The sequence below is a fragment of the Triticum aestivum genome, chromosome 6B (genome assembly GCF_018294505.1).
Source record: "Triticum aestivum cultivar Chinese Spring chromosome 6B, IWGSC CS RefSeq v2.1, whole genome shotgun sequence".
NCBI classification, from domain to species: domain Eukaryota; kingdom Viridiplantae; phylum Streptophyta; class Magnoliopsida; order Poales; family Poaceae; genus Triticum; species Triticum aestivum.
This window is the reverse complement of record NC_057810.1, coordinates 337,497,391-337,569,479: the sequence shown is the minus strand read 5'-3', so window position 1 is coordinate 337,569,479 and position 72,089 is coordinate 337,497,391. Positions and strand designations below refer to the sequence as shown.

Here is a 72,089-nt window from a genome sequence, read left to right as displayed (position 1 = left end):
TCTGGTCATTGAGCACAAACGAAGTATGCGAAGTTGTAGCTATGGCGAACTTTTAATCTAAACAAAACCCAAAGTATAAACGGTGCCCTAAGGGCTGTATATATGGAGGAAGAGGGGGAATTTCGTGGCCCTTGGTGGAGGGGTCCGAAATCAACCCTATCTCTTATTTCCCCACACATACGGACTCTAAAAATAGCCTATACTTATGTATTTCGAAATTACATGGGCCTGGCCCAATAATAAGGTGAGCAGCACCTAGAATAGCCTCGAGACGAAATTTATGAAGTGGCATCTTGTATATTTTGTCCAAGGCTTCATGCACCCATTATGGTGGCTTCAAAGTCCTGAAATCATCACTTGTAACTCCGTTCTTGTTCCCCTTGCGCATGCCATCATCTCCATTCTTGTTCGTGCTCCAATGTTCATCCTTCTCCAAGCTAGGCCCTTCATTTGTAAGCAAAACAAATGTATCCGATTTAGGCAGCATCATATTCTCATGAACATTAGAATCATTACCAAGAAACGGAAGTACCTGATAATTTAATTGGCATGCGCGAACTCTAGTAATTGGTCCAGTATATGTAGGAGTAGGGGTTGTGGGTGTAACAATGGTATTGATGTCCTCATCAGACGCGAGCACGATTGCACAATAGGCGGATACGGAACTTGTGCACAACCTATTAGGCAAAAATGCAACGACCTCTATCCCAAGTATGCTATATGTATGGTATTTCCGTGCTATGATCCAAGATGATCGAGTATGACAATCTTAATGTAGTATGATGTTATGGTTCTTTCTTATAAGCTTTTTTGCTTATCTTTCCTCTTTGCTTAAAATCTTTGTTGGCTCTTTCACTTTTGAGCTCTTTTCTCATGCAAAACTTCATGAACCAAGATAGCAATTGTGTATGCGATGACAACTTTGTGACACACAAGTTGATGCCAAGATATGCACCACGGTGGTATGGTATGTATGCTATGGAGTATGATCACTAATGTGCACAAGTCACGTTGCCGGCAATACTCAATGGCTAGTCTCGATGGGTAACCTACGCAAAAGTAAGGACATGTGGGGTATCAATGCGATTGCAAGGTATGACAAAGATGTCATCGAGATTACCGTCCTTGGCGATGATGAGTAGTCGATGGAGATGAGCGGTAGTGATGGTGACGTCGAACCTTACCTATATAGCCGAAACACAATAGGACACGGGAACCACAATCCAAAATCTCAAAGACTAAAAAGTGTCAAAATCGACATAGGAGTTAGCGGTGAGCGGTGGTGGTGTTTGTGGAAAGCGGTGGGGGTATGCGGAAGTAAGCGTGGGCACCGGGGCAAACTTGGGCGAAAGTATGCGAAAATGTGTTGTAGGGTGGAACCCTATGGGGAGATCTTTCCCGAATTGGAGGGGGGATCCCCAAGAACAAGATGAACAGAGGAGGGAAAACAAGAGGAACACTCAAGAACAAGTCAAATCACACATCCACTAGACAATCAAACACACAAGATCCACAAGGTACATGAACAACAAAGGGAAAAAAGATACATGGTAGAGTTCATCCCAAATCCTATGAAGGAGATGAGGGCTTGATGATCCTATGATTGGGATCCTTCCCCAAGGAGGAGGTCTTGGTGTTTGGTCACTCCAAGAGGAGGTCTTGATCTCCTAGTGGAGTGGAACCATTGAGCAAAGCTCACAAATATCTATCAACTACATTGCCTACCCTAACATATGGTCTAGGTACGGAATATATAGGCATGGGGACGAAGTGGATGAAGAGGAGGCCCAAACAGCAATCACAGCCGTCCATCCTGTAGGGCCCGTGCGCACGGGGTAAGTTGGGCCCGTGCGCACGCGGGACCCATGGGCACGGTACAGGCCCGTGCGCACGGGGTGCTCCAGCGCCAACTTCCTGAGTAGTCTGTGCGCACGGGGTCTTCGAGGCCCGTGGGCACGGGGTCGCCTGGGAGGTGCAATGTTGATCATGTTGCACTCCTTCCTCCTTGTGGCCTTGTGGTCCTTCTCCAACTCCTTTGGGGTGCCCCTCACTAGCTTGTGGTCGTCGGTCTTCGTACCTAAGGACACATAGAGCACTTTGGTGAGGTAGCAAGCAAGTCCAATGGATATTCATGATGTTCTCGAAGAAGAGCGGGTTCACCTTAATTCCAATGGCGTATGTTCGAGGTCTCGTCATATGTCCTCTTGGGGTATGGAGAGTAATGGAGTGTACATGGGGATGACCGTGGGATGTTCCGCATCATCTCCCCCCCCCCTTGGGAAAGATCCGACCTCGGATCGTGATCCTCATCACCATGGAAACGGTTGTCGTAGATGAACTTGTAATTGGACAAAGTTGAATACATGGCGTAATCCAAGTAGTCCAAGGTGTCACCGGAGTGATAGACATGCAAAAAGAGCAAACACAAGCAACACTCGGAAATACAATGGTTAGCGCACACAAAGTGTCCATCATGTAAGGATCCGTGCGGCAAGATTGGTCGTGACAAAGCGCATGAAGCTCATCAAGATGATCTAGAATGAGATGCAAAGCATTCATGGGAGGACATGCAATCATTGTGCAGTCAAATGTGTTGTAAATATGATCAATGCAACCATGGTGCAAAATGATGTCATAGTGAGACGGTTTATCAATAGCATGAATATGGCAATGGATGCTCAACATGTGTATGTTATCATGCAATTGATGGTGGACAATATGATCATGATGTATGAATATGCCATCAAGGTAGATCACAACAAATTTGCTAAGGAAGCGCACAAGCTCATATATCATAGATGACATGGAAATAGATGCGACAAGACAAGCATAATGTGAGTCAATCCATGCATGGTGTGCAAACTTGTGGTGAGTATGATATGTCCATCGAGCATGACATGTATGAGCACAATCAACAAATATGGAGGTGTTGGTGTACCAAAGCTCGATGTCGAGGCATGAGTGGAGTTCCGAAGGTGCATCCAATAAGTGCGAGCGCTCCTCAATGTGAAGGTCCATGTAGCCAATCTCCAATGTCGCTCCTCCGTTCACGAGATGTATCATGTAGACAACAAGAAGGAAACAACAATGAAAGAGTGACCCATCCAATATGCGTATTTGAGGATGGCTCAAAGAGAAGGAGTTCACCTCAAGAAAGTTCCCGAAGATGTTGGATTCGTACATCATGTATGCCTTCACATAACCAATATGTCGCCTAACGGCACCGCCTTGTGAATCCTCCAAAATGAAAGAACATGATAAACACTCAGAAAAACAAATGAGGTTAGCAGAAATGCAAAACCTATCGTTCAAGTGGTAAGATACCCAACAAGTGTATGCATCATGCTCATCATAAGAAGGTACAAGGGAGCATTTCATAGTGTGGAGGCATATGATGCAAGAACAACCAAATACAAGAGACTCAAGGAAAGAAGTATGCATCACAAGTAAGGTGTCAAAGTCTCCATGATCAATAAGCATAGTAAGTTGGCAATCAATACAAGGTGATATGAGAGATGCAACTAATGGAGACAAGAGACAATGATCATGACAAATCAAGTGAGAGGCATGAACATATATGTCATCAACCCAAGAAAGCAAGTAATAGTGGAACATGGGTGATGCAACATAGCAAGAAATCATAGCAATCAAGTCAAGCAAGCTACTAGTGCGAAGATGCAACATACTAGGAGGAATCATGGCAAGCATGTCATGTGTGCAAATAGTGGGCATGAATAATGCACATGACATATCACAAGCATGAAAGCAAGATATGAGTAAAATAGCATGAGGCACATGATAAACATGGCAAAAGCAACAAGGATCTCCACCAAGCATGCAAATACACATAGGAATATCATAATGGTGAAGTATGGGTAGATGCAAGCAAGGGTCACAATTGCATGGCGAAGGCATAGGAGCAAGCATAGCATGCAAAGTGAACACGGTAAAATGAGCATAAGGTGACAAGTGGTAAATGGCCCATAGCCGTGTGAGAGCCAAGTAGAAGAGATGCGCGTAGTCCTTGCGCGAAGGGAACGGTTGTAAGGATAGTCCACGGGATCCCAAAGCATCGTTGCTCTCAAGAGCTTGTTTCGTCAACTCTTGGGATTGAGAGGTTGACGAGTATACGTGAGTACCTACAAAAAACAAAGACAAAGGAAAAATTGTGTGTGCGTGGTAGATGTACACATCATCCATCATGATGCGCACATGCATGTGTCGATGAGCACAAAATAGCCAATGCTCAAATAAATGAGATGCGTGATATAGAAACATGTCATCCATCATGAGAGGTTTGTTATTATGTATGGCATAATGGAGATTCAAAGGATGCAATGCATCATGCGAAATATCGAGAGCATTGTTATTCATGTTATGCATATGGTTCACGCAATCATGGGAATCATGCAAAGTATGAAATGTATCAAGATCTCCGAATAAGTATGAGGAAACTATGGGGGTCTCCTCATGACCATGAGTAGCAACATCACGTGGAGAATACTGACAGCATCCAAAACAAAGCATATGTGGTGCAATGTGATCATGGCATGGCATAGTAGATGAATTGCGAAAATCATGTAAAGGAAGCATGGCAATATCATCACAAGAGAAACAAAAGCCAATGACCATCATCTCATCATCTATGCCATAAGTGCAGATGGGATTTATTTTAATGGGGCATGCATAGTTACTATGTTGAGATTGTAAAGATGCAATATGGGAGATCTCACTCATAGCATATGACAAGTTCAATGGATTGTCAAACATGATATGACCAATAGAATTTTCACATGATATCCTATGGAGCATAGCATCACAACTAGGCAACTCCATGCTCATCATCATATTCATCATAAATAGGTAAGTCAAGGCATGACGAAGTTTCACTAGCATGAAGCATGGTAATAGGTGGGTCAACATCATGGGAGCAATCGATGTCAAGAGAGTCCACTAGTGGGACAAGATAAGCACCATCACCTATGTTAACTTTGGAGCGTCGCTCATGTGTTGTAGGTGAGGTGTTGAAGATCGTCTCGTTGTCATCTTCATGTTGATGGAACCATGTGGGAGGTGCATCATCGTCCACCATGGCCATCATATTGTCCATTGGAGGGATGGACTCATCGAGGATAGGCATGTCGTCATGTAGGAGACCTAGCACCAAAGAAGAAAACACACTAGGAGTAGAGGTTAAGTCGTTAGAAATCATAGTGGCCTCACGTGTCGTGTCAACTACCTCACTGTCTAAGTGTTGTGGCTCACTCACTCCCTCAAGGATGCACTCACTCCTATGGTTGGTGGAGTCACTCAAATGGCGCTCAACCTCACATAGGATGTGTGGTATGCTCTCATGTGTGGGGCTAGTGGTGGTCACACTCATCCTCTCATAGGAAATGCTCTCAATGTCACATATGGTGGAGTCACTCATGTCACTCATGTGGTGGTGGCTCTCCTCACATGACAAATGGGGCATCTCGACATATGTGGGTGTCTGAGAGATGTAGGTGCAAATGTCTCCATGCTCAACTCCTATCACCGTGGTCGAAGGGAATGGCCCTTGCTCGACCTTCTTGTCGCCGTCTTGGTGTTGGAGGCCCATATGATGTGGCACCTCGTAGCTCGTCTCCATGACCGAAGGGAGTTTCCCATGCTCGGCCATCGTCCTTGAGGGGCTTTCGAAGATGGAAGTGTCACCCTCGCTCGTAGGTCGTCGCCTTGGACTTGATGAAGTCGTTGTAGGCGTACTCGTGGGAAGTAGGCGAAGATGTCGTACGTCCAAAGGTGAAGATGCCTTGATAGCACTTGGCGAAGATGCCAAAGTGGTTGGTGTAGCCGTAGCACCGTCTTGGTGGTGGTCGTCTCGCGGTCTTCTTTTGTGCTCTTGAAGCTTGGACTTGGCGTGAAGTAGGGCTTGTTGGGACTTGTGCATTTGCGCTTGTGGAGCATCTTCATGATGATGATGTTGTTGTCGTGCTTGAGCTCGTAGTAGATGTCATTTCTCATCGCCCTGCACATGATGCTTGGATGCGACTTGCCCTTTATGACGATGTTGATCACGAACGTGGTGGTGGTTGCCATGTAGATGTGGACGAGGATGATTTGCACTTGCATCGTGGCCGCGCTCCGAAGTCTTGTGGCTTGAATGTCACCGCCTTGAAGATGACGAAGGGGAAGAAGACTTGATCAAGGTTCTAATCTCCTCCATCCTTGCATCTTGCTCCTCTTTATGTGCGGAAAGCTTCTTGTCGATGTAGTCCCTTTTCCTTGCTTCGGAGTGATGAATGTCGATGGAGATGTTCTCGATGCGCTCTCGCAATCTTGATTGTGTGCCTTGCATTTGTCGTTGTAGATCGAAGATGGACACTTTGGTGATGTAGTTGTTCACGCCGTCGTTGTTGTCATAGACCGGAGAGGAAATGCCTTGTCTATCCATCACAAGACTCGAGCAAATGTGAGTAGGAAATGAGATAAACAATACCAAGCTACCTTTTCCCAAAGTTGAGGATGTATCTTGTATCACTCAATGTGAAATGAAAGAATAGTGGAATTGGTACCGGACTTGTTCACTCACACCTATCAAGTAAAGCTTATGGTAGAGCTCGGTGAGGATAGTGGCACAAAAATTTGATGCAAAATGTTAGCAAGAGTCAATAATTTTGGAAAAGATTCACAAATTCGCAAGTGAAACAAGTAGACCAATAGCAAATGTGGTACACGGAAACACACACACAGATAGATAAATGGGGTCGTGCAACCAAGGAATGAGTGCAAAATGTGGAATCCACGGAAAACGCTCGTGTTGCACAACTCAAGAGAGACGCTAGCACGATTGCTCAATCGGCGGATACGACACTTGTGCACAACCTATAAGATGCAAAATGGATAAACTTCTATCCCAAGTATGCTATGTATGTATGGTTCCCGGTGTTTCTCTCAAGATGATCCAAGATGATTGGATATAAAAATCTTATGTGCAATGGGGTCCGCTGCTATGGCACTTGCTTACAAGCTTCTTTGCTCTCTTTCTTTTGCTTAAAAGCTTATTCTCTCTCTTTTTTCTATGGCCACTTTTGCACAATGCACAAACCAAGATAGCAATTGCGTATATGCGGGAACAAACTTGTGACACGAGATATGATGCCAATATATGCACCACGATGATATGGTATGTATGCGATGGGAAGTATGATCACTAATGTGCACAAGTAACGTTGCCGACAATACTCAAATGGCTAGTCTTGATAGGTAAGTAACGCAAAATGGGCTAGGGGTTAACAATGCAATTGCAAGGGGAATATACAATGGTGTCGTCAAAGTTACCGTCCTTTTGCGATGATGAGTAAAGGTGTTCTTGATGTAGTTACCAAGATGATGTAGACCCGTCCGTAAGTAGCCGAAACACCTTAGGAAATGGTAAAAATCGCAAACTCAAAATCTCAAATGACAAATGTCAAATGGTGGTAGCGGGGAGCGGTGCTGGTGGTTGATAAAGAAGCAACCGTCCCTAAGTAGCCGAAACACCTTAGGAGACTCGAATCACTACTCAAACAACCACTAATGTTATGGTGAACAAAATGGGTTAGGTTGCGGAAGGCTATGGTGGTTTTGCGGATGATATGGTGGAGGGCCTATGCAAACTTGCCAAAATGCCCAAAATTTTGGTGGATTCAAATGGTGTTGGAAACTAATTTAGGTGGATGGGGGATGTCAATAGCTACTCAACGAGCTAAAGAACACGAAAATCGGACTCTGGATGTGGAAGTTATGGGCAAAACGGTGAAGTGCTCGCGACTGACCTGGGGGGGGTCGTGCGCACGGGGGTAGGAGCCCGTGGGCACGGGGTCCCGTGCGCACGGTACATGTCCGAGGGCACGGGGTGTCTAGAGACTTTTCGGGGGCCCATGTGCACGTGGTCTGGGGTCCGTGGGCACGGGGTGGGCGGAAATTTTGCGATTTCGTGGCGGAAAATGGAGATTTCTTGGGCAAAATTGGAGAGATTATGGGGATGGATGGTGGGGAAAAGATGGGGGAAAGCTCGATCCACATGAAACCAAGGAAATCCATGGATCAAATCCAACAAAACCTCATCAAACCAGCAAATCACAAAAAAAAATTGGGGCTATTTTTGTTGGAAATATGCCCTAGAGGCAATAATAAAATGGTTATTATTATATTTCCTTGTTCATGATAATTGTCTATTGTTCCTGCTATAATTGTATTAACTGGAAACCGTAATACATGTGTGAATGCATAGACCACAACATGTCCCCAGTGAGCCTCTAGTTTACTACCTCGTTGATCTATAGATGGTTATGGTTTCCTGACCATGGACATAGGATGTCATTGATAACGGGATCACATCATTAGGAGAATGATGTGATGGACAAGACCCAATCCTAAGTATAGCACAAGATCGTGTAGTTCGTTTGCTAAAGCTTTTCCAATGTCAAGTATCATTTCCTTAGACCATTAGATTGTGCAACTCCCGGATACCGTAGGAATGCTTTGCGTGTACCAAACGTCACAACGTAACTGGGTGGCTATAAAGGTACACTACAGGTATCTCCGAAAGTGTCTGTTGGGTTGGCACGAATCGAGACTGGGATTTGTCACTCCGTATGACGGAGAGGTATCTCTGGGCCCACTTGGTAATGCATCATCATAATGAGCTCAATGTGACTAAGCAGTTAGTCACAGGATCATGCATTATGGAACGAGTAAAGTGACTTGCCGATAACGAGATTGAACGAGGTATTGGGATACCGACGATCAAATCTCGGGCAAGTAACGTACCGATTGACAAAGGGAATTGCATACGGGATTGCTTGAATCCCCGACATCGTGGTTCATCCGATGAGATCATCGTGGAACATGTGGGAGCCAACATGGGTATCCAGATCCCGCTGTTGGTTATTGGCCGGAGAGATGTCTCGGTCATGTCTGCATGATTCCCGAACCCGTAGGGTCTACACACTTAAGGTTCGGTGACGCTAGAGTTGTTATGGGAAATAGTATGTGGTCACCGAAGGTAGTTCAGAGTCCCGGATGTGATCCCGGACGTCACGAGGAGTTCCGGAATGGTTCGGCGGTGAAGATCGATATATTGGACGAAGGGTATTGGAGTCCGGAAGTGTTCCGGGGGTACCAGGCTATGGCCAGCATGACCGAAAGGTGTTTCGGGAGCCCCGGCAAGTGTTGGAGGGCCTCATGGGCCAAAGGGGAAGGGGCAAACCAGCCCACTAAGGGGTGGTGCGCCCCCCACACCCTTTCCCACATTAATTGGGGAGGTGGGGCGCCTCCACCTAGCTTGGGAGGCAATCCTCCACCTGCTTGGCTTGGGGGGCAAGTCTCCCTAGGATTTTCCCTAGGGAGATCCAATCTGCTTGGCCGCCGCCCCCTAGGGGAAACCCTAGGGCGCTCCCCCTCTCCCCTTGCCCCTATATATAGTGGAGGGGTGGGAGGGCAGCTGCACCTCTCCCCTGGCGCAGCCCTCTCCCTCCTCCAACACCTCCTCATCCTCCGTAGTGCTTGGCGAAGCCCTGCTGGAGAACCACGAGCTCCACCACCACCACGCCGTCGTGCTGTCGGAGTTCTCCCTCAACTTCTCCTCTCCCCTTGCTGGATCAAGAAGGAGGAGACGTCCCCGGTCTGTACGTGTGTTGAACGCGGAGGCGCCGTCCGTTCGGCGCTTAGATCGGAATCGACCGCGATCTGAATCGTTGCGTGTACGACTCCACCAACCGCGTTCTTGTAACGCTTCCGCTTAGCGATCTTTAAGGGTATGAATATGCTCATCCTCTCCCTCTCTTGTTGCTAGAATCTCCATAGATTGATCTTGGTGATGCGTAGAAAATTTTGAATTTCTGCAATGATCCCCAACAATTTTTGGTGGGGAATTTTCAAATTTAGGACGAAATTACACAAATCAAGGCTAGAAAACAAAGAGGGGGGCTCCAATTTCATGAGAAACCATGGCTCATGATACCAAGATGTTGTAGGGTGGAACCCTATGGGGAGATCTTTCACGAATTGGAGGGGGAATCCCCAAGAACAAGATGAACAAAGGAGGGAAAACAAGAGGAACACTCAAGAACAAGTCAAATCACACATCCACTAGACAATCAAACACACAAGATCCACAAGGTACATGAACAACAAAGGGAAATAAGATACATGGTAGAGTTCATCCCAAATCCTATGAAGGAGATGAGGGCTTGATGATCCTATGATTGGGATCCTTCCCCAAGCAGGAGGTCTTGATGTTTGGTCACTCCAAGAGGAGGTCTTGATCTCCTAGTGGAGTGGATCCATGGAGCAAAGCTCCCAAATGTCTATCAACTATGGTCTAGGTACGGAATATATAGGCATGGGGACGAAGTGTATGAAGAGGAGGCCCAAACAACAATCACAGTCGTCCATCCTGTAGGGCCCGTGCGCACGGGGTAAGTTGGGCCCGTGCGCACGGGGGTCCCGTGGGCACGGTACAGGCCCGTGCGCACGAGGTGCTCCAGCGCCAACTTCCTGAGTAGTCCGTGCGCATGGGGTCTTCGAGGCCCGTGGGCATGGGGTCGCCTGGGAGGTGCAGTGTTGATCCTGTTGCACCCCTTCTTCCTCCTTGTGGCCTTGTGGTCCTTCTCCAACTCCTTTGGGGTGCCCCTCACCAGCTTGTGATCGTCGGTCTTCGTACCTAAGGACACATAGAGCACTTTGGTGAGGTAGCAAGCAAGTCCAATGGATATTCATGATGTTCTCGAAGAAGAGCGGGTTCACCTTAATTCCAATGGCGTATGTTCGAGGTCTCGTCATATGTCCTCTTGGGGTATGGAGAGTAATCGGAGTGTACATGGGGATGACCGTGGGATGCTCCGCATCAAAATGGGCGCGGGGAATGGAGTTGCTGCTCCCAGGGGCCGGATGTCCGGGCCAGCGGCAGGATGTCCGGGACGCCGGATGTCCGGTAGACACGGGGCGGATGTCCGGGCTCTGGATCGAGGACGAACACGATGGACTCCACAGGAAAAATTGCAACTCCGGGGGCAAAATTCGGACAAATTGGTGGATGGAAATGGCGGGAGAGATGGGGAAAGGCTAGATCAACTCGATGCAAAGCAGATCCGTGGATCAAATCCAACAAAACTTCATCACACCAACAAATCACAAAAAAAAATTGGGGCTATTTTTGGTGGGGATTTTCGGATTTAGGACGAAAACAACAAAATCAAGCTAGAAAACACGGGGTAGGGGCTCCAAAAACATGATCAACATGGCTCATGATACCAAGATGATGTAGGGCGGAACCCTAGGGGGCCGATCTTTCACGTTTGGAGTGGATCCTACGGGGGAACACGAGGAACGCAGGGAAAACACAAGGGAAAACACGGGGAGAAACGAGAGAATCACTCAACCGACAAGTAATCGATCACACAAGGGCTAGATCACCGAAAGCATAAGGTAACACATGATCCAAAATCAACAAAGGAAGGATACAAAGGGAACCGTTCTTCTCCGTGAGGAGGTCTTGATTGTCTTCTCCGGATGGAGGCATTGAATCCGAATGGATCTTCTTCAAGGAGGCACGATCCCTCACGTGGACTAGATCCGATACGGATGAGCAGAGCTCTATCTCTAAATGAGCTATCACAATGCTAACCCTAAAACGTAGGTGGGATGGAGTATATATAGTCTAGGAGCGAAGGGGTACATGGGCTCAGCCCAACACGGGCGCGCAGGCACTGGGAAGGCCGGACGTCCGGGCGTCGGGCCAGATGTCCGGTGGCTCACGAGGGGCCGGATGTCCGGGCCGAGGGGTCGGATGTCCGGGTTGGCGCAGATGGTTGTTCTGCTCTCTGGATGGGCGACGCCGGATGTCCGCCCGGAAGGGCCGGATGTCCGCTGCCTCGGGAGGCGCCAGATGTCCGGGGCGATCGCTGGATGTCCGGGCTGACGGGGCAAGCTTCTGTGCTCTCTGGTCACTGGTGCCAGACGTCCGGGACTTTGGCCGGATTTCCGGTGGGGGCCGGATGTCCGGGCTGGACGCCGGATGTCCGGTTGTTGTAGTTTCTTCTGGAGAGGGCTGGCCGTGTAGATCTCCAGGGGCCGGATGTTCGGGGTCCTGGCCGGATGTCCGATGCCTGGAGGTTGTTCTTTCCTTCTTCCATTGGTTCTCTTCTTCCATGGACTTGGTGTCTTGGTCATCTTCATGTGCATCCTCGGGAGGGTCCTCTTGGTACCTAATCATGCACAACATTCCAGATTGAGGTAGTAGCCATGTCTCGAGAGGATCATGTGATATATCACTAAGGAGAGAAGTCACCTCGGTCTCGAGAGCTCTAGCTCGTGCTCTAATCATGGGTCCTCGTGGTGCTTGGTGAGACGATGGAAGGTCCATGGGGATGACCGAAGGATGCTCCGCATCACTACTCTAGCTAATTGCTCCCACTTTCAATATGTATCCAGATTGAGACTTAGAGTTATCTGGATCGGTGTAAAAGCTTGCACCGATGTAACTCTTTACGACGGGCTCTTTTATCACCTCCATAATCGAGAAATATTTCCTTAGTCCTCACTAAGTATATTCTTGCCGCTGTCCAGTGATCTACTCTTAGATAAAAATTGTACTCCATTGCCAAACTCAGAGCAAGGTATACAATAGGTCTGGTACACAGCATAGCATACTTTATAGAACCTATGACTGAGGCATAGGGAATGACTTTTCATTCTATTTCTATTTTCTGCCATGGTCGGGTTTTGAGTCTTACTCAACTTTACACCTTGTAATACAGACAAGAATTCCTTCTTTGACTGATCCATTTTGAACTATTTCAAAACTTGCCAAGGTATATACTCATTGAAAAAACTTATCAAGCGTCTTATAGATCTCGATGCCCAATATGTAAGCAGCTTCATCGAGGTCTTTCATTGAAAAACTTTTATTCAAGTATCCTTTTATGCTATCCAGAAATTCTATATCATTTCCAATCAACAATATGTCGTATACGTATAATATCAGAAATTCTACAGAGCTCGCACTCACTTTCTTGTAAATATAGGCTTCTCCAAAAGTCTGTATAAAACCATATGTTTTGATCACATTATCAAAGCATTTATTCCAACTCCGAGAGGCTTGCACCAGTCCATAAATGGATCGCTGGAGCTTGCACACTTTGTTAGCACCTTTTGGATCGACAAAACCTTCTGGTTGGATCATATACAACTCTTCTTCTAGAAATCCATTCAGGAATGCAGTTTTGACATCCATTTGCCATATTTCATAATCATAAAATGCGGCAATTGCTAACATGATCCAGACAGACTTAAGCATCGCTACGGGTGAGAAAGTCTCATCGTAGTCAACCCCTTGAACTTGTCGAAAACCTTTCGCAACAAGTCAAGCTTTGTAGACAGTAACATTACCATCAGCGTCAGTCTTTTTCTTGAAGATCCATTTATTCTCGATGGCTTGCCGATCATCGGGCAAGTCAACAAAAGTCCATACTTTGTTCTCATACATGGATCACATCTCAGATTTCATGGCCTCAATCCATTTTGCGGAATCTGGGCTCATCATCGCTTCCTCATAGTTCGTAGGTTCGCCATGGTCAAGTAACATGACCTCTAGAATAGGATTACCATACCACTCTGATGCGGATCTTACTCTGGTTGACCTACAAGGTTCGGTAGTAACTTGATCTGAAGTTTCATGATCATTATCATTAGCTTCCTCACTAATTGGTGCAGTCGTCACAGGAACCATTTTCTGTGATGAACTACTTTCTAATAAGGGAGTAGGTACAGTTACCTCATCAAGTTCTACTTTCCTCCCACTCACTTCTTTCGAGAGAAACTCCTTCTCTAGAAAGGATCCATCTTAGCAACGAATATTTTGCCTTCGGATCTGTGATAGAAGGTGTACCCAACAGTTTCCTTTGGGTATTCTATGAAGACACACTTCTCCGATTTGGGTTCGAGCTTATCAGGTTGAAACTATTTCACATAAGCATCGCAGCCCCAAACTTTAAGAAATGACAACTTTGGTTTCTTGCCAAACCACAGTTCATAAGGCGTCGTCTCAACGGATTTTGATGGTGCCCTATTTAAAGTGAATGCAGCTGTCTCTAATGCATAACCCCAAAATGATAGTGGTAAATCGGTAAGATACATCATAGATCGCACCATATCCAATAAAATGCGGTTATGACGTTCGGACACACCATTACGCTGTGGTGTTCCAGGTGACGTGAGCTGTGAAACCATTCCACATTGTTTTATATGAAGGCCAAACTCGTAACTCAAATATTCTCCTCCACGATCAGATCATAGAAACTTTTATTTTCTTGTTACGATGATTCTCCACTCTAAAATTCTTTGAACTTTTCAAATGTTTCAGACTTGTGTTTCATTAAGTAGATATACCCATATCTGCTCAAATCATCTGTGAAGGTCAGAAAATAACGATACTCGCCACGAGCATCAATACTCATCGGACCGCATACATCGGTATGTATTATTTCCAATAAGTTATTAGCTCGTTCCATTGTTTCGTAGAACGGAGTTTTAGTCATATTGCACATAAGGCATGGTTCGCAAGCATCAAATGATTCATAATCAAGTGATTCCAAAAGTCCATCTTTATGGAGTTTCTTCATGCGCTTTACACCGATATGACCCAAACGGCAGTGCCACAAATAAGTTGCACTATCATTATAAACTTTGCATCTTTTGGCATCAATATTATGAATATGTGTATCACTACGATTGAGATCCAACAAACTATTTTCTTGGGTGTATGACCATCGAAGGTTTTATTCATGTAAACAGAACAACAATTATTCTCTGACTTTAAATGAATAACCATATTGCAATAAACATGATCAAATCATATTCATGCTCAACGCAAACGCCAAATAACATTTATTTAGGTTCAACACTAATCTCGAAAGTGTAGGGAGTGTGCGATGATGATCATATCAATCTTGGAACCACTTCCAACACACATCATCACTTCACCCTCAACTAGTCTCTGTTTATTCTGTAACTCCTGTTTCGAGTTACTAAACTTAGCAACCGAACAAGTATCAAATACTCAGGGGCTACTATAAACACTAGTAAGGTACACATCAATAACCTGTATATCAAATATACCCTTGTTCACTTTGCCATCCTTCTTATCTACCAAATATTCAGGGCATTTCCGCTTCCATTGACCATTTCCTTTGCAGTAGAAGCACCCAGTTTCAGGCTTTGGTTCAGCTTTGGGCTTATTCGCGGGAGTGACAACTTACTTGTCATTCTATTTGAAGTTCCCTTTCTTTCCCTTTGCCCTTTTCTTGAAACTAGTGGTCTTGTCAATCATCAACACTTGATGCTCTTTCTTGATTTCTACCTTCGTCGATTTTAACATCACGAAGAGCTCGGGAATCGTTTTCGTCATCCCTTGCATACTATAGTTCATCACGAAGTTCTAGCAACTTGGTGATGGTGACTAGAGAACTCTAACAATCACTATGTTATCTGGAAGATTAACTCCCACTTGATTCAAGCGATTGTAGTACCCAGACAACCTGAGAACATGCTTACTAGTTGAGCAATTCTCCTCTATCCTTTAGCTATAGTACTTGTTGGAGACTTCATATCTCTCAACTCGGGTATTTTCTTGAAATATTAACTTCAACTCCTGGAACATCTCATATGGTCCATGACGTTCAAAATGTCTTTGAAGTCCCAATTCTAAGCCGTTAAGCATGATGCACTAAACTATCAAGTAGTCATCATATTTGTTGGAAATATGCCCTAGAGGCAATAATAAATATGTTATTATTATATTTCTTTGTTCATGATAATAGTCTTTTATTCATGCTATAACTGTATTATCCGGAAATCGTAATACACATGTGAATACATAGACCACAATATGTCCCTAGTGAGCCTCTAGTTGACTAGTTCGTTGTGATCAACAGATAGTCATGGTTTCCTGGCTATGGACATTGGATGTCGTTGATAACGGGATCACATCATTAGGAGAATGATGTGATGGACAAGACCCAATCCTAAGCCTAGCACAGATCGTGTAGTTCGTATGCTAAAGCTTTTCTAATGTCAAGTATCTTTTCCTTAGACCATGAGATTGTGCAACTCCCGGATACCGTAGGAATGCTTTGGGTGTACCAAACGTCACAACGTAACTGGGTGGCTATAAAGGTGCATTACAGGTATCTCCGAAAGTGTCTGTTGGGTTGGCACGAATCGAGACTGGGATTTGTCACTCCGTGTAAACGGAGAGGTATCTCTGGGCCCACTCGGTAGGACATCATCATAATGTGCACAATGTGACCAAGGGGTTGATCACGGGATGATGTGTTACGGAACGAGTAAAGAGACTTGCCGGTAACGAGATTGAACAAGGTATCGGTATACCGACGATCGAATCTCGGGCAAGTACAATACCGCTAGACAAAGGGAATTGCATACGGGATTGATTAAGTCCTTGACATCGTGGTTCATCCGATGAGATCATCGTGGAACATGTGGGAGCCAACATGGGTATCCAGATCCCGCTGTTGGTTATTGACCGGAGAACGTCTCGGTCATGTCTGCATGTCTCCCGAACCCGTAGGGTCTACACACTTAAGGTTCGATGACGCTAGGGTTATAAAGGAAGTTTGTATGTGGTTACCGAATGTTGTTCGGAGTCCCGGATGAGATCCCGGACGTCACGAGGAGTTCCGGAATGGTCCGGAGGTAAAGATTTATATATGGGAAGTCCTGTTTTGGTCACCGGAAGAGTTTCGGGGTTTATCGGTAACGTACCGGGACCACCGGGAGGGTCCCGGGGGTCCACCAAGTGGGGCCACCAACCCCGGAGGCTTGCATGGGCCAAGAGTGGTGAGGGACCAGTCCCTTAGTGGGCTGGTGCGCCTCCCACAAGGGCCCATGGCGCCTAAGAGGTGGAAAGGGGGCAAACCCTAAGGGGATATGGGCCTTAGGGCCCATATTGGTGCGCCTCCTTCTCCTCTCCCCTCTTGGCCGCCACCCCCTTTGCCATCTAGGGCTGCCGCCCCCCCCTAGGGGTGGGAACCCTAGAGGGGGCGCACCCTCCTCCCTCTCCCCTATAAATAGTGAGGCATAGGGCTGCCCATAACACGCGATTCGATCTCTCGTTGGTGCAGCCCTGCGTCTCTTCTTCCTCCTCTTCTAGCCACGCTCCTCCACCACCACCATGCCGTTGTGCTGCTGCTGGATGGAGTCTTCCTCAACCTCTCCCTCTCTCCTTGCTGGATCAAGTCATGGAAGACATCACCGGGTTGTACGTGTGTTGAACGCGGAGGTGCCGTCCGTTCGGCACTTGGTCATCGGTGATTTGGATCACGACGAGTACGACTCCATCAACCCCGTTCACTTGAACGCTTCCGCTTAGCGATCTACAAGGGTATTTAGATGCACTCTCCTTCCCCTCGTTGCTGGTTTCTCCATAGATAGATCTTGGTGACACGTAGGAAAATTTTGAATTTCTGCTACGTTCCCCAACAGTGGCATCATGAGCTAGGTCTATTGCGTAGATTCTTTGCACGAGTAGAACACAAAGTAGTTGTGGGCGTTGATGTTGTTCAATATGCTTACCGTTACTAGTCCAATCTTGTTTCGACGGTATTGTGGGATGAAGCGGCCCGGACCGACCTTACACGTACTCTTACGTGAGACAGGTTCCACCGATTGACATGCACTTGGTGCATAAGGTGGCTAGCGGGTGCCAGTCTCTCCCACTTTAGTCAGAACGGATTCGATGAAAAGGGTCCTTATGAAGGGTAAATAGCAATTGGCATATCACGTTGTGGTTTTGCGTAGGTAAGAAACGTTCTTGCTAGAAACCCATAGCAGCCACGTAAAACATGCAAACAACAATTAGAGGACGTCTAACTTGTTTTTGCAGGGTATGCTATGTGATGTGATATGGTCAAGAAGAATGTGATGAATGATATGTGATGTATGAGATTGATCATGTTCTTGTAATAGGATTCACGACTTGCATGTCGATGAGTATGACAACCGGCAGGAGCCATAGGAGTTGTCTTTATTTATTGTATGACCTGCGTGTCATTAAACAACGCCATGTAATTACTTTACTTTATTGCTAACCGGTAGCCATAGTAGTAGAAGTAATAGTTGGCGAGACAACTTCATGAAGACACGATGATGGAGATCATGATGATGGAGATCATGGTGTCATGCCGGTGACGACGATGATCATGGAGCCCCGAAGATGGAGATCAAAAGGAGCAAAATGATATTGGCCATATCATGTCACTATTTGATTGCATGTGATGTTTATCATGTTTATGCATCTTGTTTACTTAGAACGGCGGTAGTAAATAAGATGATCCCTTACAACAATTTCAAGAAGTGTTCTCCCCTAACTGTGCACCGTTGCTACAGTTCGTCGCTTCTAAGCACCACGTGATGATCGGGTGTGATGGATTCTTACGTTCACATACAACGGGTGTAAGACAGATTTACACACGCGAAAACACTTAGGGTTAACTTGACGAGCCTAGCATGTACAGACATGGCCTCGGAACACGGAGACCGAAAGGTCGAGCATGAGTCGTATAGTAGATACGATCAACATGAAGATGTTCACCGATGATGACTAGTCCGTCTCACGTGATGATCGGACACGGCCTAGTTCACTCGAATCATGTAATCACTTAGATGACCAGAGGGATGTCTATCTGAGTGGGAGTTCATAAGATGAACTTAATTATCTGAACATAGTCAAAAGGATTTTGCAAATTATGTCGTAGCTCGCGCTTTAGTTCTACTGTTTTAGATATGTTCCTAGAGAAAATATAGTTGAAAGTTGATAGTAGAAATTATGCGGACAGTAGAAAGCTTATGTCCTTAATGCACTGCTCAGTGTGACAAACCCCAAACATCATTTGTGGATGTTGCGAACATCGGACATACACGTTTTGATAACTACGTGATAGTTCAATTAAACGGTTTAGAGTTGAGGCACTAAAGACGTTTTCGAAACATCGCGGAACATATGAAGATGTTTCAAGGGCTGAAATTGGGATTTTAGGCTCGTGCCCACGTCAAGAGGTATGAGACCTCCGACGATTTTCTTAGCCAGCAAACTAAGGGAGAAAAGCTCAATCGTTGAGCTTGTGCTCAAATTGTCTGAGTGCAACAATCACTTGAATCGAGTGGGAGTTGATCTTCCAGATGAGATAGTGATGTTTCCCCAAAGTCATTGCCACCAAGCTGCTAAAGCTTCATGATGAACTATAACATATCAGGGATAGATATGATGATCCTTGAAATATTCGTGATGTTTGACACCACGAAAGTAGAAATCAAGAAGGAGCATCAATTGTTGATGGTTGGTGAAACCACTAGTTTCAAGAAGGGCAAGGGCAAGAAGGGATACTTCATGAAACGGCAAATCAGCTGCTGCTCTAGTGAAGAAACCCAAGGTTGAACCCAAACCCAAGACTAAGTGCTTCTGTAATAAGGGAACAGCCACTGGAGCAGCATTACCCTAGATACTTGGTAGATAAGAAGGCTGGCAAGGTCGATAGAAGTATATTGGATATACATTATGTTAATGTGTACTTTACTAGTACTCCTAGTAGCACCAGGGTATTAGACACCGGTCCGGTTGTTAAGTGTTAGTAACTTGGAATAAAAGCTACGGAATAAACGGAGACTAGCTAAAGGTGAGCTGACGATATGTATTGGAAGTGTTTCCAAGGTTGATGTGATCAAGCATCGCACGCTCCCTCTATCATCGAGATTTGGTGTTTGCGTTAAGCATAGACATGATTGGATTATGTCTATTGCAATACGGTTATTCATTTAAAGAGAATAATGGTTACTCTATTTATTTGAATAATACCTTCAATGGTCTTGCACCTAAAGGAATGGTTTGTTGAATCTCGATCGTAGTGATACACATTTTCATGCCAAAAGATATAAGATAGTAATGATAGTACCACTTACTTGTGGCACTGCCATGTAAGTCATAATGGTATAAAACGCATGAAGAAGCTCCATGTTGATGGATCTTTGGACTCACTCATTTTTGAAAAGTTTGAGACATGCGAACCATGTCTATTGGTGTATATGCATGAAGAAACTCCATGCAAATGGACCGTTTGAACTCACTTGATTTTGAATCACTTGAGACATGCAAATCATACCACATGGGCAAGATGACTGAAAGCCTCGTTTTAGTAAGACGGAACAAGATAGCAACTCGTTGGAAGTAACACATTTTGATGTGTGCAGTCCAATGAGTGCTCAGGCATGCAGTGAATATCGTTATATTCTTACTTCACAGATGATTCGAGTAGATGTTGAGAATATTTTCTTGATGAAACACAAGTCAGAATTATTGAATGGTTCAAGTAATTTCAGAGTGAAGTAGAAGATCATTGTGACAAGAGGATAAAATGTCTATGATATGATCATAGAGATGAATATCTGAGTTACGAGTTTTGGCACGCAATTAAGACATTGTGGAAATTGTTTTACAATTAATACCGCCTGGAACACCATAGTGTGATGGTGTGTCCGAACATCATAGTTGCACCCTATTGGATATGGTGGGTACCATGATGTCTCTTATCGAATTACCACTATCCTTCATGGGTTAGGCATTAGAGACACCCGCACTCACTTTAATAGGGTACCACGTAATTCCGTTGAGATGACACCGGTTTAGAGAAACCTAAGCTGTCATTTCTTAAAAGTTTGGGGCTGCGACGCTTATGTGAAAAAGTTTCAGGTTGATAAGCTCGAACCCAAAGCGGATAAAATGCATCTTCATAGGACACCCAAAACAGTTGGGTATACCTCCTAATTCAGATCCGAAAGCAATATGGATTGTTTCTTGAATCGGGTCCTTTCTCGAGGAAAAGTTTGTCTCGGAAAGTTGAGTGGGAGGATGGTGGAGACTTGATGAGGTTACTGAACCGTCACTTCAACTAGTGTGTAGCAGGGCACAGGAAGTTGTTCCTATGGCACCTACACCAATTGAAGTAGAATCTTATGATAGTGATCATGAAACTTTGGATCAAGTCACTACCGTACCTCGTAGGGTGACAAGGATGCGTACTACTTCAGAGTGGTACGGTGATCCTATCTTGAAGGTCATGTTGCTAGACAACAATGAACCTACGAGCTATGGAGAAGCGATGATGGGCCCAAATTCCGACAAATGGTTAGAAGCCATGAAATCCGAGATAGGATCCATGTATCAGAACAAAGCATGGACTTTGGTGGACTTGCCCGATGATCGGCAAGCCATTGAGATAAATGGATCTTTAAGAAGAAGACGGGCGTGGACAGTAATGTCACCGTCTATGAAGCTCGACTTGTGGCGAAGAGTTTTTCACAAGTTCAAGGAGTTGACTACGATGAGATTTTCTCATCCGTAGCGATGCTTAAGTCCGTTGGAATCATGTTAGCATTAGCTGCATTTATGAAATCTGGCAGATGGATGTCAAGACGAGATTCCTTACCAGTTTTTGTAAGGAAAGGTTGTATGTGATACAATCAGAAAGGTTTTGTCGATTCTAAGGATGCTAAAAGGTATGCTAGCTCCAGCGATCCTTCCATGGACTGGAGTAAGCATCTCGGAGTTGGAATGTGCGCTTGGATGAGATGATCAAAGATTTTGGGTTTATACAAAGTTTATGAGAAACTTGTATTTCCAAAGAAGTGAGTGGGAGCACTATAGAATTTCTGATGAGTATATGTTGTTGACATATTGTTGATCAGAAATAATGTAGAATTTCTAGAAAGCATATAGGGTTATTTGAAAGGTGTTTTTCAATAGAAAACCTAGATTAAGCTACTTAAACATTGAGCATCAAGACCTATGAGGATAGATCAAAATGCTTAATAATACTTTCAAATGAGCACATACCTTGACATGATCTTGAAGGTGTTCAAGATGGATCAGTCAAAGAAGGAGTTCTTGCCTGAGTTGTAAGGTACGAAGTTAAGACTTAAAGCTCGACCTCGGCAGAAAAGAGAGAAAGGACGAAGGTCGTCCCCTATGCTTTAGATGTAGGCTCTACAATATGCTATGCTGTGTACCGAACCTGAAGTGTGCCTTGCCATGAGTCAGTCAAGGGGTACAAGAGCGATCCAAGAATGGATCATAGTACAGCGGTCAAAGTTATCCTTAGTAACTAGTGGACTAAGGAATTTTCTCGGTTATGGAGGTGATAAAGAGTTCGACGTAAAGAGTTACGACGATGCAAGCTTAACACCTGTCCGGATAGCTCTGAGTAGAGATACCGGATACGTATAATGGAGCAACAATTTAGAATAGCTCCAAGTAGAACAGTTATTTGGAATAGCTCCAAATAGAGCGTGGTAGATGCATCTAGGAGATGACATAGAGATTTGTAAAGCACACACGGATCTGAAAGATTCAGACCCGTTGACTATAACCTCTCTCACAAGCATAACATGATCAAACCCAGAACTCTTGGGTGTTAGTCACATGGGGATGTGACCTTGAGTGTTAATCACATATCGATGTGAACTGGATTATTGACTCTAGTGCAAGTGGGAGACTGTTGGAAATATGCCCTAGAGGCAATAATAAATATGTTATTATTATATTTCTTTGTTCATGATAATAGTATTTTATTCATGCTATAACTGTATTATCCGGAAATTGTAATACACGTGTGAATACATAGACCACAATATGTCCCTAGTGAGCCTCTAGTTGACTAGCTCGTTGTGATCAACAGATAGTCATGGTTTCCTGGCTATGGACACTGGATGTCGTTGATAACGGGATCACATCATTAGGAGAATGATGTGATGGACAAGACCCAATCCTAAGCCTAGCACAGATCGTGTAGTTCGTATGCTAAAGCTTTTCTAATGTCAAGTATCTTTTCCTTAGACCATGAGATTGTGCAACTCCCGGATACCGTAGGAATGCTTTGGGTGTACCAAACGTCACAACGTAACTGGGTGGCTATAAAGGTGCATTACAGGTATCTCCGAAAGTGTCTGTTGGGTTGGCACGAATCGAGACTGGGATTTGTCACTCCGTGTAAACGGAGAGGTATCTCTGGGCCCACTCGGTAGGACATCATCATAATGTGCACAATGTGACCAAGGGGTTGATCACGGGATGATGTGTTACGGAACGAGTAAAGAGACTTGCCGGTAACGAGATTGAACAAGGTATCGGTATACCGACGATCGAATCTCGGGCAAGTACAATACCGCTAGACAAAGGGAATTGCATACGGGATTGATTAAGTCCTTGACATCGTGGTTCATCCGATGAGATCATCGTGGAACATGTGGGAGCCAACATGGGTATCCAGATCCCGCTGTTGGTTATTGACCGGAGAACGTCTCGGTCATGTCTGCATGTCTCCCGAACCCGTAGGGTCTACACACTTAAGGTTCGATGATGCTAGGGTTATAAAGGAAGTTTGTATGTGGTTACCGAATGTTGTTCGAAGTCCCGGATGAGATCCCGGACGTCACGAGGAGTTCCGGAATGGTCCGGAGGTAAAGATTTATATATGGGAAGTCCTGTTTTGGTCACCGGAAGAGTTTCGGGGCTTATCGGTAACGTACCGGGACCACCGGGAGGGTCCCGGGGGTCCACCAAGTGGGGCCACCAACCCCGGAGGCTTGCATGGGCCAAGAGTGGTGAGGGACCAGTCCGTTAGTGGGCTGGTGTGCCTCCCACAAGGGCCCATGGCGCCTAAGAGGTGGAAAGGGGGCAAACCCTAAGGGGATATGGGCCTTAGGGCCCATATTGGTGCGCTTCCCTCTCCTCTCCCCTCTTGGCCGCCACCCCCTTTGCCATCTAGGGCTTCCGCCCCCCTAGGGGTGGGAACCCTAGAGGGGGGCGCACCCTCCTCCCTCTCCCCTATAAATAGTGAGGCATAGGGCTGCCCATAACACGCGATTCGATCTCTCGTTGGTGCAGCCCTGCGTCTCTTCTTCCTCCTCTTCTAGCCACGCTCCTCCACCACCACCACGCCGTTGTGCTGCTGCTGGATGGAGTCTTCCTCAACCTCTCCCTCTCTCCTTGCTGGATCAAGGCATGGGAGACGTCACCGGGCTGTACGTGTGTTGAACGCGGAGGTGCCGTCCGTTCGGCACTTGGTCATCGGTGATTTGGATCACGACGAGTACGACTCCATCAACCCCGTTCACTTGAACGCTTCCGCTTAACGATCTACAAGGGTATGTAGATGCACTCTCCTTCCCCTCGTTGCTGGTTTCTCCATAGATATATCTTGGTGACACGTAGGAAAATTTTGAATTTCTGCTACGTTCCCCAACAATATTGAGCTAGCCAAACGTTCATAATGTCTGCATCTCCTCCTGCAATAGGTCTGTCACCTAGTTGTGCATCAAAGACATAATTCTTCTGTGCAGCAATGAGGATAAACCTCAGATCATGGACCCAGTCCGCATCATTGCTACTATCATCTTTCAACTTAGTTTTCTCTAGGAACACATATAAAACATAGGGAAGCAAGAACACGAGCTATTGATCTACAACATAATTTGCAAAATACTATCAGGACTAAGTTCATGATAAATTAAAGTTCAATTAATCATATTACTTAAGAACTCCCACTTAGATAGACATCCCTCTAATCATCTAAGTAATCACGTGATCCAAATCAACTAAACCATGTCCGATCATCACGTGAGATGGAGTAGTTTTCAATGGTGAACATCACTATGTTGATCATATCTACTATATGATTCACGCTCGACCTTTCGGTCTCCAGTGTTCCAAGGCCATATCTGTATATGCTAGGCTCGTCAAGTTTAACCTGAGTATTCCGCATGTGCAACTATTTTGCACCCATTGTATTTGAACGTAGAGCCTATCAGACCCGATCATCACGTGGTGTCTCAGCACGGAGAACTTTCACAACGGTGCATACTCAGGGAGAACACTTATACCTTGAAATTTAGTGAGAGATCATCTTATAATGCTACCGCCGAACTAAGCAAAATAAGATGTATAAAAGATAAACATCATATGCAATCAAAATATGTGACATGATATGGCCATGATCATCTTGCGCCTTTGATCTTCATCTCCAAAGTACTGTCCTGATCTCTATCGTCACTGGCACGACACCATGATCTCCATCATCTTGATCTATATCAATGTGTCGTCCCATGGTCGTCTCGCCAACTATTGCTCTTGCAACTATTGCTATCGCATAGCGATAAAGTAAAGCAATTATTTGGCACTTGCATCTTATGCAATAAAGAGACAACCATAAGGCTTCTGCCAGTTGCCGATAACTTCAACAAAACATGAGCATCTCATACAACAACTTATATCTCATCATGTCTTGACCATATCACATCACAACATGCCCTGCAAAAACAAGTTAGACGTCCTCTACTTTATTGTTGCAAGTTTTACGTGGCTGCTACAGGCTGAGCAAGAACTGTTCTTACCTACACATCAAAACCACAACGATAGTTCGTCAAGTTAGTGTTGTTTTAACCTTCTCAAGGACCGGGCGTAGCCACACTTGGTTCAACTAAAGTTGGAGAAACTGACACCCGTCGGCCACCTGTGTGCAAAGCACGTCGGTAGAACCAGTCTCGCGTAAGCGTACGCGTAATGTCGGTCCGGACTGCTTCGTCCAACAATACCGCCGAACCAAAGAATGACATGCTGGTAAGCAGTATGACTTGTATCGCCCACAACTCACTTGTGTTCTACTCGTGCATATAACATCTACGCATAAAACCCGGCTCGGATGCCACTGTTGGGTAACGTAGTAATTTCGAAAAAATTCCTACGCACATGCAAGATTATGGTGATGCATAGCAACAAGAGGGGAGAGTGTTGTACACGTACCCTCGTAGACCGTAAGTGGAAGCGTTAGCACAACGCGGTTAATGTAGTCGTACGTCTTCACGATCCGACCGATCCAAGTACCGAACGTACGACACCTCCGAGTTCAGCACACATTCAGCTCGATGACGTCCCACGAACTCCGATCCAGCAGAGTTTTGCGGGAGAGTTCCGCCAGCACGATGTCGTGATGACGGTGTTGATGATGCTACCGACACAGAGCTTCACCTAAGCACCGCTACGATATTACCGAGGTGGAATATGGTGGAGGGGGGCACCGCACACGGCTAAGAGATCAATGATCAATGTTGTGTTCTAGGGTGCCCCCTGCCCTGTATATAAAGGAGCAAGGGGGGAGGCAGTCGGCCAAGGAGGAGGGCGCGCCAAGGGGGGAGTCCTACTCTCACCGGGAGTAGGACTCCTCCTTTCCTTCTTGGAGTAGGAGAGAAGGAAAGAGGGGGAGAGGGAGAAGGAAAAGGGGGCTACACCCCTTGTCCAATTCGGACCAGAGGGGGGCGCGCGCCTCCTTCCTTTTGGCCTCTCTCCTCTATTCCCGTATGGCCCAATAAGGCCCATATACTCCCCGGCGAAGTCCCGTAACTCTCCGGTACTCCGAAAAATACCCGAATCACTCGGAACCTTTCCGATATCCGAATATAGTCGCCAATATATTGATCTTTATGTCTCGACCATTTCGAGGCTCCTCGTCATGTCCCCGTCTCATCCGGGACACCGAACTACCTTCGGTACATCAAAACACATAACTCATAATATAAATCGTCACCGAACTTTAAGCGTGCGGACGCTACGGGTTTGAGAACTATGTAAACATGACCGAAACACGTCTCCGGTCAATAACCAATAGCGGAACCTGGATACTCATATTCGCTCCCACATATTCTACGAAGATCTTTATCGGTCAAACCGCATAATAACATACGTTATTCCTTTTGTCATCGGTATGTTACTTGCCCGAGATTCGATCGTCGGTATCTCAATACCTAGTTCAATCTCATTACCGGCAAGTCTCTTTACTCGTTATGTAATGCATCATCCCGCAACTAACTCATTAGTCACATTGCTTGCAAGGCGTATAGTGATGTGCATTACCGAGAGGGCCCAGAGATACCTCTCCAACAATCGGAGTGACAAATCCTAATCTCAAAATACGCCAACTCAACAAGTACCTTCGGAGACACATGTAGATCTCCTTTATAATCACCCAGTTACGTTGTGACGTTTGGTAGCACACAAAGTGTTCCTCTGGTAAACGGGAGTTGCATAATCTCATAGTCATAGGAACATGTATAAGTCATGAAGAAAGCAATAGCAACATACTAAACGATCAAGTGCTAAGCTAACGGAATGGGTCAAGTCAATCACATCATTCTCCTAATGATGTGATCCCGTTAATCAAATGACAACTCATGTCTTTGGCTAGGAAACTTAACCATCTTTGATTCACAAGCTAGTCAAGTAGAGGCATACTAGTGACACTATGTTTGTCTATGTATTCACACATGTATTATGTTTCCGGTTAATACAATTCTAGCATGAATAATAAACATTTATCATGAAATAAGGAAATAAATAATAACTTTATTATTGCCTCTAGGGCATATTTCCTTCAGATGTATGTTGAGCTGGGAAGGCTTATAATATGGTAGCAAAAAGGTCAGCAATAATCAATTCAGAGATGCAAAGTTGAATAAACGCTCAACGACGGTACTGTGCTGGTCCTAGGCTAGACCGTGCTAGAGACGCGAGCCTAGAACACTAAGAAAATCATGGCGCGACACGTAATCAAGGGAGGAGCACACTCTGATTTTTTTTTCTTTTTTTTGCACTTTTTTTCCTCTTTTTTTTGCTCCGCAACCAATTCTTTTCGAAAAAGTCTACAAATGGTCTAAAAACTGCCTAGCCAGAATTTTCCAGACTTAGTTTTTTTTAAACTAGAACTATTTTTCTTGTATGGATGGCACTGATGTTGGGAAGTACGACTTGGTCATGACTCGGAGTATGGCGTGATCTGGAAATCAAAATCAAACCAACAAATACTGGACTCGGACTAGAACTGGTGGCGGAGATGAATCTGGTGGAAACTTGGACTTGTGGCGGATATATGTAGGGCGGTGGAACACGGACTGATGGCGAATCACTGATGGAGGTCGACTCGGATTATCGTGATGGCGGTGAATATGTAGTATATGGCAGCGGTGATGACGATGGTGGTATATGGCAGCGGTGATGACGATGATGGTGGTATATGGCAGCGGTGATGATGATGATGCGGCGGCGGCGTGACAACTTGTGAACAGAACTCGAAACTCTAAAGGACTAGACACTAAGACCAGCAACTCGACACGACGATGCAACCGCAAATTCAACAAAGCAAAAGACTAAAAAGACTATGCAAAGGCTCAGACTGGTTCGGATATGATGACCTAACCCTAATTCTTTTGTGGCTTTTTCGTGGACTGTAGGTATGAAGAATAAACTCGATCTAAACTATGAAAAACTATAAAATCTCACCGAGCAACCTGCAAATCTGATACCACTTGATAAAGGCAAAGGTGTCCCGTGTTTCGATGATATGGTGGCTATCGTTTTGGAGGAAGTCGACTTTGACGATCCGACTACGAACATGCGAGGACGTCGCGCCTTAGCAATCGCTAAACCAACTTCGAGAGGTTATTGACCACGCCGGAGCACGATCAACCTGACCACGAAGGTCTGTTTCCTGCAGGCAAACGAAGAACAAGCAAGAAACTAAGATTGCAATCTAGATACTGCGAATATAAGAGGAAAGCTTTATTGATCAAGGTGGGGTTCTGTGACGCCTTTTCTGGTTGTTGAACACAAAGAAGTACGCGAAGTTGCAGCTATGGATAACTTTAATCTAAACAAAACCCAAAGTCTAAACGGCGCCCTAAGGGCTATAGATATGGAGGAAGAGGGGGGGGGGTCGTGGCTCTTGGTGGAGGGGTCCGAAACCAACCCTATCTCTTGTTTCCCCACACATACAGACTCTAAATATAGCCTATACTTATGTATTTCGAAATTAAATGGGCCTGGCCCGATAACAAGGTGACGCAGCACCTAGAATAGCCTCTGGACGAAATTTATGAAGTGGCATCTTGTATATTTCGTCCAAGGCTTCATGCACTCGTTATGGTGGCTTCAAAGCCCTGAAATCATCACTTGTAACTCCGTTCTTGTTCCCCTTGTGCATGCCATCATCTCCATGCTTGTTCTTGCTCCAATGTGCATCCTTCTCCAAGCTAGGCCCTTCATTTGTAAGCAAAACAAATGTATCCAATTTAGGCAGCATCATATTCTCATGAACATTAGAATCATTACCAAGAAACGAAAGTACCTGGTAATTTAGTTGGCGTGCGCCAGCTCTAGTAATTGGTCCAGTATGTATAGCAGCAGGGGGTGTGGGTGTAACAATGGTATTGATGTCCTCATCATGGTGCCGTACTGGTCTCCGGGACGGTGTTCGGCGAGGGTCCGGACTGCTGAAATCCTTCACCCTCAATGGTTGTGGGGATCTCCGTGCCCCGCTCTGCAACGCCCGAGGTGTTGTCCTCGGGCGACTTTCGGAGTGTCTCGTCCACCCATCCTTGACCAGGAGATGGCCTTTGGGATGACACCTCGGTGTCCTCCATGGCGGGAGGAGAAAGGGCGCGAGATGGTCCATCACTCTCTGCCTTCCCGGTGGCTAAAGAGTTCCCCGTCGAAGAAGAGGGGATCGGGATCTCGCGTGTAGGGCTGAAAAGTATAAAGGAGGATGAGCATGACGAAGTTAGATTAAAATAATTGAACGAGTGAGTCTCTAAAACTTACGTCTCGACCAGGGGCTTCTCCCTTTGGGCCCGCCCCAGACTGTGTTTGGACTCTGTGTCCGAACTGTCCGAGAGGACCACTCGCCCTTTCTTCGGTGTCACCCGTTCTAGGCCCCAGGGGCTGTCCTTTCCCCCTCCTCGTCCTGAGAGGGGAGTCGCTCTCCACCTCCTCCTCATCCTCCTCCTCCTCTTCTTCGTCTTCATCTTCCTCGCAAGAGGAGACGGGCTCGACCTCTCCGGACACTGTAGCCGGAGGGGCCTTGCGGCAGGGCCCGTTCTTGGGCCCCTTGCTCTTCTTCTTGGCCTTCTTCTCCGGTGGCTGATAAGGCGCCGGAACTAGCATCTTCTCCAGCTGAGGAGTAACTAGGTTTTCGGGCAACAGAGCCAGACACTTGATCCGCTCCGACTTCTTGGTCCAACCCTGCAACAAAAGATGGGTTGATGAGTCCAGCATAGACCGAATATGTGTGTAAACATGTAACTAGATATGTCTTCGGAGAAACTGAACACTTACTGGAGAGGCCGGATACGCGAGGTTGATGTCGATGTCTTCGGTTTCCATGGGTCAGCTGCTCTTCCGTGCCTTAAAAAGCAGCTTCCACATCCCTTCGTGTGTAGTGTCAAAGAAGTGTTGTCGCGTCCGCGGATCCTCCGGCTTGAATTCCCACATAGGGGAAGCCCGGCGCTGGCAGGGGAGAATGTGGTGGAAAAGCATGATCTGTATCATGTTGGCTAGACCAACATTCTTTCCCAACACGTTGGTGATGTGCGTTTGGAGCACCAGCACCTCCGTCTGGGACCCCCAGTCCATGCCCTTCTCGCTCCAGGAAGTGAGCCTCATGGGGGGTCCGGATCTGAACTTCGGAATGGCCGCCCAGTTGGGGCGGCGTGGCTCGGTGATGTAGAACCACTCCTATTGCCAGATCTTCACGGTTTCCACGAAGGCCTCCTTGGGCCAAGTGGTGTTCGGCAGCTTGCTAATCATAGCCCCGCTACAGTCTGCGTGCTGCCCATCGACCACCTTCGGCTTCACGTTGAAGACCTTGAGCCATAAGCCGAAGTGTGGCCGGACGCGGAGGAGGCCTCACACATGACTATGAACGTCGATATGTGAAGAAAGAAGTTTGGGGCTAGATCGTGGAAATCTAGCCCGTAGTAGTACATAAGTCCGCAGACGAACTGGTGGAGTGGGAAACCTAACCCTCTAAGGAATGGGGAAGGAAGACAACCCGTTCGCCGGGCTCCGGAGTGGGAAGGACTAGACCTTCAGAGGGAAGCCGGTGCTTGATGTCGGTAGTGAGGTACCCGACACTCTGAAGATCTGCTATGTTCTCCTCCATCATGGAGGAGGCCTCCCACTTGCCCTTGGAGCCAGCTCCGGCCATGGTCGGAGTAGGTGGTGGTGGTGGTGAGAAAGATGGAGACTTTGCAAGCACAGAAGGGCTTGGGAGATTGGAAGACTGAGAAGATATGAAGGCGTGGGGAGGAAAGTGGGGGACCCTAGCCCTCTTATATGCAGTAAAAATACCAACCGCCCCCCACTCGTGCCTTGAATCTCGCCTATTCCCAATGGATGTGTGCGCCGCAAATGGTTGGATTACCCAAATGTCATTGATATGCAATCCCGTATTAAGTGGACACGATCTCTGTTTTGACAAGACGTGCCAATGAGGCGTGACGTTGAAGCACGGAATGCGGGGCATGAAAACGGTTCAAAATGACGGGTTTCGAGTTAGACGCTTCGTTGAGAGAGTTGTCCATAAAAGACGTTGTTCTCGTTTTCTATATATCCTGCCTTCGCGGGTAAGGGTTGTGTTTATTGCGAAAAGCCGGATTTAATTCTTTTATTGAGGATAGCCGATGTGTATTCTTTAAAGGAACCCGCCTTGCAATGCCGAAGACAATCTGAGCGCCGAATATATCATGATTGAAGACTGGTTCAGGGGCTACTGTGGGAGTCCTGGATTAGGGGGTCCTCGGGCGTCCGGTCTATTGATGTGGGCCGGACTGATGGGCCGTCAAGATACAAGATGGAAGATTATCCCTCGTGTCCGATGAGGGCTCTCACATGCGTGGATGGCAAGTATAGGTGTCCGGATATATTATTCCTTTCTGTAAAACCAACTTTGTACAACACTAGGCCCCTCCGGTGTATGTATAAACCGGAGGGTTGGATCGGACGCAGGATCATAACATTGCTAGGCTAGCTATCTAGGGTTAGCCGAATCGATCTCGTGGTAGATCAACTCTTGTAACTCCTATACCCTCGAATATAATCAAGCAGGTGTAGGGGTTTACCTCCATTAAGAGGGCCCAAACCTGGGTAAACGTTGTGTCCCTTCTCCATTGTTACTAATTATCCTCACACGCACAGCTTGGGCCCCCTACCCGAGATCTGCCGGTTTTGACACCGACACCCATTTTTGTTGTTCTTCCTAATCGCAAACAGTTCTTCTAGATCAACCGTGTGCCCAGCATAGCACACATAACTAAAATCTGAACCGTGTTTGATGTCTCCGCCATCGCAAACGTTTTCCACCTTATTTGACGGTTTTTTCTCACCACCATTTGCGATTATTGCATCGCACACAGTTTCGTCGAAGGGCCTCTGATCGTAGTGTCGCGTTAGCAGCATGTTGTAGTAGTGAACGGTTACATGGTGAGGGGCATCCTGGAGTAACCAGGGATTTGCCCGAGTGATGTAGGGTAGAACCCTAGATGCCCGATCTTTCAAGTTTGGAGGGGATCCTACCAAGAACACGAAGAACACGAGAGGGGAAACGAGGGGAACACGAGGGAAACACACGAGAAAACACTCAACCAACAAGAATATAGTCACACATGCGCTAGATCCTCGAAACACAAAAGGGTACAAGATCCGAATCCAACAAGGGACGATACATAGGTTAACCGGTTCTTCTCCGTGAGGAGGTCTTGAAGAGGGTCTTCTCCGAGAGGAGGTCTTGAATCCAAGTGGATCTTCACCGAAGAGGTGTCGGTCCGTCGCGGTGGAGTAGGTCCGGATGGATTAGCAAGGCTCTATCTCAAAGTATGAGCTATCACAATGCTAACCCTAGAACAGAGGTGGAGAAGTCATATATATAGGCTAAGGGGGGAGGGGTACATGGGCCTCAGCCCAAAACGCGCACGCATGCGGGGTCCGGATGATCCGAGCAGGGAGCCGGATGATCCGGGCTCTGTCCGGATGATCCGGGTGATGGCCCGGATCAGTCGACGGCGCAGGCAGTGGCGGCGATGGCCCGGATGTTCGGAAGGGGGTCCAGATGTCCGGTTGGTGTCCGGATGATCCGGGTGCTCATCCGGATGGTCCGACTTCGGGGTCCAACTACGGGTGTCATTGGGCGCATTATCCGTATCGTCCGAACCGGGGTCCTGATCGTCCGGGCTCTGTCCGGATCGTCCGGGACCTCATCCGGATCATCCGGCCAGCCTGGGACTTGGCTGATTTCTTCTCGGTCTTCACGCATGTCTTCTGCTTCCGATTCTCCTTGCTTCTTAGCTTCTCCATGGCTAAGTCCTTGGTACCTGAGTATGCAAAGCATCCCCCTTTGAGGTTGTAGCCATGTCTCATGTGATTCGAAATGGAGTTGTGAGAGGAGTGATGTCACCTCAGTTTCGAAAGCTCTTGGACGTGCTCTTTTCATTGGTCCAAGCGGTGTTGTAGGAGATGTAAATGTGTCCATGGATCATGGGATGCTCCGCATCACCGAGTTTCCTGGAATAACCAGGGGATCACTCTTGTGTGGAAAGCTACCCAGGTTCAAAGGGATCAAAGAATCTTTCATGACTAGAAGCTTACGTGTGCGGACAAAAGCTATTATTGGCTCTAGCTTAGTTGAATAGTTTGTGGGAACCATCCCGGGCAGGCTAGCAGATGTAGCGGAATGTATATGTATCGGCATATCCATGGTTAAGGGGTAACATATCTGAAAGACTTTGTCTCGATATCCCGGTTCTCAAACATCAAGCAGTGTGAGGACTACAAAGGAGGTGAATGAGTCTTATGGGGAAATTTGCACAAACCTCCCTAGAGTGTAAAACTAATCGACTAGTCGTGTCCCCGGTTACGTACAACTTGAGCATCTAGAAGTGAAATTATTGAGTGATCTCATCATTTTTAATGAATTGGGTTATAAATAAATTTGGATTTGGATTGAGCAGGAGGAACCATCTCAATAATGACATGAACTTGTAGCAATAATTTAATTAATTTGATATAGGACAAAATTAGCTTTATTCAGAAACTTGAAACTTAGAGCCTTCCACCAGTCAGATTGTATGTAGAGATAGAAATTAACATTTTTATTTCAAGGTGTGACATTGCCAGCATATTTCATGTGCTGACCTACACGGCTGCAACTTATCATGGTCCAGATTATTCCGACGAAGAGTGATATGCGATAGCTCGCTGTTCTTCACTCAATTCTACTAGTGGAGTTGATGGACCCATTATTCTTCTATGCTTCCCTAGTATCTCGATTTAGATGGACTTCCGCCATATTTATGTAAATAAATACTCAATTTGAGGATTTTTGATGTAATAAAGTGTGTGATTGAACTCTGTTATTTATCAAGTATTGTGTGTGCTAGCAAGTCGATTCATGGAATAGCACTTAAGCACAAAGACTTTGATCCATTTGGGTCGGGTCGCCACAATCTCCCTTCATTCAACGCGAACTTCATAATGTTGTATGATGTCTAAAAGCTCTGAATCACCAAAAAATCTGGAAATAAATATGATAATATAGCCAAATTGCCAAGTAAGCACTGCACCAACTAGAACCTATTTGATAGTGTGCATGTCATAGTTGTTAAAAAAATAATAAAATGTTGTGTTTGTACTTTTTACTATGTTGTGTTTGTACTTTTTACTATGTTAAAAAATTACAGACTTTGTGTGCATGTCATAGTTGTTTGCTCCCTTTCAATATTTTATAAAAATAATAAAATGCTAACCCAACAACGGTAATTAATTGGAGCATAAATGTTCACTCTTGAAATGGAAGGACGGAAGGTTAGTCTCTGTCGTCGAGTCCCAAGAGGACATTGGCACACAAGCACAGGAACCAGGAATCAGTGTCAACGATTTGGGGACCTCCTCGCACAAAACTCTCTCTTCGGTAGTCCATGAAATTGCACCACGCCTCGCAAGTAGTGACTCACGGGGGAACAGGCTGGCAGCTCAGGCGTAAGAGGCTCCGAGGTGGAGGAGGCCGGAGCTGCCGCACTTGGGGCATAGGCCGACGCTCTTGGGCACCATGAAGTACATGAAACACGCCCTGCACCCGACCGCAACGAGCACGTGGCTGGTGGCGTGCCCACTGTCGCTGGAGGCGGGCTCGTCACTGGGGAAGAAAGACGAGAGCACGGACGAGACGCCGGAGCTCCGGCTGCTACTGCTGCTGCTCTCCTCGTCGCCGTAGCCTTCACTATAGCCGTCGCTGTCATCATAGCCGTAGCCATAGTCGCCGGTGACGCTGGACGCCGCGGAGGTGTAGCCAGAGCTGGACGACGAAGTGAAGGCTGCGCGGTGTGAAGTGAAACAGGTGGACCGCGGCGTCGACAAGGCGGAGCAAAAGGACGGCGTGCGAGGGTCGATAGTCGTCCGGGTGCCGTCCTCCCAGTTGATGTAGTACACTTGCCCCGTCTGCATCAGATCATTAGGAAAAAAAAAAGGTAGCAAGTTCAATAGGTTCCCAGTAGCATCTAGATGTTGAGAAAAATCATGCAAAAAAAATGTTGAGGAAAATCAACTAAAAATAGAAAAGAGATGTTGCAAAAAAACTTTCAAAATGTATTTACATCTTGATTTGAGATAGGCCATGAAAACAATGTTTGATTACCAAGCAGAAGGAAAATGTTTAACAACTAGAACCGATGGACATCAATACAGGGGCAGAGCAATGTGGAATAGAAATGCTGGATCAGATGAAATGTGGAATATATGAAAGATTCTCTTCGGTCAGTGTGTGACAGTTGTGGTGGTTTTTAGCTTGGAAAAAAATAGAGATGAGTGCGGAGAGAATCAAAATGAAGAGGAGCGAGTGCGGAGAGTATTTGTGTAGAGTAATAAGAAAATAAAATGAGAAAACCCGCAACATATTTTTTCTCTAGGATTCGGAAATCGAACGGTGAAGATTCAGGCTACATCGCACCTTATTTTTAACCAACTTTTTTTGTTTGTTGGAAGCAGAGTGGCATTTTATTTGTGTAGATTCAGTACTGTAGCACCGTGACCCCGGTTCTCTAAGTTAGAGGATCTGGCTCCCTATCCTGGCGCAATAAAGATCCTCACAGCTCCGGTGATAATCGACATGGCTGTGGTCCAGAAGAAACCTATGGCAAAATCTAGCTTTACAAAGAGAGGGAGACAGAGCAAAAAGGAATGGATCCACACAGATATGTCAGGATTTACAAGACAAACGCAGATCTGATGGCGCACTTGGATATTAGTAGTATTTCAAGAAGAGAAAACAGCAGCATAGCAATGGGGGAGAACAAGTTGGCATCCAGCGGAAAGGGTCGAACCTTTCTGAAGCTGGAAAGAAATCACAAGGAGACGGATCAAATAATCAAAAGGAAATTTTGCAAGAGAAAAGAGTTGCCGGCTAGGAGCAGATTATGCAAGAGTCCAATAACAAGAGAACAAAAGAGGGGGCCAAAAGTGGAGGCGATTAATGAAGCTCAATCCGTCTCAAGTGTTCAGCCGCTTTGGCCATTAAATGATGCGAATGATTGACCCATCGAATCCGGGCCTCAAAACTACTAAGTACAGGTATCCAACTACCTCGTAAGCCGCTTGTCATTTATGTCCAAATGATTGGGAGAGCGCACACGCCCATGCACGCACGCCCACGGGGGCGCACGGCCATCGATCCCATCCCTGGCGGATGTTCGTTCTCCCTCCGATTCGGATGTTGTGAAGGGGAACAAATGACGGAATGTATAGATGGGGACGTGTGCGTACCCGGATGTCGAGGCACTGCTGCCAGTGGTAGGGCAGGGCGACGTCGGAGTTGAGCTCGACGGTGACGCCCTCGCTGTCGTTGCTGCCCTCAGCGCCCCTGGCGTGGCCGTGGCGGTGGCGCCGGCCCGGCCGCCGGCCGCCGCCGTTGAGGGAGCAGCTGCGCAGCGAAGAGGCGATCATCTCCATGTTGGGAGCAGTGGCCATCCAGAGCGGCGACAAGGAGCGAGGGGCCGGTGGCCTCTGCCTGCCGACGGTGGGTGGAAATGAGGGAGGAAAGTGGAAAAGGAAAGAGGAATTTCTTGCTTCGCTTTTGGCCGTGGTGTTGTTGTGTTCGTCGCGTGGGGTATCCCGTGACCGTGAGCGAGACCAGCGGGGTGGGCTGGCGAAAGTGCTGCAAGAGTGGCTCCTTTCCCTGGCTGGAGCCACACTTATATAGTCCAACGTGTTCTTGAAAGAAGTCATATACTACTCAATGTTTGTTTTGTGTGCTATCATTTTTATCTTTTGGACAACGCTAACGCCCACATATGTGGTAAGAGCCAAACCAGCCCACACGCCCTATAACACACAGACTACGCCACATTACAGCATGCATGCATCTGAAAATCTTTGTGGATTTTCAGTTTTTAAAATGTTTTATCTCTTAAATAAAAAATCCGATTGATGATCCGTTTTCACAATTAAATCCCTCGCGGCGAGATTTTTGAAACTGGATCTCATATCAATATATTTTGACGAAATGTTTTTTGGATTAAAAGTTGTCATGTCTATTGCATATGAATTGCCATGATGTTTACACTGAAGTTGTCATGATATGTTTCAGCTATTTTCTTCTATATTTAAAAGTAAATTTTTACATATTATAAAATAGTGAATTAAGAAACTAGACTTGCCATGAACAATAAACTAATATTGTTATGATACATGCACTTTAAATTGCCATGGTTCATACAAAAAATAGTTTTCATAGTGAAAGTACTCGAATTGCCATCATCAAAAAAAACTAAAATTGTCATGCTCTACAAATTAAAATTGCCACATGGCAACTTTAGTTTAAGCACTATGGCAACTACAGTGTAAACATCATGGCAACTTTTGGGCAAAAAAAAAATCGTCAAAACATATTTGAAGATCTCGTTGAGACGAATTTAATGGTGAAAACGGATTTTTAATTAGGAGATAAAACATTTTTAAGCCGAAAACCAAAAAGATTCCTGCTGATGTCATGTGTTCATATGTGGCAAAATGAGTGGTGATGAAGGCGCATGGATGATGTGCAAGATGCCACACGTGTGGGCGTTAGTTTTTCGTATCTTTTTTGGGATGTGCTAGCCTCCTTATCAAAATCACGCCGATAACTGCCATACGTGCGGGCTACTAGGAGGTCGTGCCGCACGACCCGTCCAGTATTTCACCAAGCCAGCCTGCACGACCGTCGTTCGGACGAAGACCCCAACACCCGCACATCCGCACGACGACCTAACGGCCCACACGTTCTGGCGTGAACCCCGCTAGCCTGCACAAACTAGCATGAGTCACCCACAAGAGAGTCGCCACCCCAAAAAACCTCCCATAACCCTTCTTCCAACGCCCACCTCCTGATCAACTCCTTTCCCCTGCCTCTATCCTATGGTTTCTCAAGTTGCCATGGCAACCGCATCAAACCCTAACTCGATCTAGACGAAGAAGAACGACAAGAAATTCATCAAGGTCAGTAATCACATGAATCTAACCCTTCTCCTCTTCCCTCACATTTCAATTTTTCCAACAAAAATTTGATTGAGGCGAAGGTGTCTCGATGTTTCGATGAGATAGCTATCATTTTCTGTGGGAGTCGACTTGGACGATTCGACTACGATCGTGCGAAGACGTCGCACCTTAGCAATCGCTAAACCAACTTCTGAGGGTTATTGACAACGCCGGAGCACGATCAACCTGACCACGAGGGTCTATTTCCTGCGAGCAAACGAAGAACAAGCAAGAAACTGAGATTGTAATCTGGATATTGCGTATATAAGATGAAAGCTTTATTGATCAAGATGGGGTTCTGTGACGTCTTGGTCTGGTCGTTGAACACAAAGGAAGTATGCGTAGTTGTAGCTTAGACGAATTTTTAATATAAACAAAACCCAAAGTCTAAACGACGCCCTAAGGGCTGTATATATGGAGGAAGAGGGGGGAATTTCGTGGCCCTTGGGGGAGGGGTCCGAAACCAACCCTATCTCTTATTTCTCCACACGTACGAACTCTAAAAACAGCCTATAATTATGTACTTCAAAATTGCATGGGCCTGGCCCAATAATAAGGTGACGCGGAACCTATAATAGCCTCTGGACGAAATTTGTGAAGTGACATCTTGTATATTTTGTCCAAGACTTCATGCACTCGTTATGGTGGCTTCAAAGTCCTGAAATCATCACTTGAAACTCTGTTCTTGTTTCCCTTGCGCATGTCGTCATCTCCATGCTTGTTCTTGCTCCAATGTTCATCCTCCTCCAAGCTAGACCCTTCATTTGTAAGCAAAACAAATGTATCCAATTTAGGCAGCATCATATTCTCATGAACATTAGAATCATTACCAAGAAATGAAAGTACCTCGTAACTTAATTGGCATGAACGAGCTCTAGTAATTGGTCCAATATGTATAGTAGCAGGGGTTGTGGGTGTAACAATGGTATTGATGACCTCATCATCCTCCCCTTCTTGAAATGAAGTCGTCCTCGATGGAAGCTCATCTTCCTCACCCAAATAAGGCTTCAAATCTGCAATGTTAAAAGTGGGACTAACCCCAAAATCTGCACACAGCTCAAGTTTATATGCATTATCATTTATTTTCTCTAACACCTTAAAAGGACCATCAGCACGTGGCATTAGCTTTGATTTGCGTAAATCAAGAAATCTATCCTTAGGAAAATGTAATCAAACAAGATCTCCAGGTGCAAACACAACATGTTTTCTACCCTAATCTCCAGCAAGTTTATATTTACCATTCATACGCTCAATGTTTTTCTTAGTTAACTCATGCATTTTTAAAATCAATTCAGCACATTGTTCAGCATGAAAATTAACCTTCTCCGAAGATGGAAGAGGCACCAAATCAATAGGTGCACAAGGTAGAAAACCATACACAATTTCAAAAGGGCACATCTTAGTAGTAGAATGCAACGAACGATTATAAGCAAATTCAATATGAGGCAAGCATTCCTCCCACATTTTCTTATTATTCTTCAAAACAGCCCTAAGCATAGTAGACAATGTTCTATTGACGACTTCGGTTTGTCCATCAGTTTGGAGGTGACAAGTAGTACTAAAAAGCAGTTTAGTCCCCAACATAGCCCATAAACATCTCCAAAAGTGGCTAAGAAATTTAGTATCACGATCTGAAACAATAGTATTTAGCGCACCATGAACACGAATAATTTCATGAAAGAATAAATCAGCAACATTAACAACATCATCGCTTTTATGACATGGTATAAAGTGTGCCATTTCCGAGAATCTATCCACGACAATAAATATGCTATCCCTCCCCTTCTATGTTCGAGGTAAACCTAAAACAAAGTCCATAAATATATCCTCCCAAGGAACACTAGGTAAAGGCAAAGGCATATATAAACCATGAGGATTGATTCATGACTTAGCTTTTTGACATGTAGTGCAGCGAGCAATACACGCTCAACATCCCGTCTCATCTTTGGCCAAAAGAATTGTGTAGCAAGTACATCCTCCGTCTTCTTCACGCCAAAGTGTCCCATTAATCCTCCTCCATGCGCCTCCTGCCAACAAAAGACAAATGGAGCTAGCTGGAATGCATAGCTTATTAGCACGGAACACAAATCCATCATTAATGATGAACTTGTTCCACATACTTCCTTCTTTACAATTCTTCATTACATCTTTAAAATCAGCATCATGCACATATTGATCTTTGATGGTCTCCAAACCAAATATTTTGAAGTCAAGTTGTGAAAGCATAGTATAGCGACGAGACAAAGCATCAGTAATATTTTCTTTACCCTTCTTATGTTTAATGACATAAGGGAAAGTCTCAATGAATTCAACCCATTTAGCATGTCTACGATTCAGTTTAGCTTGACTTTTAATATGTTTTGAAGATTCATGATCAGAATGTATAACAAATTCTTTGGGCCATAAATAATGTTGCCATGTTTCAAAAGTCTGAAAAAGAGCATATAATTCTTTATCATAAGTAGAATAATTCAGACTAGGCCCACTCAATTTTTCAGAAAAGTATGCATCAGGTTTTCCATCTTGTAAACACACCTCCTAATCCAATTCCACTAGCATCACATTCAAGCTCAAAAGTCTTATTACAATATGGAAGTTGGAGTAAAGGAGCATGTGTCAACTTATCTTCCAATACCGTGAAGGCTTCTTCCTGTGCGGTACCCCAAACAAAAGGCACATCCTTCTTTGTAAGCTCATTGAGAGGTGCAACAATGGTGCTGAAATCTCTCACAAAACGCCTATAGAATCCAGCGAGGCCAAGAAAACTCCTCACTTGTGTGAACGTTTTGGGCTGCGGCCAAATCTCAATAGCTTCAATCTTGGCTTTATCAACTTCAATTTGTTGTGGAGTAACAACATAGCCAAGAAAATATACTCGGTCGGTGCAAAAGATTCACTTCCCAAGGTTACCAAACAAACGTGCATCACGTAGAGCAATAAAAACAGCACGTAAATGTTCCAAATGTTCCTCCAAAGATCTGCTATAAATCAGTATATCATCAGAATAGACTACCACAAATCGTCCAATGAAAGCACCTAAAACTTCGTTCATTAATCTCATGAAAGTACTAGGTGTATTAGTTAACCCAAAAGGCATGACTGACCACTCAGATAATCCAAACTTAGTTTTAAATGTTGTTTTCCATTCATCTCCCAATTTCATACGAATTTGATGGTATCCACTATGCAAATCAACTTTGGAGAATATTGTAGAGCCACTCAATTCATCAAGCATGTCATCTAGCCTAGGAATAGGATGATGATAATGAATAGTAATATTATTAATGCCTGTACAATCAACACACATACACGATGTACCATCCTTTTTTGGCACTAGTATAAGAGGAACATCACAAGGACTAAGAGATTCGCGTATATAACCATTGTCGAGCAACTCCTGTACTTGATGCATAATCTCCTTCGTCTCCTCTGGATTGGTACGGTATGACGCACAGTTTGGCAGCGAAGCACCGGGAATTAAGCCAATCTGATGCTCAATCCCTCGAATGGGTGGTAATCCCGGTGGCACGTCTTGTGGAAAGACGTCAGCGAACTCCTACAAAATGTTAGTGACAGCAGGAGGCAAAGAGGAAGGTACATTATTGAAAGAAAATAATGCATCTTTGCAAACAAAAGCATAGCAAACAGATTTGCTGAAATCTAGATCATCAATATCAGATTTGGTGGAAAGTAAACATGCACTTTTCAATTTAATTTCAGAAGCAACACTACATGGTTCATTATTAGGCTTCATTTGTTGCTCAAAATCTTTTGCCACAATCTGATTTTCACTTTATTTTTCTCCTATTTTGTTTTATTAGCTCTATTAATATCATCTTTCAAAATGAAATCAGGAGTCATAGGAAGCAAAGTAATATTTGTATCCTTATGAAAAAGAGCATACTGATTGTTTCTGATAGAGGCGGGGGTGTCCCGATCTTTCGATGAGACGATAACTATCGATTTGGTGGAGATGACTTTGCTGATCCGACTACAAACGCGCACGACGTTGCGCCTTAGCAATCACTAAACCATCTCCGAGAGGTTGTTGACCACGCCGGAGCACGATCAACATGACCACGAAGGTCTATCCTACAAGCAATCGAAGAACAAGCAAGAATATGATAAATAATCTGAATATTACGAATATGGATGAAGTATTGATAATGGTGGGGATTCAAAAGTGGTCTTGTTCTGGTCGTTGGACACAAACGAAGTACACAAAGTTGCTTTGGCTAACTTTTAACTAAACAAATCCCAAGGAAAAAGCTACTAGATGGATGTACTTATATAGGAGCAAGGGGTGGCAGCCAAGGAGGTGGGAGGACGTCCCAAGGCAGCCTAAAACTAACCCTAGGTCGTACAAGGCTCATGGGCCCAAGTGAAGGTGATGCAACACCTTTGGACTTGTAGTTTGACTCGGATTCTGCTGCAGCATTAGATTGTTTCGTCGATAACTCAACGCTCCAAATGGATTTTAAGGTGATTCCAATTGGGTTGGAAAAGCACGAAATCTACTTTCCAACAAAAAAAGAATCACCCAAGTTGGAGTCCGTATGAAAGAGTTCTTGGCATTTTGATTCAGGCATGTCTGTGTAGTCCGAATCTGAATCCAGAACGTGAGAGACTTGAACTCTATCTTCTCTTGGCCCAAAAGTGACATGAGAGAACTTTTTAAACATCACATAAACATATATTTTCCTCTTATCTTCATTTGTGGATTGTACGAATGTCCCATACACCTGCAATTAGACATGACACAAAAGTTTGTGAAGTATTTTTGTCCTGGATGACATAAATAAATTATTGCATAGTTTGCATTAGAAATCACCTCACAAATATACATGTATGCAATATTTTTGGTTGTATCCAAGGTAGTCATGTCCTCATCATCCCCCCCTTCTTGAAAACAAAACCATCCTTGGCGTTGCTTAATCTGAAATGTGGCTAACAAAAGAGACAAGGTGTATATGTTGTATATGTATATGTCATCCATTTTTAGTTCCCTTGGTTTTTACACAAATGACACATGTATACATGAGTAACCTTCATAGTTCATAAAATCTATAGCCAAAATATTATCACAAGAAGTAGAAGGGATGAGAATATTGCAACTCAGTTTGCACATATAAGCGAAGCTCTTATTCATTTCAAAAGGTTGACAATGTTCATCATTAAACCATCCTAACATTGGTGAATAAACGTCATTTGCATCAAATTTAAATGCTACAACATGCTTAAATAAACAAACATGTAATAAGTCATTGGTCACAGAATCATCACCAAGATTAGAGGTCATATCAAAATGCTTAAACATTGGTTCTTTTACATCAACAGTTAATTCAATGGGTGCACTCAAAATTGTTGGTATTTTAGTTGTTTGATCACATGACGCATTCATGACAGTAACACAATTCTCTAAAATAGGTGGTGTGCCAAAATCAATAGGTAACACAACACATGATGTATTCAAGTTAACTAGGCATGCATCATTCTCATGTGAAAGTGGAAAATCTATACCTTTGTCATTACCTCTTATGATCAACTCAGATGATGTAGGCACTCTCGATGGTGATGTGTCACATGGTGGAGATAATGTAGTCCTCGCAACAATGGATGTGGTTTTCATAGTACGCCTCGTAGTTGAAGAAATATCTGTATCAACACTTGGAATGTGCACCATGCGCTTGTTCTCCTTGTGGGCAACATGTTGTTTTATTTCCTGTTCAGCTTTGCAAGCAAGACGAAACAAATGATCGATAGGATAACACTCCTCATGAATTAGTATCTCTTGGATATCATGATTTAATCCTCCCCAAAATCTATCCATAAAATCTTCTTCACTTTCTTCTAAAAATGAGTGCAACAATGCAGTTTGTAAATCATCATAATATTTTGTTACCGTGTCAGTGCCTTGTTTTAAATGTTGTAATTTTTTAATCATGTCACGAGTATAATAAACATCAACGAATCTATCTCTCATGACAAGTTTTAAATCATCCCAAGTAGTAGGTATAAAATCAGGGTTTAACCGACAATATTCACTCCACCAAACTAAAGCAAAGGTACTGAAAGTACTAACTGCAGCTTGAAATTTTCCACGCTCATCAAAATTATGGGAAGCAAATATAGCATTTATTTCATACTCCCATTCAACATATAAATCAGGCCTAAAACGACCAATAAATGGTGGCATGAAAACATTAACCTGATTATGTGCATTTGATATTGTTGCTCCTCTTGTGACGATTGTTCTATTTTCTTAGGTGGTGGAAAATCTCCCACGATCGATGAAGCCCTAGAACTAACAACTCTGAAACCTACCAAAGTTAGTAGAAAATAGGAAACAAAATTTGTTCCTATGAACTACTAGGATATGGTGGTAAAACGCTCATAGTATATAGCAAATATCAATATCTTAAAAGTTCTTACCATGCAGCAGGTGGTGACAGGCAACCAGCGGTGTCAAATCACTCCAAAGACTGAGTAAAATGATTGCCAGGAGAATGTAAGTATACACGGTGTAGTAATATGTGGAGCTAGGTTGGCTATATATGGTAGCAAAAGATTAACAACAATCAATTCAGAGATGCAATGTTGAATAAACGCTCAACGACGGTACTGTGCTGGTCCTAGGCTAGACCGGACTAGAGACGCGAGCCTAGAACACTAATAAGGTCATAGTATAGCACAACTAGCATCAATAAAGGATATGAAGTAGCTCTGGGTAGCAACATAAAAGTGAATATCACAATAGCAGTAAAGATAATGATGTGAAATAACTGCCAAGCAGGACATACCAACAACTTTCTCTCCAACTTTCCTCTGGAAATTTTTGTTCCAATTTTTTGATAATTTTACTAAGTAATGGCACTGACTCAAGCTTTCAAATGCAAAACGAATCACTCAATTCCGAGTTGATATGAGGAGTCAAAAAATTCTAAAACTGGCATGAAAACCGGAACAAGCTGTGTTCGCGAACTTCGGAGGGAAAAAAGACCTATTTAGAAGACAATTTTGAGGTGTCAAATATTGAACTATCTTTTGCAACCATTTAGATGCGTCTCGTCTCTAGCTTTAATTTGAGTATTTGTGGAGCCAAAACGGACTTCATATGAAAAAGATATGTCTGTTTTACTGAACACTGCGCAAAACAGATTCCAATCCGAATTCAGGTACGAGATTGAGACTAGATAGATCCGAATTTTGCGTTTTTTTCTCTCACTTTTTTCTTTTTCTTTCTTTCCTTTTTTTCTCTGACTTTTTTTTGCTTTTCTCTCTCTCTTTTTTCTCTGTCTTTTTTTCTCCCTCTTTCCAAAACAAACTAGAGAAGATGCAGATTGGATCAAGCGAAGATGCGAACAACCTCAACTATGATTATGATCATAACCGGTGGGTTGGACGTGATGAAAATTGATGGATGGGTGGTGGACAGCGGAAGGGATAACGATGCAGCGGCAGTGTGACTACTGTAAATAGAACTCAAAACTCTAAATGAACTAGACACTAAGACCAGCAACTCCACACGAGGATGCAACCGATAATTCAATAATGCAAACAATAAAAAGAAAATTGCAAAGGCTCAGACTGGCTTGGACAAAGGATGAATAGATGTAACCTTTTGTTGTGGCTTTTTCTTGGACAATAGGTAAGAAAATAAATCTAATCTAGGGAAAACTGGAAATTCTCACCGAGCAACCTGGCTCTGATACCACTTGATAGAGGCGGGGGTGTCCCGATCTTTTGATGAGACGATAACTATCAATTTAGTGGAGTTGACTTTGACGATCTGACTACAAACATGCACGACGTTGCGCGTTAGCAATCCCTAAACCAACTCTGAGAGGTTATTGACCACGCCGGAGCACGATCAACTTGACCACGAAGGTCTGTTCCTGCAAGCAATCAAAGAACAAGCACGAATATGATAAAGCAATCTGAGTATTGCGAATATGGATGAAGTATTGATAATGGTGGGGATCCAAAAGTGGTCTTGGTCTGGTCGTTTGACACAAATGAAGTACACGAAGTTGCGTTGGCTAACTTTTAACTAAACAAATCAAAAGGAAAAAGCTGCTAGATGGATCTACTTATATAGGAGCAAGGGGTGGCAGCCAAGGAGGTGGGAGGACGTCCCAAGGCAGCCTAAAACTAACCCTAGGTCGTACAAGGCTCATGGGCCCAAGTGGAGGTGATGCAAGACCTTTGGACTTGTAGTTTGACTCGGATTCTGCTGCAGCGTGAGATTGTTTCATTGATAACTCAATGCTTCGGATGGATTTTAAGGTGATTCCAATTGGGTTGGAAAGAGCACGAAATCTACTTTCCAACCAAAAAAGTCACACAATTTGGAGTCCGTATAAAAGAGTTCTTGGCGTTTTGAGTTAGGGATGTCTGTGAAGTCCGAATCTGAATCCAGAACGTGAGAGACTTGGAATCTATCTTCTCTTGGCGCAAAAGTGACGTGAGAGGACTTTTTGAACAACACATAAACATATCTTTTCCTATTATCTTCATGTGTGGATTGTACGAATGTACAATACACCTGCAATTAGACATGGCACAAAAGTTTGTGAAGTATTTTTGTCCTGGATGACATAAATAAATTATTGCATAGTTTGCATTAGAAATCACCTCACAAATATACATGTATGCAATATTTTTGGTTCTATCCAAGGTAGTCATGTCCTCATCAGTTTCTACCATGGTGTACAATTTTTTTATCAAATTGCCATGGTCTACCAAGTAATAAGGAACATGCTTGCATAGGTACCACATCACAATCAACATAATCAACATATGTAGAGATACTAAAATGCACACGAACAGTACGTGTTACCTTACCCTGCCGCTGTTGTTAAACCATTGGATGTAGTAAGGGTGTGGATGTGGTCTTGTGGTGAGAGATAATTTCTCCACCATATCCATGCTAGCCAAGTTGTTGCAGCTCCCTCGATCTATGATGACATGAACAGAACGTTCCTTCACAATTCCCTTTGATAGAGGCAAAGGTGTCCCGTCTTCCGATGAGATGGTGATTATCGTTTTGGAGGAGTAGACTTTGACGATCTGACTACGTACGTGCGAGGACGTCGTGCCTTAGCAATCGCTAAACCAACTCCGAGAGGTTATTGACCACGCCGGAGCACGATCAACCTGACCACGAGTGTCTATTTTCCTGCGAGCAAACAAAGAACAAGCAAGAAACTGAGATTGCAATCTAGATATTGCGAATATAAGATGAAAGCTTTATTGATCAAGATGGGGTTCTGTGACATCTTGGTCTGGTCGTTGAACACAAACAAAGTACGCGAAGTTGCAGCTATGGCGAACTTTCAATCTAAACAAAACCCAAAGTCGAAACGGTGTCCTAAGGGTTGTATATATGGAGGAAGAGGGGGGGGGATTTCGTGGCCCTTGGTGTAGGGGTCCGAAACCGACCCTATCTCTTGTTTCCCCACACATACAGACTCTAAAAATAGCCTATACTTATATATTTTGAAATTACATGGGCCTGGCCCAATAAAAAGGTGACACAACACCTAGAGTAGTCCCTGGACGAAATTTATGAAGTAGCATCTTGTATATTTCGTCCAAGGCTTCAAGCACTCATTATGGTGGCTTCAAAGTCCTGAAATCATCACTTGTAACTCCGTTCTTGTTCCCCTTGTGCATGCCATCATCTCCATGTTTGGTCTTGCTCTAGTGTTCATCGCTCTTATCCATGCCAGACCCTTCATTTGTAAGCAAAACAAATGTATCCAATTTAGGCAGCATCATATTCTCATGAACATTAGAATCATTACCAAGAAACAGAAGTACCTGATAATTTAATTGGCGGGCGAAAGCTCTAGTAATTGGTCCAGTATATGTATCAGTAGGGGCTGTGGGTGTAACAATGGTATTGATGTCCTCATCACCCTTTGTGTGGAACAAATTATGCCTCTAATTTTGCTCAGCTTGTGTGACCTACACACTCAAAACACGTTGAGCAACTAAACATTCATACCTGTCAGCGTCTTCAGGAGCCATGTATTGCATCTCATGATCAGAATCATCTCCACCGTGTTCTTCACTTGTAATAAGAGCCAAAGTCTCCTCATCATAGTCGCTAGCAGACTCATACCCACCATCCTCAGTAGCAATCATTACACACTTAGATGGGCATTCTCTCGCATAATGACCTCCACCCTTGCAACAACGACAAATAATATCATGTGTTTGCCCTGTTGATGCTATGGATGAAGAAGAGCTAATGTAAGGAGGAATCCTATGGGGCCGATCTTTCACGTTTGGAGTGGATCCTACGGGGAAACATGTAGAACGCGCGGAAGAACACAAGGGAAATCACGGGGAGAAACGAGAGAAACACTCAACCGACAAGTAATTGATCACACAAGGGCTAGATCACCAAGAGAATAATGTAACACAAGATCCAAAGTCAACAAAGGGAAGATACATGAGTAACCGTTCTTCTTCGTGAGGAGGTCTGGATTATCTTCTTTGGATGGAGGCCTTGAATCCGAATGGATCTTCTCCTAAGAGGCACGGTCCCTCACATGGAGTAGATCCAGTACGGATGAGCAATGCTCTATCTCAAATGAGCTATCACAATGCTAACCCTAGCTAGGAGGTGGGAGAGGCCTATTTATAGTCATAGTGCAAATTGGGGTCAAAGTGAAGGGGTACAAGGGCATCAGCCCGCGGCTGCGGTCACTGAGGTGTTGGACGTCCGGTCTCTACCGGTCTCCGATAGCTCGCGGAGGTCCGGACGTCCGGTAGGATTGAACATCCGCTGTTTTGGCTTGGGTGCAGGTTTGACGGACGTCCGGTGGCTTCGATCTTCTGTTAATTTCCTCTCGGGTGCCCAGTTGCCAGACGTCCGGGGCGGCCGGCCGTCCGCTCTCTGGGAGTCGCCGGTCGTCCGGACTGGCCCGGTCGTCCGGTGCCTCGAGCTCGGACTGGCCTTCCTTCTCTCGGCTGTAGCAACCTTCAGGGGTCGGACATCCGGGCCTGGCCGGTCGTTCGGTGCCTGGAGCTTCTCAAGTAGCTCTTCTTCTTGGTGTTCATGCTTGGTGTCCTCACCATCTTGGCCATTGGGTGTAGCTGCCCCGTGGCTCTCCTCCAAGTACCTGATCACACACAGAGTCTCTGTATGAGGTAGTAGCCAAGTCTCGTGAGTAGAGGGAGGGAATTTAGAGAGGAGCGAGTTCACCTTATCTTCAATAGCCGTTGCTCTAGCTCTTGTCATGGGTCCAAGTGGTGTTGAGGGAGATCTAGGTACGTCCATGGGGATGAGCGAGGGATGCTCCGCATCATCTCCCCCCCCCCTGGGAAAGATCCGACCTCGGATCAAGAGTTTCATCACCATGGTATGGCGCGAGGTCCTTGACGTTGAAGATGTCGCTCACATTGTACTTGCCTTGTGGGAGGTCTATCTTGTAGGCATTGTCGTTGTAGCGTGCTAGCACCTTGAAGGGTCCATCGGCTCGAGGGAGAAGTTTGGACTTCTGTTCGTTGGGGAAGCGGTCCTTGCGAAGGTGTAGCCACACAAGATCGCCAATGTTGAAGATCATGGGTTGCTTGTTGACGTTGAGCTTGGTCGCTAGTCGTTGTACTTGGCGCTCGATGGTGTGCCTTGTATCCTCATGCATATTCTTGATGTAGCTTGCCCGTGCACTCGCATCCATGTTGGTGCACTCTTGTAGAGGAAGAGGTAGAATGTCCAATGGTGACAACAGGTTGAAGCCGTAGACGACCATGAAGGGAGACTTGCTGGTAGTCGAATGTCTTGCACGGTTGTAGGCGTACTCGGTGATGGGTAGACATGCTTCCCACTCCTTGATGTTCTTCTTGATCAACACGCGAAGTAGAGTGGAGAGTGTCCGGTTCGTCACCTCCGTTTGGCCGTCGGTTTGAGGATGGTATGCGGATGAGAACAAGAGCTTGATGCCGAGCTTGGCGCATAGCGTCTTTCAAAAGTAACTCAAGAACTTGACATCACGATCGAAGCCGATTGTCTTTGGTACTCCATGGAGTCGCAAGATTTCCCTACAAAAGAGATTTGCAATGTGTGAAGCATCGTCTATCTTGTTGCAAGGAATAAAATGTGCCATCTTAGAAAATCGGTCCACAACAACAAACACGGAATCCTTGCCATTTTGAGTTCTAGGCAAACCAAGTACAAAATCCATGCTAATGTCTTCCCAAGGTTGATAAGGAATAGGAAGAGGCATGTAAAGACCATGGGATTGAGCTTTAGACTTAGCTTTGCGACATGTAGAGCATCAGTTGGTGAAACATGAGACGTCGCGGAACATCTTGGGCCAAAAGTAGTTCTTGGAGAGCGTGGTGAATGTCTTGTCGCGTCCAAAATGTCCCATGAGTCCGCCTCCATGAGCCTCTTGCAAAAGTAGCAAACGAAGAGAAGACTCGGGAATGCATAGTTTTTTAGCTCTCATAAGATAGCCATCCTTGATGTAATATTGTTCCCAAGATGTATGCGTCAAACATTTAGCATAAGGAGTAGCAAAAGATGGATCATTAGCATGTTGGAAATATGCCCTAGAGGCAATAATAAATTAGTTATTATTATGTTTCCTTGTTCATGATAATCGTTTATTATCCATGCTATAATTGTATTGATAGGAAACTCAGATACATGTGTGGATACATAGACAACACCATGTCCCTAGTAAGCCTCTAGTTGACTAGCTCGTTGATCAATAGATGGTTACGGTTTCCTGACCATGGACATTGGATGTCGTTGATAACGGGATCACATCATTAGGAGAATGATGTGATGGACAAGGCCCAATCCTAAGCCTAGCACAAAGATTGTGTAGTTCGTATGATAAAGCTTTTCTAATGTCAAGTATCATTTCCTTAGACCATGAGATTGTGCAACTCCCGGATACCGTAGGAATGCTTTGGGTGTACCAAACGTCACAACGTAACTGGGTGGCTATAAAGGTGCACTATGGGTATCTCCGAAAGTGAATGTTGGTTTGGCATGAATCGAGACTGGGATTTGTCACTCCGTGTGACGGAGAGGTATCTCTGGGCCCACTCGGTAGGACATCATCATAATGTGCACAATGTGACCAAGGGGTTGATCATGGGATGATGTGTTACGGAATGAGTAAAGAGACTTGCCGGTAACGAGATTGAACAAGGTATCGGGATACCGACGATCGAATCTCGGGCAAGTACTATACCGCTAGACAAAGGGAATTGAATACGGGATTGATTGAATCCTCGACATCGTGGTTCATCCGATGAGATCATTGTGGAACATGTGGGAGCCAACATGGGTATCTAGATCCTGCTGTTGGTTATTGGCCGGAGAGTTGTCTCGGTCATGTCTACGTGTCTCTCGAACCCGTAGGGTCTACACACTTAAGGTTCGATGACGCTAGGGTTATAGGGAATAGATGTACTTGGTTACTGAATGTTGCTCGAAGTCCCGGATGAGATCCCGGACGTCACGAGGAGTTCTGGAATGGTCTGGAGGTAAATATTTATATATGGGAAGTCTTGTTTTGGTCACCGTAAAAGTTTCGGGTGCTATCGGTAATGTACCGGGACCACCGGGAGGGTCCCGATGGTCCACCAAGTGGGGCCACCGGCCCCAGAGGGCAGCATGGGCCAAGTGTGGGAGGAGACCAGCCCCAGGTGGGCTGGTGCGCCCCGCCACCAGGGCCCAAGGCACCTAGGGTTTGGGGAGGGGGCGCCTCCACCTTACTTGGGGGGCAAGTTTCCCCCTCTCCCCCTTGGCCGCACCCTAGATGGGATCTAGGGGCTGCCACACCCCTTGGGGTGGGAACCCTAGAGGGGGCGCAGCCCCCTCCCTCTCCCCTATATATAGTTGAGGTCTTTGGGGCTGCCAACACATGAGTTTTGACCTCTACCTGGCGCAGCCCTACCTCTCTCTCTCCTCGTCTCTTGCAGTGCTTGGCGAAGCCCTGCAGGATTGCCACGCTCCTCCACCACCACCATGCTGTCATGCTGCTGCTGGACGGAGTCTTCCCCAACCTCTCCCTCTCTCCTTGCTAGATCAAGGCATGGGAGACATCACCGGGCTGCATGTGTGTTGAACGCGGAGGTGCCGTCCATTCGGCACTAGGATCATCGGTGATTTGAATCACGTCGAGTACGACTCCATCAACCCCGTTCACTTGAACGCTTCCGCTTAGCGATCTACAAGGGTATGTAGATGCACTCTCCTTTCCCTCGTTGCTAGATTGCTCCATAGATTGATCTTGGTTTTGCGTAGAAAATTTTGAATTTCTGCTACGTTCCCCAAGAGTGGTATCAGAGCTAGGTCTATGCGTAGTTTCTATGCACGAGTAGAACACAAGTTGTTGTGGGCGTTGATGTTTGTTCAATAGGCTTACCGTTACTAGTCCAATCTTGTTTCGACGGTATTGTGGGATGAAGCGGCCCGGACCGACCTTACACGTACACTTACGTGAGATTGGTTCCATCGACTGACATGCACTTGTTGCATAAGGTGGCTAGCGGGTGCCAGTCTCTCCCACTTTAGTCGGATCGGATTCGATGAAAAGGGTCCTTATGAAGGGTAAATAGCAATTGGCATATCACGTTGTGGTTTTTGCGTAGGTAAGAAACGTTCTTGCTAGAAACCCATAGCATCCACGTAAAACATGCAAACAACAATTAGAGGACGTCTAACTTGTTTTTGCAGGGTATGCTATGTGATGTGATATGGCCAAAAAGAATGTGATGAATGATATGTGATGTATGAGATTGATCATGTTCTTGTAATAGGAATCACGACTTGCATGTCGATGAGGATGACAACCGGCAGGAGCCATAGGAGTTGTCTTAATTTATTGTATGACCTGCGTGTCATTGAACAACGCCATCTAATTACTTTACTTTATTGCTAAACCATTAGCCATAGTAGTAGAAGTAATAGTTGGCGAGACAACTTCATGGAGACACGATGATGGAGATCATGATGATGGAGATCATGGTGTCATACCGGTGACGATGATGATCATGGAGCCCCGAAGATGGAGATCAAAAGGAGCAAAATGATATTGGCCATATCATGTCACTTTTGATTGCATGTGATGTTTATCATATTTATGCATCTTATTTTCTTAGAACGATGGTAGCTTAAATAAGATGGTCCCTCGCAATAATTTCAAGAAAAGTGTTCCCCCTAACTGTGCACCGTTGCGAAGGTTCGTTGTTTCGAAGCACCACGTGATGATCGGGTGTGATAGATTCTAACATTCGAATACAACGGGTGTAAGCCAGATTTACACATGCAATACACTTAGGTTGACTTGACGAGCCTAGCATGTACAGACATGGCCTCGGAAAACGGAAGACCGAAAGGTCGAGCATGAGTCATATAGAAGATACGATCAACATGAAGATGTTCACCGACGTTGACTAGTCCCTCTCACGTGATGATCGGACACAGACTAGTTGACTCGGATCATGTAATCCCTTAGATGACTAGAGGGATGTCTATCTGAGTGGGAGTTCATAAGATGAACTTAATTATCCTGAACATAGTCAAAAGATCTTTGCAAATTATGTCATAAGCTCACGCTTTAGTTCTACTATTTAGATATGTTCCTAGAGAAAATTTAGTTGAAAGTTGATAGTAGCGATTATGCGGACTAGGTCCGTAAACTGAGGATTGTCCTCGTTACTTCATAGAAGGCTTATGTCCTTAATGCACCGCTCAGTGTGCTGAACCTCAAACGTCGTCTGTGGATGTTGCGAACATCTGACATACACGTTTTGATAACTACGTGATAGTTCAGTTAAACGGTTTAGAGTTGAGGCACCAAAGACGATTTCGAAACATCGCGAAATATATGAGATGTTTCGAGGGCTGAAATTGGGATTTCAGGCTCATGCCCACGTCAAGAGGTATAAGACCTCCGACAATTTTCTTAGCCTGCAAACTAAGGTAGAAAAGCTCAATCATTGAGCTTGTGCTCAGATTGTCTGAGTACAACAATCACTTGAATCGAGTGGGAGTTGATCTTCCAGATGAGATAGTGATGTTTCTCCAAAGTCATTGCCACCAAGCTGCTAGAGCTTCATGATGAACTATAACATATCAGGGATAGATATGATGATCCTTGAGATATTCCCAATGTTTGACACCGCGAAAGTAGAAATCAAGAAGGAGCATCAATTGTTGATGGTTAGTGAAACCACTAGTTTCAAGAAGGGCAAGGGCAAGAAAGGATGCTTCATTATACGGCAAATCAACTGCTGATCTAGTGAAGAAACCCAAGGTTGAACCCAAACCCGAGACTAAGTGCTTCTATAATAAGGGGAACAACCACTGGAGCAGAATTACCCTAGATACTTGGTAGATGAGAAGGCTGGCAAGGTCGATAGAAGTATATTGGATATACATTATGTTAATGTGTACTTTACTAGTACTCCTAGTAGCACCAGGGTATTAGATACCGGTTTGGTTGCTAAGTGTTAGTAACTCGAAATAAAAGGCTACGGAATAAAGGAGACTAGCTAAAGGTGAGCTGACGATATGTGTTGGAAGTGTTTTCCAATCTTGATGTGATCAAGCATCGCACACTCCCTCTACCATCGAGGTGTTAAACCTAAATAATTGTTATTTGGTGTTTGCGTTGAGCATAGACATGATTGGATTATGTCCATCGCAATACGGTTATTCATTTAAGGAGAATAATGGTTACTCTGTTTATTTAAATAATACCTTCAATGGTCTTGCACCCAAAATGAATGGTTTATTGAATCTCGATCGTAGTGATACACATGTTCATGCCAAAAGATATAAGATAGTAATGATAGTACCAGCTACTTGTGGCACTGCCATGTAAGTCATATTGGTATAAAACGCATGAAGAAGCTCCATGTTGATGGATCTTTGGACTCACTCGTTTTTGAAAAGATTGAGACATGTGAACCATGTCTATTGGTATATACGCATGAAGAAACTCCATGCAGATGGACAGTTTGGACTCACTTGATTTTGAATCACTTGAGACATTGATGAGGACATCAATACCATTGTTACACCCACAGCCCCTGCTGCTATACATACTGGACCAATTACTAGAGCTCGCGCACGCCAACTAAATTACCAGGTACTTTCATTTCTTGGTAATGATTCTAATGTTCATGAGAATATGATGCTGCCTAAATTGGATACATTTGTTTTGCTTACAAATGAAGGGCCTAGCTTGGAGAAGGATGAACATTAGAGCAAGAACAAGCATGGAGATGATGGCATGCGCAAGGGGAACAAGAACAGAGTTACAAGTGATGATTTCAGGTCTTTGAAACCACCATAACGAGTGCATGAAGCCTTGGACGAAATATACAAGATGTCACTTCATAAATTTCGTCCAGAGGCTATTATAGGTGCTGCGTCACCTTTTTATTGGGCCAGGCCCATGTAATTTCGAAATACATAAGTATAGGCTATTTTTAGAGTCCGTATGTGTGGGGAAACAAGAGATAGGGTTGATTTCGGACCCCTCCACCAAGGGCCACGAAATTCCCCCTCTCTTCCTCCATCTATACAGCCCTTAGGGCACCGTTTAGACTTTGGGTTTTGTTTAGATTAAAGTTCGCCATAGCTGCAACTTCGCGTACTTCGTTTGTGTTCAACGACCTGACAAAGGCGTCACAGAACCCCACCTTGATCAATAAAGCTTTCGACTTATATTCGCAATATCCAGATTGCAATCTTAGTTTCTTGCTTGTTCTTCGTTTGCTCACAGGAAACAGACCCTCGTGGTCAGGTTGATCGTGCTCCGGTGTGGTCAATAACCTCTCAGAGTTGGTTTAGCAATTGCTAAGGCGTGACGTCCTCGCACGTTCGTAGTCGGATCGTCAAAGTCGACTTCCACCAAAGCGATATCCATCATCTCATCGAAAGACGGGACACCTTTGCCTCTATCAAGTGGTATCAGATTTCCAGGTTGCTCGGTGAGATTTTACAGTTTTTCGTAGTTTAGATCGAGTCTGTTCTTCATACCTACAGTCCACAAAAAAGCCACAAAAAAAATTAGGGTTAGTTCATCATATCCGAACCAATCTGAGCCTTTGCATAATCTTTTTAGGGTTTTGCTTTGTTGAATTTGCGGTTGCATCGTCGTGTCTAGTTGCTGGTCTTAGAGTCTAGTCTTTTAGAGTTTCGAGTTCTGGTCATAAGTTGTCACGCCGCCGCCGCACCATCATCATCGCCCCTGCCATCTACCACCACCGCTTATCCGCCACCACTTCGAATCCGTATCCATATACCACCACCGCTGTCATATACCACCACCGCTGCCATCTACCACCATATATCCACCACCAATTCGAGTTCTTGTCATATTAGGTTTGTTTTCGAGATCCATCTAGATTCCGATTCGTTTTTCCTTGCCGAAGTAGGTTTCGGAAAAAAAAGGGAGTCCGGAAACCACCCTCCGTTTAGGCCCAAAAATTTTCGAAAACACATTTTTCGAAAAAAATTCTGGCTATCCTATTTTTAGGTGTTTCTGAGTGTTTTGAGACAGGTGCCATTATAGGAAGTTTTTTTGACCCGTTTCCAGTTTTTGGGTCCGGGCAGTCGAAAAAAAAATGGTCGAAAAAATTTCGGGCCCATCCCGTCAGTTTGACCTAGGAAGAGTTTTGAGACACTCGCCATTATAGTGATTTTTCGCAAAAAAAACAGCTCAAAAAAAACAGCAAAAAAAAGAGCAAAAAAAAATTCCAGAGTGTGCTTTTCCCTTGTTTACGTGCCGCGCCGTGATTTTGTTGGTGTTCTAGGCTCGCGTCTCTAGCACAGTCTAGCCTAGGACCAGCACAGTACCGTCGTTGAGCGTTTATTCAACTTTGCATCTCTGAATTGAATATTGCTGACCCTTTTTGCTACCATATTATAAGCCTTCCCAGCTCCACATACATCTACGTCGTGCGTTTGACTCTCCCTGGTAATCGCTCTATCCAAGCTTTGAGAGTTTTTGACTACAACGGTTGCCGATCACCGCCTGCTGCTGGGTAAGAACTGGTAAGAATTTGAGATTTGCTTGACGGATTTGTGACACCCACCACCACCTCTTGTTAGTAGTCTGTAGGATCATATTCTTGTGTGTTTCTATTGACGCTAACCATGCTAGGATCACAAGCCGACGAGACTGACTGGGAGAACATGACGAATAAGGATTTGCATGATAAATTTCAGCAAATGATGAGTGGACAAGTGCAAGATGTGCTAAACAGATCTGAAGAGGCCATGGAGAAGATAGATGGCATGGAGAAGACGTTCGAAACAAAGCTCGATAACAGGTTTAATGAATTGCTCGCGCGTCTTCCACCACCACCACCCGCTGCACCTAACACACCTCTCCAACAACAATAACAACAACAACAACAACGACGACTACCTCCACGTCGTGAAACAGACCTCCGCCGAGCGAGCCGTGTTCCTCTTGCGTTTGGCCAAACTGTTGGTGCTGCTGTTGATACTTCTGTGGCTCCTGCTGCTGATGCGGAGGAGGATGATTATGTGGGAGATTACGAGGATGAGGTTGCTCAAAATTAGAACTACATGCAACCACCTGCACCACAACCACCAGGTCGTCCACATGCAAATAATCACAATGGTAGGGCTTTCCCTCAGGTACGAGATCATGACCATCTTCCTAAACTGAAATTGAATATTCCACCTTTCGAGGGTAGATATGTTCCTGATATATATCTTACTTGGGAGTTAGAAACTGAACAACGATTTACATGTTTACAATATCCCGAGGAGAGACGGGTTGCCGCTGCTGTTTGTGCTTTCTCTAGTTTTGCATGTGTATGGTGGTCTGAACATTGTAGATTATATCCTATTCCAACTACTTGGGCTGCTTTGAAAACTGCTATGCGTACTCGTTGGGTTCCACCATATTATCAACGTGAATTGCTTCAAAAATTATAGCGCTTAAGACAAGGAAAAAATTCTGTAGAAGAATATTATCAGGAATTACAAACTAGCATGATTAGATGTGGTATTGTTGAGGAGAATGAAGCTATGCTTGCACGTTTTCTGGATGGATTAAATAGAGAGATTCAGACCATTCTAGACTATAAGGAGTATACTAATATCACTCGTTTATTCCATCTTGCTTGTAAAGCTGAACGTGAAGTGCAGGATCGACAAGCATTGGCCGAACTAACTTTTCTGCAGGCCGACCTTCATCATGGACACCGCGTGCATCTTCTACTTCAACTGCACCATCACCTCAATCAGGTGCCTCCTCCAGTCGTGATACAAGAAAATAGGCACAACCACCATTATCTGCCAAGAGCGCACCTGCTGTGCCTGCACAGAGTTCTTCTTCTTCTATGGCATCAACAGGGCACACAAGTGATATCATTTGTCGTCGTTGTAAGGGAGGAGGTCATTATGCGAGAGAATGCAAATCTCCGCGTGTGATGATTGCTACCACGGATGGTGGATATGAGTCCGCTAGTGACTATGCTGAGGAGACTTTGGCTCTTATTACACGTGAAGAACATGGTGGAGATGATTCTGATCATGAGACACAATACATGGCTCCTGAAGACGCTGACAGGTATGAATGTTTAGTTGCTCAACGTGTTTTGAGTGTGCAGGTCACACAAGCTGAGCAAAATCAGAGGCACAATTTGTTCCATACCAAGGGAGTTGTGAAAGAACGTTCTGTGCGCGTCATCATAGATGGAGGGAGCTGCAACAACTTGGCTAGCATGGAGATGGTGGAGAAGCTTTCTCTCACCACAAGACCACATCCACATCCTTACTACATCCAATGGTTCAACAACAGCGGCAAGGTTAAGGTAACACATACTTTTCGTGTGCATTTTAGTATCTCTACATATGCTGATTATGTTGATTGTGATGTGGTACCTATGCAAGCATGTTCCTTATTACTTGGTAGACCATGGCAATTTGATAAAAATTCTGTACACCATGGTAGAAACAATCAGTATACTCTTGTTCATAAGGATAAAAATATTACTTTGCTTCCTATGACTCCTGATTCTATTTTGAAAGATGATATTAATAGAGCTAATAAAGCAAAACAGGAGAAGAATAAGAGTGAAAATCAGATTGTGGCAAAAGAATTTGAGCAACAAATGAAGCCTAATCATGAACCACCTAGTGTTGCTTCTGAAATTAAATTGAAAAGTGTATGTTTATTTGCCACCAAATCTGATATTAATGAGCTAGATTTCAGCAAATCTGTTTGCTATGCTTTTGTGTGCAAAGAGGCATTATTTTCATTCGAGGACGTGCCTTCCTCTTTGCCTCCTGCTATTACCAACATTTTGCAGGAGTTCGCTGACGTCTTTCCACAAGACGTGCCACCGGGATTACCACCTGTTCGAGGGATTGAGCATCAGATTGACTTAATTCCCGGTGCTTCACTGCCAAACCATGCGCCATACCGTACCAATCCAGAGGAGACGAAGGAGATTATGCGTCAAGTACAAGAGCTTCTCGATAAAGGTTATATACGCGAATCCCTTAGTCCTTGTGCTGTTCCTATTATTCTAGTGCCGAAAAAGGATGGTACATCGCGTATGTGTGTTGATTGTAGAGGCATTAATAATATTACTATTCGTTATCGTCATCCTATTCCTAGGCTAGATGATATTCTTGATGAATTGAGTGGCTCTACAATATTCTCCAAAGTTGATTTGCGTAGTGGATACCATCAAATTCGTATGAAATTGGGGGATGAATGGAAAACAACATTTAAAACTAAGTTTGGATTATATGAGTGGTTAGTCATGCCTTTTGGGTTAACTAATGCGCCTAGTACTTTCATGAGACTAATGAACAAAGTTTTACGTGCTTTCATTGGACGATTTGTGGTAGTCTATTTTGATGATATACTGATTTATAGCAGATCTTTGGAAGAACATTTGGAACATTTACGTGCTGTTTTTATTGCTCTACGTGATGCATGTTTGTTTGGTAACCTTGGGAAGTGCACCTTTTGCACCGACCGAGTATCTTTTCTTGGCTATGTTCTTACTCCACAGGGAATTGAAGTTGATAAAGCCAAGATTGAAGCTATTGAGAGTTGGCCGCAGCCCAAAACGGTCACACAAGTGAGGAGTTTTCTTGGCCTCGCTGGATTCTATAGGCGTTTTGTGAGAGATTTCAGCACCATTGCTGCACCTCTTAATGAGCTTACAAAGAAAGACGTGCCTTTTCTTTGGGGTACCGCACAGGAAGAAGCCTTCTCGGTATTGAAAGATAAGTTGACACATGCTCCTTTACTCCAACTTCCTGATTTTAATAAGACTTTTGAGCTTGAATGTGATGCTAGTGGAATTGGATTAGGAGGTGTGTTATTACAAGATGGCAAACCTGTTGCATACTTTTCTGAAAAATTGAGTGGGCCTAGTCTGAATTATTCTACTTATGATAAAGAATTATATGCTCTTGTTCGGACTTTAGAAACATGGCAACATTATTTATGGCCCAAAGAATTTGTTATACATTCTGATCATGAATCTTTGAAACATATTAAAAGTCAAGCTAAACTGAATCGTAGACATGCTAAATGGGTTGAATTCATTGAGACTTTCCCTTATGTCATTAAACACAAGAAGGGAAAAGAAAATGTTATTGCTGATGCATTGTCTCGTCGCTATACTATGCTTTCACAACTTGACTTCAAAATATTTGGTTTGAAGACCATCAAAGATCAATATGTGCATGATGCTGATTTTAAAGATGTAATGCAGAATTGCAAAGAAGGAAGAATGTGGAACAAGTTTGTCGTTAACGATGGATTTGTGTTTCATGCTAACAAGCTATGCATTCCAGCTCCGTTTATCTTTTGTTGTTGTAGGAGGTGAATGGAGGAGGATTAATGGGAAACTTTGGCGTGAAGAAGACGGAGGATGTACTTGCTACACATTTCTTTTGGCCAAAGATGAGACGGGATGTTGAGCGTTTTATTGCTCGCTGCACTACATGTCAAAAAGCTAAGTCACGACTCAATCCTCATGGTTTATATATGCCTTTGCCTATACCTAGTGTTCCTTGGGAGGATATATCTATGGACTTTGTTTTAGGTTTACCTCGAACAAAGAAGGGGAGGAATAGCATATTTGTTGTCGTGGATAGATTCTCGAAAATGGCACACTTTATACCATGTCATAAAAGCGATGATGCTGTTAATGTTGCTGATTTGTTCTTTCGTGAAATTATTCGCTTGCATGGTGTGCCAAATACTATTGTTTTAGATCGTGATACTAAATTTCTTAGCCACTTTTGGAGATGTTTATGGGCTAAGTTGGGGACTAAACTGCTTTTTAGTACTACTTGTCACCCCCAAACTGATGGCCAAACTGAAGTAGTCAATAGAACATTGTCTACTATGCTTAGGGCTGTTTTGAAGAGTAATAAGAAAATGTGGTAGGAGATCTTGCCTCATATTGAATTTGCTTATAATCATTCATTGCATTCTACTACTAAGATGTGCCCTTTTGAAGTTGTGTATGGTTTCCTACCTCGTGCACCTATTGATTTGTTGCCTCTTCCATCTTCGGAGAAGGTTAATTTTGATGCTAAACAACATGCTGAATTGATTTTAAAAATGCATGAGTTAACTATGGAAAACATTGAACGTATGAATGCCAAATATAAACTTGCTGGAGATAAGGGTAGAAAACATGTTGTGTTTGCACCTGGAGATCTTGTTTGGTTACATTTGCGTAAGGATAGATTTCCTGATTTGCGCAAATCAAAGCTCATGCCACAGGCTGATGGTCCCTTTAAGGTGTTAGAGAAAATAAATGATAATGCATATAAACTTGAGCTGCCTGCAGATTTTGGGGTTAGTCCCACTTTTAACATTGCAGATTTGAAGCCTTATTTGGGTGAGGAAGATGAGCTTCCGTCGAGGACGACTTCATTTCAAGAAGGTGAGGATGATGAGGACATCAATACCATTGTTACACCCACAACCCCTGCTGCTATACATACTGGATCAATTACTAGAGCTCGCGCACGCCAACTAAATTACCAGGTACTTTCGTTTCTTGGTAATGATTCTAATGTTCATGAGAATATGATGCTGCCTAAATTGGATACATTTGTTTTGCTTACAAATGAAGGGCCTAGCTTGGAGAAGGATGAACATTGGAGCAAGAACAAGCATGGAGATGATGGCATGCGCAAGGGGAACAAGAACAGAGTTACAGGTGATGATTTCAGGTCTTTGAAGCCACCATAACGAGTGCATGAAGCCTTGGACGAAATATACAAGATGTCACTTCATAAATTTCGTCCAGAGGCTATTATAGGTGCTGCGTCACCTTTTTATTGGGCCAGGCCCATGTAATTTCGAAATACATAAGTATAGGCTATTTTTAGAGTCCGTATGTGTGGGGAAACAAGAGATAGGGTTGATTTCGGACCCCTCCACCAAGGGCCATGAAATTCCCCCTCTCTTCCTCCATATATACAGCCCTTAGGGCACCGTTTAGACTTTGGGTTTTGTTTAGATTAAAGTTCGCCATAGCTGCAACTTCGCGTACTTCGTTTGTGTTCAACGACCTGACAAAGGCGTCACAGAACCCCACCTTGATCAATAAAGCTTTCGACTTATATTCGCAATATCCAGATTGCAATCTTAGTTTCTTGCTTGTTCTTCGTTTGCTCGCAGGAAATAGACCCTCGTGGTCAGGTTGATCGTGCTCCGGCGTGGTCAATAACCTCTCGGAGTTGGTTTAGCGATTGCTAAGGCGCGACGTCCTCGCACGTTCGTAGTCGGATCGTCAAAGTCGACTTCCACCAAAGCGATATCCATCATCTCATCGAAAGACGGGACACCTTTGCCTCTATCAGACATGCAAATCATACCATATGGGCAAGATGACTGAAAGCCTCGGTTTCAGTGAAATGGAACAAGAAAGCAACTTGTTGGAAGTAATACATTTTGATGTGTGCAGTTCGATGAGTGCTGAGGCACGCAGTGGATATCGTTATGTTCTTACTTCATGGATGATTTGAGTAGATACTGAGTATATTTACTTGATGAAACACAAGTCTGAATTATTGAATGGTTCAAGTAATTTCAGAGTGAAGTTGAAGATCATCGTGACAAGAGGATAAAATGTCTATGATATGATCATAGAGATGAGTATCTGAGTTATGAGCTTTGGCACGCAATTAAGACATTGTAGAAATTGTTTCACAATTAATACCGCCTGGAACATCATAGTGTGATGGTGTGTCTGAACATCATAGTTGCACCCTATTGGATATGGTGCGTACCATGATGTCTATTATCGAATTACCACTATCGTTCATGGGTTAGGCATTAGAGACAACCACACTCACTTTAATAGGGCACCACGTAATTCCGTTGAGACGACACCGTTTGAACTATGGTTTGGAGAAACCTAAGTTGTTGTTTCTTAAAAGTTTGGGGCTGCGACGCTTATGTGAAAAAGTTTCAGGTTGATAAGCTCGAACCCAAAGCGGATAAAATGCATCTTCATAGGACACCCCAAATAGTTGGGTATACCTCCTAATTCAGATCTGAAAGCAATAGGGATTGTTTCTTGAATTGGGTCCTTTCTCAAGGAAAAGTTTGTCTCGGAAAGTTGAGTGGGAGCATGGTGGAGACTTGATGAGGTTATTGAACCATCACTTCAACTAGTGTGTAGCAGGGCACAGGAAGTTGTTCCTGTGGCGCCCACACCAATTGAAGTAGAAGCTTATGATAGTGATCATGAAGTTTCGGATCAAGTCACTACCGTACCTCGTAGGGTGATAAGGATGCGTACTACTTCAGAGTGGTACAGTAATCCTGTCTTGAAGGTCATGTTGCTAGACAACAATGAACCTACGAGCTATGGAGAAGCAATGGTGGGCCCATATTCCGACAAATGGTTAGAAGCCATGAAATCCGAGATGGGATCCATGTATCAGAACAAAGCATGGACTTTGGTGGATTTGCCCGATGATCGGCAAGCCATTGAGATAAATGGATCTTTAAGAAGAAGACGGACGTGGACGGTAATGTCACCGTCTATGAAGCTCGACTTGTGGCCAAGAGTTTTTCACAAGTTCAAGGAGTTGACTACGATGAGATTTTCTCATACGTAGCGATGCTTAAGTCCGTCGGAATCATGTTAGCACTAGCTGCATTGATGAAAACTGGCTGATGGATGTCAAAACGAGTTTCCTTACCAGTTTTCGTAAGGAAAGGTTGTATGTGATACAATCAGAAAGGTTTTGTCGATCCTAAGGATGCTAAAAGGTATGCTGGCTCCAGCGATCCTTCCATGGACTGGAGTAAGCATCTCGGAGTTGGAATATACACTTTGATAAGATGATCAAAGATTTTGGGTTTATACAAAGTATGAGAAACTTGTATTTCCAAAGAAGTGAGTGGGAGCACTAGAATTTCTGATGAGTATATGTTGTTGACATATTGTTGATCAGAAATGATGTAGAGTTTCTGGAAAGCATATAGGGTTATTTGAAAAGTGTTTTTCAATAGAAAACCTGGATTAAGCTGCTTGAACATTGAGCATCAAGATCTATGAGGATAGATCAAAAACGCTAAATGGTACTTTCAAATGAGCACATACCTTGACATGATCTTGAAGGTGTTCAAGATGGATCAGTCAAAGAAGGAGTTCTTGCCTGAGTTATAAGGTATGAAGTTAAGACTTAAAGCTCGACCACGGCGGAAGAGAGAGAAAGGATGAAGGTCGTCCCCTATGCTTTAGATGTAGGCTCTACAGTATGCTATGCTGAGTACCGCACCTGATGTGTGCCTTGCCACATGTCTGGCAAGAGGGTACAAAGGTGATCAAGGAGTGGATCACCAGATAGCGGTCAAAATTGTCCTTAGAGGAATAAGGACATGTTTCTCAATTATGGAGGTGATAAAGAGTTCGGCGTAAAGTGTTACGTCGATGCAAGCTTTAACACCTATCCGAATGGCTCTGAGTAGCAAACCGGATACGTATAGTGGAGCAACCATTTGGAATAGCTCCAAGTGGAGCGTGGAAGCAGCATTTACAATATGACCTAGAGATTTACGAAGTACATACGGATCTGAGTGTTGTAGATCCGTTGACTAAAACCTCACTCACAAGCAAAAAATGATCAAACCCCAAAACTCATTGAGTCTTAATCACATGATGATGTGAACTAGTTTAGACACTAGTAAACTCTTTGGATGTTGGTCACATGGCGATGTGACCTGTGAGTGTTAATCACATGGCGATGTGAACTAGATTATTGACTCTAGTGCAAGTGGGAGACTGTTGGAAATATGCCCTAGAGGCAATAATAAATTAGTTATTATTATATTTCCTTGTTCATGATAATTGTTTATTATCCATGCTATAATTGTATTGATAGGAAACTCAGATACATGTGTGGATACATAGACAACACCATGTCCCTAGTAAGCCTCTAGTTGACTAGCTCGTTGATCAATAGATGGTTACGGTTTCCTGACCATGGACACTGGATGTCGTTGATAACAACATCACATCATTAGGAGAATGATGTGATGGACAAGGCCCAATCCTAAGCCTAGCACAAAGATCGTGTAGTTCGTATGCTAAAGCTTTTCTAATGTCAAGTATCATTTCCTTAGACCATGAGATTGTGCAACTCCCAGATATCATAGGAATGCTTTGGGTGTACCAAATGTCACAACGTAACTGGGTGGCTATAAAGGTGCATTACAGGTATCTCCGAAAGTGTCTGTTAGGTTGGCACGAATCGAGACTGGGATTTGTCACTCCGTGTGACAGAGAGGTATCTCTGGGCCCACTCGGTAGGACATCATCATAATGTGCACAATGTGACCAAGGGGTTGATCACGGGATGATGTGTTACGGAACGAGTAAAGAGACTTGCCGGTAACGAGATTGAACAAGGTATCGGGATACCGACGATCGAATCTCGGGCAAGTACTATACCGCTAGACAAAGGGAATTGAATACGAGATTGATTGAATCCTCGACATCGTGGTTCATCCGATGAGATCATCGTGGAACATGTGGGAGCCAACATGCGTATCCAGATCCTGCTGTTGGTTATTGGCCGGAGAGTTGTCTCGGTCATGTCTACGTGTCTCCCGAACCCGTAGGGTCTACACACTTAAGGTTCGATGACGCTAGGGTTATAGGGAATAGATGTACATGGTTACCGAATGTTGTTCGGAGTCCCGGATGAGATCCTGGACGTCACGAGGAGTTCCGGAATGGTCCGGAGGTAAAGATTTATATATGGGAAGTCCTGTTTTGGTCACCGGAAAAGTTTCGGGTGCTATCGGTAATGTACCGGGTCCATCGGGAGGGTCCCGGTGGTCCACCAAGTGGGGCCACCGGCCCCAGAGGGCAGCATGGGCCAAGTGTGGGAGGGGACCAGCCCCAGGTGGGCAGGTGCGCCCCCCCACTAGGGCCCAAGGCACCTAGGGTTTGGGAAGGGGGCGCCTCCACCTTACTTGGGGGGCAAGTTTCCCCCTCTCGCCCCTTGGCCGCACCCTAGATGGGATCTAGGGGCTGCCGCACCCCTTGGGGTGGAAACCCTAGAGGGGGCGCAGCCCCCTCCCTCTCCCCTATATATAGTTGAGGTCTTTGGGGCTGCCAACACATGAGTTTTGACCTCTCCCTGGCACAGCCCTACCTCTCTCCCTCCTCGTCTCTTGCGGTGCTTGGCGAAGCCCTGCAGGATTGCCACGCTCCTCCACCACCACCACACCGTCGTGCTGCTGCTGGACGGAGTCTTCCCCAACCTCTCCCTCTCTCCTTGCTACATCAAGGCATGGGAGACGTCACCGGGCTGTATGTGTGTTGAACGCGGAGGTCCCGTCCGTTCGGCACTAGGATCATCGGTGATTTGAATCACGTCGAGTACGACTCCATCAACCCCGTTCACTTGAACGCTTCCACTTAGCGATCTACAAGGGTATGTAGATGCACTCTCCTTTCCCTCGTTGCTAGATTACTCCATAGATTGATCTTGGTGTTGCGTAGAAAATTTTGAATTTCTGCTATTTCCGCAAGATAGCATACAAGTCTTTTATGTGCTCAAAGCCAATAACATTCAACTCAAGTTTAGTGACAAGCGGGCATATGCGTGAAAGTGCATCCGCAACTAAATTTTCCTTACCCTTAATGTACTTGATCACATAGGGGAAAGATTCAATAAATTCACTCCATTTGGCATGACACTTGTTCAACTTAGTTTGACCTTTTAAGTACTTAAGAGTTTCATGATCGGTATGGATGACAAACTGATGAGATCTAAGATAATGTTCCCAAACATGTAGCACACGCACTAAATCATACAATTCTTTGTCATAGATGGGATAGTTAAGTTGCGCACCGGAGAGTTTTTCACTAAAATATGCAATGGCTCGTTTTTCTTGCATCAAAACTCCGCCAATTCCTGTACCACTTGCATCACAATGGACCTCAAAAGTTTTCTCAAAGTTGGGTAAAGCAAGAATCGGAGCATGAGTAAGCAAAGACTTGAGCTCATCAAAAGCGGTGGATTGCAAAGGTCCCCAAACAAAAGGAGCATTCTTCCTACTCAAGGCATGCAAAGGAGTGGCAATAGTGCTAAAGTCTTTCACAAAGCAACGATAAAAACCCGCAAGACCAAGAAAGCTATGCACTTGTTGCAAATTGGTGGGTTGGGGCCAAGTTTTAATTGCTTCAATTTTAGATTCATCAACATGGACACCCTTGGAAGAGACAACAAAACCCAATAAAACGAGTTTGTGAGTTTGCAAAACAGCCCTAACATGATTAAGATGCTCTTTCATGGATTTGCTAAAAACAAGAATGTCATCAAAGTAAACCACAACAAAGACTCCAATATAAGGGCGAAGCACATAATGCATAAGACGCATGAAAGTACCGGGAGCTTCCGATAAACCCATAGGCATAACTAGCCACTCATCTAAGCCAAATTTGGTTTTGAAAGCAGTTTTCCATTCATCACCCTCTTGTATGCGGATTTGATAATAGCCACTTTTAAGATCAATTTTTGAGAAAAAGGCGGCACCGCTAAGTTTATCAAGCATATCATCTAGGTGAGGAATGGGATGCCTATAGCGAACGGTAATAGCATTTATAGGTCTACAATCAGAACACATGCGGAAACTTCCATCTTGCTTAGGCACAAGTATAACGGGAACGGCACAAGGACTTGAGCTTTCACGTACATGACCGTTGTCGATTAGTTGTTGTACTTGCCGTTGGATCTCCTTAGTTTCTTCGGGGTTGACGTGGTATGGAGCTTTGTTTGGGATTCGATGCTCAATGCCTCATAGAGGAGGTAGACCCGGAGGTAGCTCATCGGGGAAAACATCTTGGAATTCCTGCAAAAGAGATTGAAACACTAAAGGTAGCTCATGAGAGGTGTTAGCTTTTGGTTCCCCATCCTTGCACACAAGGACAAACTGCATCACACTCGATGGGTTCTCACACACTTCTCACATCTCACTTTTTGTGGCAAACAGTATGAGGTTTTTCTCTCTAGACGAAGAGGCGCTCAAGTTTGGCTTGTGGATTTCACTCACTTTTTGGTGGATCACTTTCTCACTCTTCTCTCCATGATGGGGTGGCTTGCTTGTCGGCTATCACTTGACTAGGAGATGTAGGTCGTAGCACATACTCCTTCCCTTTCATCTCGAAGCTATAGTGATTGGTACGCCCGTTGTGGATGACACCATGGTCGAATTGCCATGGCCGACCAAGAAGGAGGTGGCAAACGGTCATTGGGACCACATCACACTCCAAAGTGTCCTCATATGCACCAATTTTGAAGGAGACTTGGACCGTATGCTCAACTCGTATAGTGCCGGAGTCACTTAGCCATTGAACCTTGTAGGGGGTGCGGGTGCTTCCTCTTGACCAATTGAAGCTTGGAGCATAGTTCTTCACTTGCCAAGTTGTGACAACTACCTCCATCGATGATGACCTTGACGGACTTTCCATTGATGCCAGACTTTGTGTGGAAGATGTGGCATCTTTGGTCTTCTTCTTGTTGATGTTGAAGAGTCAAGACCTTGGAGACAACAAGAGCGGGGCTCGAATCCTCATCACAAAAGACTTGATCATCTTCATCCTCGTTCACGCGCCGGTGCATGGCCACTTGCTCAAGGGCTTCCATCTCCTCATCACTTATGGAGTCGTAGGTGCCTACATCGTTGAGGATCATGGTGCGCTTGTTTGTGCATTCATAGGACTTGTGGCCTCGGCCGCCGCAAGTGAAACACTTGAAGGAGCTTGTCTTGATGGTCTCATAGGTTGGAGTAGAGGATGAAGCATGTGGCTTGAAGTTGCTTGTAGTAGGAGGAAGACGACTTGAACTTGACGAAGTTTTCTTGTAACTTGGCTTGTCGTCATTGCTTGGAGAAGGCTTGGTTGATGTAGAGGTTGGAGGAGTTGTTGAAGCTTGGTTGTTGGAGAAGACATAGGTCTTGGATGAGTACTTGGCGTATTTGAAGTCATCTTGCACTTGACGTTCCGCCTTTGTAGCTTTATGTACGAGCTCAATGAGGTTGGAGTAGGGTTGGAAGTCGGCGATCTTCTTGATGGGATGATTTAGTCCATTCAAGAATCATGCCATTGTTTGCTCATCATCTTCCGTGACATTGGCTCGAATCATGCCTATCTCCATTTCCTTGTAGTATTCTTCAACACTCTTTGTTCCTTGCTTGAGGAGTTGTAGCTTCTTGAAAAGAATGCGGTTGTAGTAGGTGGGCACAAAACGTGCTCGCATGACTTCCTTCATTTGAGCCCAAGTGGTGATAGGTGGTTCACCTCTTGCTTCTCGGCGCTCAAGGACTTGTTCCCACCATATGAGCACATAGTCTTGGAACTCAAGTGATGCCATAGCGATCTTATTCTTTTCCTCATAGTTGTGCAAACGAAAGATTTTGTCGACCTTCAATGCCCCTGAAAGGTACTCTTCGGGATCATTGCTTCCATTGAACTTGGGCATTGTGAATTTGAGCTTGCCATAGCGTTGCTCTTCATTGTGTTGTTGGCGATGGTGATGGTGACGCCCTTGACGTGGAGGGTAATCATCCTCATGTTGCTCTTGGCGTGGAGGAAGTCCGTGATCAACTTGCTCTTGTTGAACTTGAGGTTGAGGTGGAGCTTGACGAGCTTGTAAAGGAGCTTGAGGAACTTGACGTTGCACACGCGGTTGGTAGTTCCTCTCTTGGAATTCTTCTCGAAGGGCTTCCTCTTGATTGCACCGTTCGCGATTTCGGTTGGCGATGGCTTGATTCTTGCAGGGCACGTTGTGCCTTAAGAGCTTGCGCTTCACGTAGTTGTTGTTGAAGACGTTGAGCCTCGGCGTCTTGTTGCTCTTGGTGTAGACGCGCTCGTTCTTCCTCTTTTAGCCGTAGTCATTGTCGTTCTTGAGCTTGAGCAAAAGCGACTTGGTTTGAGTGAGGACGAGGGACTTGCTCATCGACTTGCTCTTGGGAATGCTTGTTGTGTACCGGGTTGCGAGATGCATGACGGTCTTGACGCACGGCTCATCAAAGAGTGTTTGATGACGGTGTACTTGAGCCGGAGAAGGAGTCATCGTGGTGTTGACTTGAGTGGCTCTGTCTTGAGTATGAAGAAGTTGAAGGAGGCCGGTTCACCAACAAAGCGCGGATCTCGTTCATCCTTGCATCGTTCTCTTGCTTGTGCGCATCGAGCTTGTTGTCGAAGTAGTCCTTGGTACGTTGCTCGGAGAGTCGTAAGTCGGTGGCGAGGTTGTCGATGCGTTTGTTCATAGCTTGTTGCTCTTGATGCAACGCTCGTTGTGCACTGAAGAGGTGGCTCTTCGTGACATATGATGACATGTCATCGTCTTGCTCGATGAAGAGTGGGTTGGTAGAAGTACTCGGCCTATCCATCATTCCAAGCAAAATGTGAGTGGTAGAAAGAGAAGAACTTATACCAATGTACCTTGATCGATGTTGACGATGAATCAAGTTCACTCAAATGCGGGCAATGAAATAGCACTATTGGTACCAATCCTTGTCGGTTCTCACACCTACACAAGTAAAAGCTTATGGTGGAGCTTGGTTAGGATGGTGGCACAAAATTTGATGCAATTGTAAGTGAGCTTCAATAATGTGGGAAAAGATTCACAAATTTGCAAATGCAACAAGTAGACCAAGCAAATAATGGTACACGGAAACGCACATGACAAGTGGGATTGTGCAAACCAAAAGTGATCCAAAATGTGGAGTCCACGAAAATGCTCTTGTTGCACAATACTAGAGAGACGATAGCACGATTGCACAATAGGCGGATAAGGAACTTGTGCACAACCTACTAGGCAAAAATGCAACAATCTCTATCCCAAGTATGTTATATGTATGGTATTTCGGTGCTATGATCCAAGATGATCCGATATGACAATCTTAGTGTAGTATGATGCTATGGTTCTTGCTCATAAGCTCTTTGCTTATCTTTCCTCTTTGCTTAAAAGCTTGGGTGGCTCTTTCACTTTTGAGCTCTTTTCTCATGCAAAACTTCACGAACCAAGATAGCAATTGTGTATGCTATGACAACTTTGTGACACACAAGTTTATGCCAA

General features: G+C 44.6%; 2 protein-coding genes across 2 annotated transcripts; both read right to left on the bottom strand.

Moving 5' to 3' along the window:
- Positions 1-28,846: 28,846 nt before the first annotated feature.
- Positions 28,847-31,895, bottom strand: LOC123137096 (phospholipid phosphatase-related protein type 3-like). Its single transcript, XM_044556682.1, has 3 exons — positions 30,254-31,895; positions 29,741-30,160; positions 28,847-29,665 (listed from the first exon to the last, which is right to left on the bottom strand). Exons 1-3 carry the CDS (start codon positions 30,299-30,301, stop codon positions 29,594-29,596), a joined length of 540 nt encoding a protein of 179 aa, XP_044412617.1. The 5' UTR covers positions 30,302-31,895; the 3' UTR covers positions 28,847-29,593.
- Positions 31,896-34,729: 2,834 nt separating this feature from the next.
- LOC123137095 (uncharacterized protein DDB_G0271670-like) lies at positions 34,730-37,132 on the bottom strand. Its single transcript, XM_044556681.1, has 2 exons — positions 36,728-37,132; positions 34,730-35,407 (listed from the first exon to the last, which is right to left on the bottom strand). The coding sequence occupies exons 1-2, from the start codon at positions 36,929-36,931 to the stop codon at positions 34,943-34,945; spliced, it is 669 nt and encodes a 222-aa protein (XP_044412616.1). The 5' UTR covers positions 36,932-37,132; the 3' UTR covers positions 34,730-34,942.
- Between the last annotated feature and the right edge of the window lie 34,957 nt (positions 37,133-72,089).

Excerpts from the sequence above, each read along its gene's own strand:
- LOC123137096 (XM_044556682.1), bottom strand. The coding sequence starts at position 30,301 with ATGGAAACCGAAGACATCGACATCAACCTCGCGTATCCGGCCTCTCCA. Across the intron at positions 30,161-30,253 it reads TCGCGTATCCGGCCTCTCCA|GGTTGGACCAAGAAGTCGGA; the intron begins GTAAGTGTTCAG and ends CTTTTGTTGCAG. Across the intron at positions 29,666-29,740 it reads GAGAAGCCCCTGGTCGAGAC|CCCTACACGCGAGATCCCGA; the intron begins GTAAGTTTTAGA and ends TATACTTTTCAG.
- LOC123137095 (XM_044556681.1), bottom strand. The coding sequence starts at position 36,931 with ATGGCCACTGCTCCCAACATGGAGATGATCGCCTCTTCGCTGCGCAGC. Across the intron at positions 35,408-36,727 it reads AGCAGTGCCTCGACATCCGG|ACGGGGCAAGTGTACTACAT; the intron begins GTACGCACACGT and ends GATCTGATGCAG.